The sequence below is a fragment of the Lithobates pipiens genome, unplaced genomic scaffold (genome assembly GCF_037356315.1).
Source record: "Lithobates pipiens isolate NorthernLeopardFrog02 unplaced genomic scaffold, aLitPip1_a1.2 Scaffold_10, whole genome shotgun sequence".
Lineage (NCBI taxonomy): Eukaryota > Metazoa > Chordata > Amphibia > Anura > Ranidae > Lithobates > Lithobates pipiens.
Window position 1 is genome coordinate 49862780 of NW_027507686.1, and position 72089 is coordinate 49934868.

The following is a 72089-nucleotide window of genomic DNA, read 5'->3' on the forward strand; positions in this document are numbered from 1 at the left end:
AGATGCGACGGACCTCACCCCAAAACTCCCTTATCCTAGGGCAGGACCAGAAAATATGGAGCAGCGTTCCCTCTTCCTCGTCACAGCGCCAGCACCGATTCGAGGTCGAGGGAAAGCACCGCTGCAGCCTGACCGGTGTTAAGTACCAGCGTGTAAGCAGCTTGAAGTTAGTTTCCTGTGTCTTCGTGCATCGCGAAGACTTTAGGGCAAATGAAAGAATACGCTGCGTCTGCGTTGGTGTGAATGTACATGATAAGTCCTTCTCCCAATTAGCGAGGCATGGCAAGTGTGGCTGTTCTTTCGGTGTATTAAGCAAAGAATAGGTGTGCGACAGAACGTGGGTCAGGGGGCCGTCGTCCACGCAGAGGGCCTCGAACGTCGTTGGTTGTCGGGCAAAGTCTTGGGGTGCAGGAAGTGAATGCAGGAAATGGTGCAGTTGCAACGCCTTCCAGAAAGGAAGGCAGAAGGGCCCCGCGGGGTCAGTCAGTCTCGATAGGGGTGGCCACCGCCCGTCCTCCACAAACCCGCCCGCACAGTCAAGTCCACCCTCCCCGAGGGCAGGGAAAGCCGCGGGCTGTAGGCCTGGTAGAAATTTTGGATTGCCTAAGATGGGAAACAGTGGGGAGCGCCTCGACGTCAGGGATGTCCGAATAGCAACCTGGTGGCTGTGTCTCAAAGTAACCCCCAGCAACGGGTGCAGTTTCAGGTCATGGGGGAGGTCGTCATAACACCACATCGCTCCTTTCAACGGTATTGGGGATTGGGCTTGTTCAACCTTCGTCCACAGTTTGGTAGACTCATTCCGTCTCCAATCCAGAATGCGCCCCAAATGTGAGGCTAGGTAGTATCGGCGGATGTCGGGCAGTGCCAGACCCCCGCAATGTTTGGGGAGCGTCAGTTGCGATTGACGTAATCTAGGTTTTTTGTGGGCCCACACAAACCTGGTAAAAAGGGCTTGGACGTGCTTAAAGAATGAGGGCGGAATCTGAATGGGTAATGTTTGAAAAAGGTAGATGAACTTGGGAAGTATGCTCATTTTGATAAGGTTGCATCTACCAAACCAGGAGTGAAATCCCGAATGCCATTTCTCCAACAGGTCTCGGGTCTTAGTCAAAAGAGGTGGGAAATTGAGGTCAAAAGTACGGTTCAGATCAGGAGGTAGTCGTGTGCCCAAATACGGTAGAGCCGTGTCAGTCCATTGAAAGCCAAAGTTGTCCCGTAAATCACGTTGCGTTTGGGAAGATGTTGCTACACACATAGCCGCTGACTTTGAGAAGTTTATTTTAAGATGGGACAATGCGCCGTATATCTTAAATTCGCGGAGCAGGTTCGGTAGAGATATTCTGGGGTTAGTCAAGGAGAAGAGAAGGTCGTCAGCGTACGCCGAAATCTTGTAGCCGACCCCACCGACCACAAGGCCCGAGACGTCCGGGTTCAACCGGATAGTGTTTAGAAATGGCTCTAGTGAAATGGCAAAAAGAAGGGGGGACAGCGGGCATCCCTGCCTTGTTCCGTTCCCGATAGAAAATGCACCCGAGAGGACCCCGTTAGCTTTTACTTGAGCTGAGGGGTTAGAGTACAAGCTGCCTATCCAACGAAGCATCCTGGCCCCCAGGCCCAGACGACGGAGGACAGAGAACATATACTCCCAGCTCACTCTATCAAATGCCTTCTCGGCATCGGTACTCACAAAGACACATGGTGTCCTAGTAGTGTGCGCCACCCGAAGTAGATTAAGCACCTTGATGGTATTGTCTCTGGCCTCCCTATAAGGCATGAACCCCACCTGATCCAGGTGTATCAAGTCCTGCATGTGTTGTGTCAGTCTCCCGGCTAAGATCTTCGAGAAGATCTTCAAATCAATGTTCAGTAGGGAGATGGGCCTATAACTGCCACATTGATTCGGGTCCTTCCCCTCCTTCTGTATTACCGCAATATGGGCTCTAAGAGTGTCTCTTTGAAAAGCAGTCCCCGAACCCAAAGCATTAAAGAGCGTCACCATACGTGGGCCTAAAATAGGGAATAGGGACTTGTAGTACTGAGCGGTGAAGCCATCCGGTCCCGGGGCTTTGCCAATCTTCAAGGAGTCAACCGCCCCCTGGATTTCGGTCAAAGTTATGGGTTCCTCCAGAGAGGCGCTCGTCTCCGATGAGAGTGTCGGCATTTGCGAGTCAACAACGTATTTAGTTATAGCTAGCTGGGTGGGGGTGGGGCCCGGCAGGTTGTACAAGCCAGAATAGAATTCGGCGAATACAGCCGATATTTGCGTCGGATCCGTGGCCACTGAACCGTCCGGTCGTGATATCTGTGGTATGTAGGACGCCGCCTTAATCTCTCTAACCGACTGGGCCAACCTCCTCCCACACTTATCCCCCGTTTCGTAGGCCAACCTGCGGCAAAACTGCAGGGCTGCCTTCGCCCTGAACTGTAGTAAGTCCGCTATTTGGGACCGAAGAGTCTTCAATTCGGACTCCACGGCCCGCGTGGGGGCATGTTTATGTTGGGCTTCCACCAGAGACAGTTTGTCAAGTAAAGTGGTCAAAAGTGCATTCCGATCCCTCTTAATCCTTGCCCCATGTTTTATGAGAACGCCGCGTATAACGGGCTTGTGAGCCTCCCACAGCACCCCGGGGTCACAGTCTCCGATTTCGTTCTCCCTGAAATACAGGTCTAGTTGTTTGGTCACATCGGACAACACTTCTGGCACCTGAAGGAGGCTCTCATTCAGGCGCCAGAACAAGGATCTGGGCGAGGGTCGGTCGGTAAGAGCATACGTCAGGTGGATTGGAGCATGGTCCGACCAGGTTATCAAACCTATGGATGTGGTGTGCACTAGGTGTAATTGGTCATGGGGGATTAGAAAAAAATCTATCCGGGAGTACAACTTGTGGGGGGCCGAATAGAAGGTATAGTCCCTCTCACCCGAATGCTGTAGACGCCACACGTCGCGCAGTTGTGCTGTGTGGAGCATACGGGCCATTCGTTTCCCACAGGCCGAAGGTATGGAAGAGGTACCCGTCGAAGTGTCCGAGGCGGGAAGCAAGGGGACATTAAAATCTCCGCCCAGCAAAACTTGTCCCTCTCTAAATGCCTGCAACTTGCACAGCGCCTGGCTAAGAAATCGGTCTTGGCGGTCGTTAGGGGCGTACACCGTAGCCAGCGTAAAACGCACCCCACATATCTGCCCCTTAAGGAACAGGTAGCGCCCTTCAGGGTCGGCCAAACTGTCCGTCAACCGCCACGACAATCTACCTGAAAGCAATATCGAGACCCCCCGAGTCTTGGACGCATGGTATGTAGAATGGTATGCCCGGGGGAAGGACCTGTTCTGCAGAAATGGCAACTTGTCACTCTTAAAGTGTGTCTCCTGGATGAAGGCCACATCCGAGTGAAATTTCTTAAGATCGTGAAGTAGCATACGTCTCTTCTCAGGTGTGTTGAGGCCTCTAGCATTGAGAGAGGTCACCTTGATAGAATCCACCCCCATGTCTCAGGGGAGAGAGTTAAGGGCAAAGGAAGAGAAAGCGAACAGAGGGGGGGGAAGATGGGATTCACAGCTACTAACAGAAAGGAGCGGGGGTGGGGGAGGGGGGAAGGGCGTAAAGAAAAGCGAGAGGAGAAATAATGGGGGGGTGGGAGGAGGCTCCGAGCAGTCAGAGATATCCCCGCACCCCACAGCCCCGTATAGGGGTAACTAATTAACCAAGCTTTTAAAACTTGAAATGCGCGCGACCTAAACCGGTCGCGCACTGAACTAGGTGGAGAGTGGGTGGACAGAGCCTGGAAACCAAAGCCCCGGCCACCAACCCACACCGGCAACATCTAGAGATAGGTGGTCCTGGAAACAGAATATCAAACGCACCATTAGTAAAATAAAACAAGCGAGAACAGTCAAGAAAACCATAAAAACAATAAAAGCACAGAAACTGAGTTACATAACTAAACATCAGAGAACATAAAGGAGTCCAGTAGCCCAGGTGAGAACGCAGCGGCGGGTCACCTCTCCATCAGCGATCCCAATCATAGTGCCAAAGCGGCCACTGCAGCCACCAGGAAGTAGGGAAATCTCTTCTAAGCCCCCGGGCGTCATCCCCACTCCCGAGGACCTCCACCGGCCCACCCCCCCACCCACCGCACAAGGCACGTCCACTCGCACGGTCCAGCATGGCCCCAGATCCCCAGTGTAGGAGGGCTCTCCAAAAAGAGAGAGGGCCGGGGCTCCCCATAGTATCGTAGAGTAGTGCCCAAAGGTAGCCTCCAAATTGCAGATCTGGAAAATCGTCCAGTTCCCACCCCTCCAGGGCCGGGGGAGCAAGGCAATCCTGTCACGAGATGTAGGTGACCCTAAGGTAGATGGAGACGGGCCACCCGAAACTGACATCCCTCGGCCTGTGAGGGAGAGGGTCCCGTAGAGGGCATACACCTTCCAAGCAGGAGGCCCAGGCAGTCTATGCTGGCTCAAAAAACGGAAACCTCCTCCCGGCACACATCAGAGCGAAAGGTAATGACCGACCGATAAATAGGGGGTAGAGAGAGCACTGCAGTCAAACAACGCCCAACAGAGGCACCCCAACAACCCCCCCAAACCCCAATAGCTCGTGTAGAAAGGGAAAGGGACCGGGCCACGGCCCCACAGTTGCACATATGGGGGCAGAGAGGGTGAGAGTGCGCCGGAGGCCACAGAAACGTAGGGGTCAGGGTGAGCCAAGAAAATGGAAGCTACTCACATCTCACGAGCCGTCTCGGTAGATGGTGTCCGCGAGCGGCGCCTGGCGCGTGGCATCCTCTGTGGTTGCGGACCGGGAGCTCTCGTTGCCTCCGGACGACCCTGGAATCTCGGTAGGTAGCCAAGCCAGTCCGGTACAGTGATCGGATCCGCGCCAAGGAAGTGGAAGAGGGCCGGAAGAGTCTCACGGGATCTCAGCAGGAACGGTCTCTGGTCTTTGATGAAGGTGACCGACAGGGGGAACCCCCATCGGTAGGTCGCCCCACGGCGTCTCGCCAGTTCCAGAAGGGGTCTCAGCAGGGCTCGGCGGTAAAGCGTAGGTCTGGAAACATCCGGCAGTATCTTCACGGGTGCCCCGTCAAAAACGACCTCACCCGCCTCCCAAGCCCTGCGAACTATGGTCTCCTTATGAGCGTAGTGATGCAGGCGACAAATAACGTCGCGCGGTCTGGCAGGGTCCGGGGAACGGGGGCCAAGGGCCCTATGGACCCGGTCAATCTCAATGCGTTCCGGGAGCTGGGCACCTGCCAGTCTTTTAAAGATGTCTGTCACCGTGGCAGGTAAGTCTGCAGAGCCTGTAGCCTCTGGCAAGCCCCGCAGCCTAAGATTGTTCCGCCTGCTGCGGTCTTCAATCTCCTCCATGCGGAGCTGAAGCTCAGTAGCCGAATCCGCCTGGGCCTTATGCTGGGACTCAAGAGCGATGACTCTTTGTGTTAATGCTGCCAGCCCGGTTTCCTCAGATGCAAGCCTGTCATCCAGAGCCCTTACATCCCGTTTCACTGCCTGGATTTCTTGCCTGTGTGCAGCCTCCACTCTCCCCACAAGTCCCTCTATGTCTGCCTTAGTAGGTAAAGATTGCAGGATTGCACGCAACTCCGCATCCGCTCTGAAGGTAAGCGGCAGTTGCGAGGGACCCCCAGGCACCATGTCCGCTCCGGAGGTTAGTGGTAGCTGTGAGGGACCCCCGGACTCTGTGTCCGAAGGGATGGGTGAGCTGGGGAAGATGAGGGGACTCCGGGACTCCTCCGAGGGTGCAGACACGTCCACCGAAAGCTCTGATCTCTCACCACGCGGGTCCGCCATTTTGGGTCTCCGGGCGTCCGCGCCAGGCGTCCTGAAAAGCCGCTGGATGTCACCCCCCGCCGGTGTCTGAACCACCGGACTGGTCTGCAACCTATTCCGCTTCCCGCTCTTCTTCTTAGAGGCATGCATCTTGCGATACGGTGTGCGCTAATGCCGGTGTAAGGTCAGGCGGCCGGGAGCTCTGTAGAGATGCGTCCTTACTCGGCCATGTCCAGACCACGCCCCCGACTTGTTTTTTTTAATTCATGAAAGTTTTTTTTTTTTTCCAAAGAAATTGCTTTTGGAAAACCGATGTGCAACTATCATGAGAAAGAAAAAATTTCAACACCCACCATTTTATTCTACAGGGCTTCTGCAAAAAAAAAAAATTATATATATATATATATATATATATATATATATATATATATATATATATATATAATACTTGGGGGCTATAGCAAAGTAGTTATCTAGCAAAAATTTGCAGGGATTTCCTCTCACTTCCTGTTTGGCTATGGGAGAGGAAGGGAAGGTAAATCTTCCCAATGGGGCATAGATGGCAAATAGGTTTACTCTCCCTTACTCTATCCAAAATAAAAAAAAAGCAGGTTCTTTAATCTCTCTTGTTTCCACAAAGGACAAAATTATACAACTAAATGTGCATCATCAAATATACCACACCTCTCTAAAATGTTATAGCTTAAAACTCAGACCTTACGCTCATTGCTTCCAGGGATGTAGAATGGAGACAGATTTCTACTTTATGTGGACGTGTCAATTTATACAATAATTTAAGTCAAAGGTCACCCTATTCACATTTTCTTTTGGTTTCACCCCATGCCTGAAGATATGCCTGCCGCGAATAGTGGGTGATCTACAAAATCTCTTCTTACACATAGAAACTATTATGAATACTTCTCATGATAGAGACCATACCTCATCATTCATCATCATTTGAGTGGAAGTGTCTAATTAATGCAGCACTACCTTTATATCAACTTACTTACACCTCTAGGAGTCATTTGATAAGTTCCGGGGCCCACGGTCTCACTCATCACTTGTAGCTACACCCCCAATGACCCATAAACCAGGAAAGCACCTACTCTTATTCTAGGCTCTCTGATGTAACCTAAGTACTATGTAAACTTTGCACATTAATGAAGGACAATGAAACTGCATTTTCTTTTTTATTCCTGTTTAACTTTACTGTTTGCTGTGAACTTTAGAGTACTGCATATTATGAAACCAATAAAAAAAAGCATTTTAAAAACAGGATTTGAGAGTTTACAGTATAAAATAAAGATTCACTTAATTAATGTGGAGATTCACGATATTAAACCTGAAAGCAAATATTTATTACCGGTATATTGCAGCTCACCAATTCTTAGTTGTGTGCATTCGTTTTCTTCTTTATGCTTTCTTTCTTTTATTTTCACCCGATGATCTGGCCAGCAAGTCTGTTATTTTTCAATAGAACAAGCTCTGATTGTAGAGGTTGCAGTTAGGGGATTGAGACATTTAACACTGACAGGGGAGCTTGTATTGATATTCGTTTTTTTATATATGTAAAACCTTCATCCCAAAAGGAACAGCCAGGTTGCTGTCATGGCTTAAAGCTGGAGTTAGGCTTCAATTAGTTAGTGTATCTAAATCTGCTTGTACATCTAATGCCGCGTACACACGATCGAACTGTCCGGCGTACTTAGTCCGCTGAAATGCATTTCACCTGACAATTCGATCGTGTGTGGGCTTAAGCAGACTTTCTCAGCATAAAGTCCGGCGGACTTAGAAAGTATTTTTGCAGTCCAATCTTGGGTTTCAGCGGACAATACGTTCGTCAGTATGCTAGTCCGGCGGACTAAGAATGACGCATGCTCAGAAGCAAGTACGAAATGGAAGCTATTGGCTACTGGCTATTGAACTTCCTTTTTCTAGTCCCGTCGTACGTGCTGTACGTCATCACGCTAGCAAACGCCAGACTTTCTGTGTGTCCATGTGTGGCCAAGTCCGTTCGGTAGAAAGTCCGCCGGACTATCCGCCGGATTGTTCGCCTGACTAAGTACGCTGGACAATTCGATCGTGTGTACGCAACATTTCACTACTTTCCCCCCAGACTGACAAACCTGCTGTCAAAAGGTTTCTTCTTCATCCAGAGTCTAGGCACTCTAATACGGGAGGTACACTATATTACCAAAAGTATTGGGATGCCTGCCTTTACACGCACATGAATTTTAATGGCATACGAGTCTTAGTCCATTAGGTTCAATATTGAGTTGGTCCACCCTTTGCAACAATTCTTCTGGGAAGGCTGTCCACAAGGTTTAGGAGTGTGTCTATGGGAAAGTTTGAGCATTCTTCCAGAAGCACATTTGTGAGGTCAGGTACTGATGTGGTCAAGAAGGCCTTGCTCGCAATCTCCACTCTAATTCATCCCAAAGGTGTTCTATCGGGTTGAGGTCAGGACTCAGGCCAGTCAAGATCCCCCACTCCAAAATCGCTCATCCATGTCTTTATAGACCTTGTTTGTGCACTGGTGCGCAGTCATGTTAGAACAAGAAGTGGCCATCCCCAAACTGTTCCCACAAAGTTGGAAGCATGAAATTGTCCAAAATGTCTTGGTATGCTGACGCATTAAGGATTCCCTTCACTGGAACTAAGGGGCCAAGCCCAACCCCTGAAAAACAACCCCACACCTTAATCCCCCCACCACTAAATGATTTGGACAAGTGCACAAAGCAAGGTCTAACATGACTGCGCACCAGTGCACAAACAAGGTCCATAAAGAGATGAATGAGCGAGTTTGGAGTGGAGAATCTTGGCTGGCCTGCACCTCAACCCAATAGAACACCTTTGGGATGAATTAGAGCGGAGACTGCGAGCCAGGCCTTCTTGTCCACATAAGTGCCGGACCTCACAAAGGCGTTTCTGGAAGAATGGTCAAACATTTCTATAGATACACTACTAAACTTTGTGGACAGCCTTCCCAGAAGAGTTTAAGCTGCAAAGGGTGGGCCAACTTAATATTGATCCCTACAGACTAAGATTGGGATGCCATTAAAGTTCATTTGCGTATAAATGCAGGTGCCCCAATACTTTTGGTAATATAGTGTATGTTACTGGCCAGATCACCAGGTAAAAACAGAGGGATAAAAGGCCTAAGAAAAGAAAAAATAAATACAGCCAACACATGTAAGGATCAGTAAGCTGCAATATATCAATTTTTGGTTTTGGGATTAATATCATGTTAATTATCCAGTTATATGAAAAGTTCCTGCCTGTTTATTTATTTCATCTGTGGATTGTATAATTGAAGTAAATGCATGTGCCATACCTGGCAGTACTACATTGGTCGTCGCAATGTCAGATTTCATGGCCAGAATTTCTGGCTTTATCAAGGCTATAGATAGTGGAGCTCTCAGTCATGCCCCATTGACTTCCCCACCAGACACTTTATTTGAGTGGGTGGTGGTAGTTGACAATGGTCCCTCTCATTATGAAGAATTGGATCAGGATGACACACCTGTAGCAGAGATTTCATCCAAGCCTAAATATACCATAACTACCCTTACTGGCGCTGTTTGCTTCTGTTTAGTGTTTTGAGCAGCCTTGTCCAGAAGCTCCTGTCACAATGGGTATTTACCCCTGTACCAACAGAAGAACACTTTCATGGCTTCTACGCAAACCTTTCTATGGTTCAAATAGAATGTTTGGATCCAGATCTGAACCTGGGACCTCTGCGGTATCTCTTCTCACTGTGCCACCTAAAATGTTGAACAGCTCCCTGTCTGGTCCCATGGACATTCCCACTTTATACCTTGTCTTTGTTGAACCTTGAACTCTTTGCTCCTCCCATGAGCTTCCTATTTAAGCCATGCCCTTGGACTTCCTGTTTGACAGATTATTGTGTTCTCTGCAGGCGATATCTTCAATGACTTTGCTTCCACCTGATCCTAGCCAGCCACTACTCATTACTGACCTTTTTTTTTGTTCATTGACTATTCTTTTGCTTGTTCCTTACCTGTTTCAACAACTACCTGACCCCCACTTGCTCTCTTCCTGGTGGGGCTATCCAGAGGGCTAGTGCTTAGAGTAGACCCTGCGCCTCGGGTAAGCCCATGTCATCCACTAGGGGGATCTGCTAGTGCATTTATTCAGCCTATTATTGTGTGAACTTCTCTACTGCTACCACCGTTGGCCTTTAAGCCCAGACCATGACATAGAGGAACCAAGCCCATTCTGGATTTGAAGACTTCTTCCTATGGATGCAAAGGTTTAGCATGGAAACTGCCAGGTCAGTCACTGCCTCCCTCATTCCAGGGAATTTTCTAGCTTCAATATGCATACTGGATGCTTACTTTTACATTCATAACTTTTGCCTCATCAGATTTTTCTGCATTTTGCAGTGGATGATCATAATTAACAATTTATTGCCCTCCCCTTTTGTTGCCGGTCGGGAACCGGTTAAAGAACCTTAGTGAACAAACAGCATCATGAAGGCCAAGGAACACACTAGACAGGTCAGGGATAAAGTTGTGGAGAAGTTTAAAGCAGGGTTAGGTTATAAAAAAAAATATCCCGAGCTTTGAATACCTCACAGAGCACAGAGCACTGTTCAATCCATCACCTGAAAATTGAAAGAGTATGGCACAACTGCAAACCTACTAAGACGTGGCGTCCACCTAAACTGACAGGCCGGGAAACTCTGGAGGAGCTGCAGAGATCCACAGCTCAGGTGGGAGAATCTGTCCACAGGACAACTATTAGTGGTGCACTCCACAAATCTGGCCTCTATCGAAGAGTGGCAAAAAGAAAGCTATTGTTGAAAGCAAGCCATAAGAAGTCCCGTTTGCAGTTTGTGAGAAGCCATGTGGGGGACACAGCAAGCATGTGCAAGAAGGTGCTCTGGTCAGATCAGACCAAAATTGAACTTTTTGACCTAAAAGCAAAACGCTACGTGTGGCCGAAAACGAACTGCACATCATCCTGAACAAACCATCCCCTTTGAAACATGGTGGTGGCAGCATCATGTTTTGGGGATGCTTGTATTCAGCAGGGACAGGGAAGCTGGTCAGAGTTGATGGGAAGATGGATGGAGCAAAATACAGGGCAATCATAGAAGAAAACCTGTCAGAGTCTGCAAAAGACTTGAGACTGGGGGGAGGTTCACCTTTCAGGAGGACAACGACCCTAAAAATACAGCCAGAGCTACAATAAAATGGTTAAGATCAAAGCATATCCTTGTGTTAGAATGGCCCAGTCAAAGTCCAGGCCTAAATCCAATAGAAAATCTGTGACAAAATTTGAAAATTACTGTTCGCAGATGCTCTCCATCCAAATTGACAGAGCTTGAGCTATTTTGTAAAGAATAATGGGCAAAAATGTTACTCTCTAGATGCGCAAAGCTGGTAGAGAAATACCCAAAAAAACATGCAGCTGTAATTTTAGCAAAAGGTGGTTCTACAAAGTATTTACTCAGGGGGCTGAATACAAAGGCACGCCACACTTTCCAGATGTTTATTTGTAAAAAAAAATTAAAAACCATTTATCATTTTCCTTCCACTTTACAATTATGTGCCACTTTGTGTTGGTCTATCACATAAAATCCCAATAAAATACATTTATGTTTTTGGTTGTAACTCGATAAAATGTAGAAAATTTCAGTGGGTATGAATACTTTTTCAAGGCACTGGAACCTGCAACTTCAAGACACAAGCTTAGTTCACATGGGACAAAAACCTTGGTTTTGTTTTATTGATAGATCTTAGCATGGGTTGTCCTTTTTTTGTGTTCTTGGATGAGAAGTTAAAGTATATACAGTATAAAATCCCACTTGACTGATCTCCTGCAGTCTCTTTGAAACCACTTCCTGTCTACATATGCTCCAGTTATGACAACATGGCATTTCTCAGGGTGGGTCTCCTGGTGGTGACCACAGTGGGCTATGACTACATACTATGGGTTGAAACTTGTAGTTTCCAACAGAAACCCCTCTGACAGGGTGACAATGCAGGGGCACAATTTGGGGACAGGGACAGGGTGGTGTCACCTCATACAGGAAGTGCTTGAACAAGGTCCTTCATGGCAGGATTATCAGGAAAGGTGCAAATTTAAAAATATTGAAAATACTTTTAACATTACATAAACATATTAAAACCTAGCATGTGTCAGGGGTTAGCTCAAGTGGGGATCACCTTCCCTGGGAAAAAAGGCAGTCCAAACAGCAGGTCTTTCTTAAAAGCTGACTGGCAGTCAGTTTTATCTAAAAGGTTGCATGGAAAATGAAACAAACAAAACAGAAAATATATCCTTGCCATCCAGGCACTTAGACCCGGTTCACACTGGGGCAACTTGCACAAGTCGCGTCCCGTTCTGTACTATGGAACCATTTTAATAGGAGCGACACAAGTCGTTCCCACTTAGTAAAAGGTTCCTGTACTACTTTTGGTGCGACTTCAGGCGACTTTCATTGACTTAAATACAGAAGTCATTTCGCAAGCTGCCACTGAAGTCGGATGCAGATCGTCTGAGGCAGTCGCGCTGCAAGTCGTGCAGCCTCAGTGTGAACCGACCTTAGCTAAACATATCCAGATCCTAACTCAGGGGTGAAGGGCTTCTCCCAGTCACCCACAAAAACAAAGATAATGCAAACCTTTTCTTTCTCTCACAAAGCAGCTCTCTCAGGTTTTTGGCTTCCTGAGTCCCAGGCCAAGAGCAACTCTTTGCGTTATTTATACCACCTGTTGGTGGACACAAGTGGATCACAGAATCTGGTCTGCAACCAACCCTGCCAAGGTGCCTGGTAAAACCCAAACCAGATTCCACCTTAGATCTCAGCAAATGAACGCATGTGAGGTGAAACATAGAGTCCATCAATCACCTCGCCTTTCATAATGTCACACATGCTAAAAGCTAGATTATATTTACTTTATTAACATACCTACTGCCTAGTCCCCTGGTGTCCATCGTGAGGCCTGGGCCTTTGGCACTTGTGGAGCCCCCGAGGCCCCTGCAGACACTAATCTGTGTTTCCCTATTGCCCTGTTATAGTACTGATTTCTAGCAGCCTCATGTAATATAGCGGTAGAAACACAAAACACAATACACTACAGCACTATCTCTGTGCCAATCCCATGGTTATAGGACAAAAAAAGTCGTATTCCGGAGTATAGGAATAAATGTCAATAATAAAAAAGACTGGCTAACACCATAGATGCTTCCGAGGCTGCCTTTAGAAGTGGACTGGGAATCCACAATCTGAAATGCAGAGGCACCGTGTAGCACAATTTAATAGAGGATAAAAAAAGATATAAACAGCAATGGCACTCACAAGCGGGTGTGATAGGGGATGATGACAGTTTGCAGTGGGTGGGAAGTCCAAGTGTGAACCAGGAGCTATGGTCTTTATCTGTTATAGGAAGAAGGCAAGCTGTATAGAGGGCGCAAGATCAGCCTGAGATCCATCCAGAGGGAACCGGCGTTGAACTGCCCTGTATAGCTGGGATGGTCTGTCCGGTGTTTGGATATCTGTCCAAAGTATGTGTCTCCAGCAGAAGTGTAAACTGCAAACTGGTGCAATAAAAAATGCGCTCTACACGGATAATGCCTGTAACGGAATGCCTGGCACCCAGCCTGGCTGCTTCTGCTAATGTCAACTGCTCTCCAAACCCTTTTAGCTGGCCAAGAGCTGATACCATTTCTTTTTCCCCAAGCATCGTACACAGACCAGATGCTGAGATAAAACCAAAGGAATGACTCTTTGAACAGAAATACAGGTTTTTATACACTTCAAAAGTAGGTCAGTCACACATGAACAATACAGCCAAGTAATACCCAAAACATCACACGATGGTTAGATAACGAGGTAGAGTTGAAAAAGGCTAATCCCATCATCAACCTCCAAGAGTCAGCCAAATTAGCCAACAGACAGAAACAATAGGTGACTCAATTGCCTCAATTAACAATGGGAATTCACACCTAGACAATGCATTGATTAATCAGAGATCCCAGACAAAAGAGACAAGAGACAAAACTTATATGATATTCCAGCAGTCTGAAAAAGTGAGATTTATTTATCTTTATAGATTTCTTGATGGAAATTGTTGATAAATATTTCTGTCCCAAGTGAGGGAGCGTCTCCAACTCAGTCTGCAGGAGGACTACCTTATTCCCTCTTTTTTTTTTTTTTATTTAAATTTTATTATATTATAGAATTTCTAATACAAGACATATCATAAAATCAAGTTAACACAAATTCAACTTTTATCCTATTACCCTTTTACGTTCCCCTGTGTCCCCCCACCTCACCTCCCCATAATCTGTTGGCCCTCTTTGAATCCACTCCGTAATTTATTCCGCTAATGCCTGAGTGTAAGTTTCAGTCATTTTGAATGATCTCCACATTTCAGATGTTGCCCAGTATCTATTCATTTGGTCTTTCTCCATTTTACTTAAGTATTCCATGTTATTTATATACTCTATTCTCAGTATCCAATCTCTGATTGTAGGTTTTTTAATCTCTAACCAGTTTTTAGGGATTAGGGCTTTTGCCGCATTAAGCAAATAAGGTACTAAAGTTCTTTTATATTGATTCCTAGTTTTCTCCGAGCCATAGAACAGACACGCCCAGGGACAGTATGGTATTTTCTCCCCAGTTATTGCCTCTATATAGTCTAATATACTATACCAATATTGTTTTATCTCTGGGCATTCCCACCATATATGGAATGTTGTTCCGAGCAGTTTACATTCTCTCCAACACTGTTCTGATTTAAAGGGGTATATTCTGTATAGTCTTTCTGGTGTCAAATGCCATCTCATCAGACACTTCTAGTTAACTTCTAATGATCTTGTATCCGTTGCGTAACTATATGTAGCGTCTATCATCTGTGTCTCATCTACTTTAATACCCATATCCTGTTCCCATTTTGCTATAGCTGGTATAGCCCCTTGTCCCTCCGTTTCTGAGAGAATTTCGTACACTTGTGAAATACAATGCTTTACTGTTTTTTTGAGTTGCAGAGCTTTTCCATTGGTGTTAGTGTATTTTCATCCCTTATTGGTCTTGGGATAGAATTAAAAAAATGTTGAATCTGTAGGTATTCCCAATCTTTTAAATTTTGCCAGCTATGCTTCTTCATTAAGTCTTATTTTAACATTAATTCAACTCCTAAAGTGATATCTTTTAATTGCAGTGGAATTAATGGAGAGTTATATACCCATTTATTTCTACGATTTAATGCGTCCCATATTTTAAGTGTCGTTAAAGTTTTTTCATGTGCACTGTTACCTCCTATCCTATACTTTGGTGGGATCCATATATTTTTTTGTAATTGTGATCCAAAGAGTGTCCCCTTCATTTTTACCCATTTCTTATTAGTGCCTAAGTTAGCCCATTCCACCAATCTCGCTAGTGTGATTGCGGTATAATATCTATATGTGTCTGGCAATGCTATCCCACCTTTATTTTTTTTCTAGTTAATATATTATAATTTATCCTGGATTTTTTATTTTGCCATATAAATTTTAAGAAAGTGTTTTTATTACTTTAAAAAAACTATTTGGAATATTAATCGGAAGCATTTGGAATTTGTAAGTAATTTTTGGTAAAACCACCATCTTCAACATATTAATTCTACCAATCCATGTAATTGATCCCTTTTTTATGTTCCTTAGCTCTGTTTTAATTTGGTTTAATAATGGAATATAATTAGCTTGATATAAATCTTGGGCCTTGGTTGTTATTTTTATACCTAGATATGTTATTTCTTTTTTTTTCCCACGTAAAGGGGAATTCCTGTTGTAATAATTTCTCTTCCCTATTATCTAATCCTATGTTCAATATAACTGTTTTTATGGGGTTTATTTTGAAATTTGAGAGAGCTCCATATTCCCTTATTTCTTTTATTAAACAAGGTAGGGACAATCGTGGGTTAGTTATATATAGTATGTCATCCGCATACGCCGCCCCTTTATGTTCCTCGTCGCCCAACTTAACCCCGCCTATATTGAAGTTTTTTTTAATTTTTGTAAGTAATGGCTCCAAGGCAATCACATACAGGAGGGCCGATAGCAGACAACCCTGCCTTGTCCCGTTTAACATCTCAAAAGCGGATGACATACTCCCATTTACCCCCACTCTAGCTGTTGGCTGTGTATATAAGTTATTTATCCATTTCAGCATTTTTGGACCTAAGCCTGTATTCTGGAGGGTTTCCATCATAAAACACCAGTCTACTTGATCGAATGCCTTTTCGGCATCGATTGATATTAGTGTCATTGGGGACTTGTTTTTTTTATCTTTACTTATGAGTAACCGAGTTCTCAAACTGTTATCTCGGCCCTCTCTGCCTGGTATGAATCCATCCTACTTGATCCTCATTTATTAATTCAGGCATAACATTTTTCAATCTTGTTGCTAATACCTTCGCATATAGCTTTGATAGTTGGAACAGATAGATTTATCTTTCCCTGACTTTGGAATGACCGTTATATTTGCCATCAGTGATTCTTCCCTCATGTCCTCCTTCTCCCCTATTTTATTCCAATATTTACATAGTTCTGGGGCCAATTGCTCTTTAAATTTCTTATAATACTTAATTGAAAAGCCGTCCGGGCCCAGAATTTTCCCGTTCGGGGTTTCCTTTAATACTTTGTAAATTTCATTTATCGTAATGGGTTCATTTAATCTCTTGGCAGATTCTTCCGTTATTTTAGGTAAGTTTGTTTCCTTTAAGTATTCTTGAATTTTTACTTTTCGCCTGTCTCTGTACTTCTAATTGAATATAATGCTCTAAAGTATGTTTTAAAAGCCTTTGCTATCTCTGATGTTCTATACTTCATTTCCCCATATTCGTCTTTAATCTTTTCAATATAATTTAAAGCTTTTTTTTCCCTTGATATCCTTGCCAGGTGTTTCTCTGTCTTGTTTCCCCACATATATCTTTCTTTAGCTACATTTTTAAATACATTTCTGGTCTCTTGCTCCATCATGTCATTTAATTGTGCACATTTTTTAATAATCTCCTTATGTATATTTTTGTCTAATTTTCTCTTATGATTTTGTTCTATCTCATAGAGTTCTTTTTTTAGGTTTTTCAGTCTCATTGCAGCTTCTTTTTTTTCCCAGCACCTATGGAGATTAATTTCCCTCTTAGCCGGGCCTTATGGGCTTCCCAGAGAGTTGCTTTAGTCACTTCTGTTGTGTCATTCATTTTGAAATATTGTTCGATCTCTGTTTTTATAGTACTCTCTGCTCTCTAACTACCTTATTCCCTCTGACCATTAACCTGTACAAGATTAATATTACACCTTCCACCCACTCCAGAAGGTAAGCTTTATTGTACTTATTCAGAGAATTAATCCAAGCCTCGTTCTCAGCGTTCATCACTTTCATCTACTCCCCTCCAAAAGCCCCTGTCCCAGTTGGGGCTGTCACAATGTTTTTCAACATTTACAAAGTCTTTATCTAATCCATTCTAAAAACTGTATAAATGTAAATACCCTTCTTTTGACTGTTTTATCTTCCCAGTATTCCCATCCCCCAAGTCACCCACAGATTGGAGCAAGGGAACACCTGTGTCTTTATACAACAGAAAATTTGAAAATTACCAGAAAAAAATATTTCCACATCCAAATATGAAACAATAAGATACATAAACCTCAAACAGAAGATCATACACATACCCTATAGGTAGAAACTAGATATATGCAGCAGGGGCAGCCCATCCATTGAGGGTGCACAGGCACCACCCTCACCTATCCATACCCCCCCCCATCCATGTGTCTGGCCCCTTGCAGGACACCGGGCGCATGAATTCCAATGGCAGGGGTGTTTTTCTGAAGCACTAATTAGAGCCAAAGGATCTAATCAGTTCTTCAAAATAGGGTGGACTCGGGGTGTAGAGAATGCTCTCACAGCCCACTCAGGTGTGTTACAATACAAACTATTATTCGCTATTGTAACACTGATCTTTCTCCCGGCCAATCAGGAAGCGAGTCTGAGACCCATCACCCGATTGGCTAAAAGGATAGGCGATCCTATTGGAAGCATAGAAGGAGGGAAGGAGACGCACAGCCTGCGTGATGGAGGAAAGGGACACAGGAGCGCTGCCCAATGCCCGCTGCCCGCTGCCTAGATGGGGTAAGTGTCGGACCGACTGAGAGGGGGTGTTTGTTTGCTCCCCCCCAAAAAAAAAAACACCAGCCGCAACTAATATACAGTATATAGCTTAGATCACACAGAAAAGAGTTGACTCTGGGAGAGGAAACAAATTCCAACCCTACCAAACAGTATCAGTATGGGTTAGCTCTGGACTATACTGGATTATTGTCATAGTGGGTGGATGCTCTCAAAAGGTTGCCATACTGGCAAATCCAGTCTTTCAGTGTTTCTTTTTTAACACTGCATTGTGACATTTTGCACAGGAGAAATATATATTAATTATGGGTTGGTTTGTTCACCAATCTGCATTCCAGTACTAGGCTGTTGCAATAAGCACTCATATCATTTGCATATTTGCACATTTATTTGGCTTGGTTTTTTGTATCATCTGCACAGTTATTACACCAGGAATTCACTCTATAGATTTAGAGATCCTTCACAAGCCAGGGGTTTAAAACACTCCACACCAGAACAGCGCCACTTCCACCCTCCTATTTTCTATCTACTGCATTTTGACATTACTCATGCCCCCAGGCACTCTCTCTGATATCATTCACTGCTGGATAGTAAACCAGATCCACTGCTCTCTAACTGCAAGCATTCCCCATGGAATCCAAGATCTGTGCATCCACATGTTTTCAGTGCACCCACCATCATAGCCGTAAGTCTTCTCTATGCTAGAGATTAGAGGTGGGCGAATAGTTCGAGCTGAGCAAAAGTTCGGCCTGAACTTTACCTGTTCAGCTGTTCACCGAATATCCAAATTTGCAGGTAGCTCAGCAGGATGTTCGCCCACCAACCCCCTTACAATGCACTACACGCTTTACAGTGCATTCTAGAGCCCTAATTAGATGAAGCCTTGCACCTGACCGCTGGTGCAAGGCTTCACCAATTATCACTGTCAGAGCCCTGATTGGTCAAAGTGATGATTACTTTCTCAAATCACGGCTCAGTGCTCATAGTTCCACCACACACTATAAAAGGTAACTTCCCATAGTCAGCAATTGTACATACCTTCCAACTTTTTGAGATGGGAACGATGGACACCTATTAGCAAAAGTATGTAGTCATAGGACACACCCCCCTATTAAAGTGGAATTATACAAAAAAATTACAAATGCAACAATTTAGAAATTGGTCGGCAAGAATTAGATTGAGTACTTTGCAATTACAAAAACAGGAAGGAGGAGTAGCGCTCCCACACCCCTTTAGCTACTTCCTCGCGTCACAACTCCAGTATATGGGGGGGGGGTGTAATTTAGAAGGAGTAGAGGCAGGGAGAAAAATTCTCCTACAAAACACACCACATGACTCAATAGTGGAAGCTCTGGAGGCAGGATCCTTTCCATTAGGACTCCCTACTTTGAGTTTAATGATGAGGGTGTGGGACACAGCGAAGGCAATATTAAAATACAGATGATTTAATGAGCATACCCCCTTATGGAAGAATAGCAAATTGGGAGAACTGCAGAAGATGGAGACAGTAAGAGAATGGGAGAGATGTGGAATAAAATTGATCGCTCGGCTATATCAAGATGGTGCCCTGAAAACCTTTCAGGAACTGAGAGGCTATTTTGCTCTACCAAATAAATCCTTCTATAAGTGCAGGTCAGGCACGCACTGGAGGAGCAGTTTAGAGGGAGGACTTTAGAATGGAGCACAATCCCAGTACTTCAAAAAATAATTAATGCAGAAACAGGGAAAGGTTTAATTTCAAAAATATACCCACATATAAACAAGGGGAGAATGGGAGGGATAGAGACCCCTATGTACAAGAGGAAGTGGGAAAAAGATGTGGGAGATATCTCCGAAATACAATGGAATAGAATTCTTGAACTGGCTCCGTTGGTATCACTCTCTCCCTCTCAGAGGATGTCACATCTGTTCTTATTATATAGAACTTAATATACTCCTCGTAAACTCATTCAATTTGGCAGACGGCCAGATGCAAGCTGCCCCCCGCTGCGGGGACATGGAGGGAGACATGATTCGCATGTTTTGGAGATGCCCGAAGTTGATCCGCTACTGGACGGAGGTGACAGAAACCATTGATCGGGTGTTTGGAACCTCCACCAGGATGGAGGCAAAGTATTGTCTCCTGGGATTAGTTGGAGTTGGAAACCCGGGAAGCAGCCAGACGGCGGTTCTGAGATGCCTATTTCAGGCAAGGAAACTGATTGCCCTAAGATGGTTGTCAGTGTCACCTCCGTCTGGTAGAGAATGGATAAATAGCATGAATGTGGTAATTCTTAAAGAGAAAGCGTTATATATAAAACAAGGGACTTTAAAGAAATATGACAAGATGTGGAAACCTTGATGGGAAGCCAGAGGGATTGATATGTGAATAATAATAGTGTGGAAAAATATTCTAACGATAAAAAGTGACCCAATAGGAATTAAAGTAAGAGGGCAAATGAAGAGGATGGAAGTGTGTGAGAATGGGTATGAGAGGGAAGTGTGATAGAGTAGGAATCTAGATTAAATGGAACATTAGATAGGATGGCCCCCATGATACCAATCCCCTCTTAGGCCACCCAAGATATGAAAGATTCTTTTTTTAGTTTTTTTGTTATATTCTTATGTAATAAGTCGATGGGGGGGGGGGGGGGGGGGGGGTCTGAGGGGATGTTTAATTTTGATGTATTTTGTAAACAAAATAAATATCTTAATAAAGAAATAAAGTAAAAAAAAAAAAGAAATTGGATGAAAGGTTTAGCACTGGGAAACACATTCTGAAAGATAAAAAGGGAATTTTATATACAACTATTTAGATCAAATTAATGTAGCACGGCCCCCGTAAGGGACTGCTTAAAATTACCTGCTCATCTGCACAGCCATGACCTGGTGAACATTCCAATCCATCTGACACTCTGGGTTTAGACATCCTTGCTTCACTGTGAAGTAATAATCAGACAACTCAGCGTATTTAGGTTCTATGAATATTTTACTTGAACCAAAAAGGGGAATGTTGTTAAAAAAAGAGGAGGCAGTAGATCTGCTGAGTTTTAGGCAAACGGGGCCAACTCAGCAGAAGAACCCCTCTGCAATACAAGACAAGTATAACAACGACAATGATATATATATATTATATATATATATATATATATATATATATATATATATATATATATATATATATATATATTATATATATATATATATATATATACTGTATATATATATATACTGTATATATATATATATATATATATATATATATATATATATATATATATATATATATATATATACTGTATATATATATATATATATATATATATATATGTACACTTATATAAAGGATAATGTTACTCCCTAAATAGATACTGCAGCCAATTTTCTATACTGTCACAAGGTATAAGATGGGTCCTAGACAACCTGTAATGCTATCCTAAGAAGGGAGTGCAGGTTTAGAAGGGATAATATAAGGGACCTCTTTTATATATCTATATAACAATAAAGTTCACATTGCAAATGGGATGTTCTTCACTGGCTAGTTGGAGCTTGTTAATTGTAATCCGAATAGGTATAGTGGGAATGGTAGGTATCTTGTAATGAAGAAGGCTAAAGTGTCTAAGCACAGTGTTCAAATAAATGCAGTAAAGTACTCCTGGACTAAAGATGTCTGTGCAAAGTGTCTCAAAGTAGCAGTGACAAGAAAGGGTAAAGATCGAGCGATTTGCCCTCTCACCAATGATGAGATTTGCTGTCTCGTTCTCCCGACGTGAAACTTGACACACACCAAAAGGCAGGTGACCGGAGTGGTGCTGGAAAGATGTCCGACAACAGACAGCAGAATTAGGCCTCTTAAGTTAAGGGTGGAAGGTGGTATTCCGCATAGTTGGCCGTGATCTCTCTCTTCCTGTTGCACAGAGATGTCCATCTTGTATCAGGCCCAGGAGGAAGAGAGCTCCATGACAACATTTTATCCCTCTAACAAACTAGAAGTTGCAACATCTAATAACTGACCTAATGAAGGGTCTTCGGATAGCAAATTATATACATAAACAGGAGAAGTCATATTGATTTTATGACAGGCCAGTAATAAGTTATTGGCCACCCAGTAGTGTCAAGGCGTGGATCAAGGTCATCCTTGACTAAAGACTCGGTAAAGGAGGCAAGTGCTTAACTTGAATGTTGGGTAGTAGGTATAGGTTCATCCGAATGTTCTCCTAGAGTGGCATATGTCAATTTTTTTGGGTGACATATCTTCTGTCTCAACTGAGAATGTACATTTTCCAGTGATTCTGGTTCCTGTTCTGTTTCCCAAAAACTACATTCAGCTTCCGGTTCAGGTTTCACCTCGGTCTCCAGGTTCTACTTCAGGCTCGGATTCTACTTCAGGCTTGGGTTCTACTTCAAGCTCGGGTTCTACTCCAGGCCCTAACCCTGTTTCAGGGACTGTCTCTCTCCCTGTTGCATTAGTAGGAGGGATGAGAGTATCAGCCGTGATAGACACTTCACGGGGTTCCAGCTTGACTTCCTCATTTTTTCTAAAGGTATAGGGAGCTACTACCTCCGTGTCAGACAACTGGGAACCTGTCCCTGGACAGCCTTCTTCTTTGGAAAATGATTCCATTGTTCCTGATGTTGAAAAGGAACCCACAATCTAAAGGTAATTCCTCTTCATCACTTTCCTTTTCTGGAAGTACAGGTGGATAGGGTTTTCTGATCCTAGGCCTCAATGTTGGGTACCCAAACAGCCTCTGAAATGGGCAGCAAATGGTTTTGGTGCCAAGTCTTGAGGGGCCCAGTTTTCCCTTCAGGCCGAATCTGATACACAGGGAGCCCAGGCAGTAGTTGGCAAACAATATAAGGTTGGGAATGCCATCTGTCGGCCAGCTTATGTTTTCCTAGCACCCCTAAATTTTGCAACAGCACTCGATCTCCGGGTCGCAGATCCTGAACTCTCACCTTAGGATCAAAGTTTTTCTTATTCCTTTGTTCTCTGATGGTGAAGGCCTCCTTGGCTTTTATACCATATTTAAATTCTTCTGGAGTCTGTTGATGTATCCCTTATAAGAAGCTTGGGAGGTGTGATCTATTGAAGTTCCGAAAGCCAGACCTACTCGTTATTGAGCTTCTCTCCTGAACATTAATCTATAAGTGGAATATCCGGTAGAGTCATTGGAGGTACTATTGTAGGCATGAACTATTGCAGCAATGTGTTTTCCCCAGTGCTGTTTCTTCTCTAATGGGAGAGTTCCCGGCATGTTCAACAGGGTGCGGTTGAAACGCTCAGGTTGGGGTCCCCTTGGGGATGGTAAGGAGTGGTCCTGGATTTCTTTATGTTTAAGAGTTTACATAGGCTTCTGATCAATTTGCTCTCAAAGTCCAGACCTTGATCTGAATGTAGGCGCTGAGGCAACCCATAATGGACAAAGAACTTCTCCACTAGAGTTTTGGCCACCGTGCTAGCTTGTTGATCCTTAGTGGGGAAGGCCTGATCTGTCACAACCAGGACATTACTCTTCCACTCAGATCAGGTTCCAGGAACAAGAAATCAATGCACACCAATTCCATTGGTCCCTGACTCTGTAGATGGCTCATGGGGGCTGCTCTGCCTGGCAAAGTTTTTCTCTGGATACATCTAACACAAGAGTGGCAATAGCTTTCTACCTCCGTTCTCCTAGATGGCCAGTAGAACCGATCCCTCAGGCCGCGTACACACGCGGGGACTGTTCGCCCAACTTTGTCCGTCAAACAGTTTCAGCGGACAGTCCGCTCAAAATTAGCATGGACGGACTTGCCCACACACGACGAACGAACAGTCCGCTGAAACCGTGCGCGATGACGTGAACGGCACGTACGACGGGACTAGAAAACGACGTCCTATACACTGCAATGCAAACTTCGGCGTGTAAATCCTTTCTGAGCATGCGCGGAACTTAGTTTGACGAACAAGCCTACACACGAGGGGACTGTTCGCTGAAACAAAGTTTCAGCGGACAGTTTTTCGGAATTTCCGAAAAACTTTGTTCAGCAGACTGTCCGCTGAAACTGTCCGCTGAAAGCCCACACACGAGCGGACTGTCCGCCGAAACACTGTTCAGCGGACAAAGTTGAGCGAACAGTCCCCGCGTGTGTACGCGGCCTCATCAGCTTGAGGGTTCTATCTGGGCCTAAGTGAGCATGATCATCATGGAGGGTGGTTAGCACAGTTAGGCGATGTTTCTCAGGGAGGAACAGCTGACTCACACCTTCAGCCTCTTCAGAAGGGCTTCTTCGTTATATGATCCACTCTTCCAGCCTCATCCTTCCCCATTCTTGGTAAATCACCTTGGCTCCCTCAATGGGGCTATTCATCAGTATCTGAGAGTCTTTGATGGACAGCGATTTCCTAATGGATTTTCCCATTGATCCCGTCTCATGTCCACCTTAGTCAACTGAGGCAATTCCTGGTTGCGTACTTGAGTCAAATTACAGTAGTACTTCGGTACTCTGGTGGTACTCCAGTGGGGGCGACTCCCACTGCTTCAGCCCCTATGGCTCCTCTGTGTTTATATTCCACTCCTTGACACACAGCCTGTACTCCCTCTAGAGGCAAATAGACCCAACTCTTCTGTCCATTCTGGGTAGAGTGTGGCCTTCAGGAAAGAGCACCAGCATCTTGATTTCCCACTCCTGGTCAATATTTTAAACTGAATTGAAGCTTCAACAGTGTAGCTAACCACCGCTGTCCAGTGGTGTCCAATTTGACAGTGGATAGTGAATAAGTCAAGAGATTGTTATCAGTCTTCACCACGAAGATTGCTCCATACAGATAGTCATGCAGTTTATCCACTACAGCCCACTTGAGAGCCAAGAACTCCAACTTGTGCACAGGGTAGTACTTCTCAGGGAGTGTGAGGCTGTGACTCACGTAGGCCACTGGGCAGAGTCTCCCCTCCGACGCTTGGTACAGCACCCCCGATACCTTCTCTGCTGGCATCCACATGTAGTTCATATGGTTTGGAGGGATAAGTATAGGCCAGCACTGGTGCTTCAACCAGATTCTCCTTCAACCGCTAGAAGGACCGTTCACACTTCACCGTCCATTGTTCCTGGATAGACTGCCGATGCTTCCTGGGGCCTCCCTCTCAGTTTCCTGCTGCTCCCCTTCCGTCTGTTTTTGTAATAGCTCGTTCAATGGTCAAGCAATCTGCGAGAAGTTCTTCACAGACCTTCTATAATAGGAGCAGAAACCCAACAACAATTTCAATTCGGTGATGGTAGTGGGGCAAGGCCAAGAAATAACTGACTCTAGCTTCTGAGGGTCAGTTGCTATACCCTCCGCAGACACCATGTGCTCCAGGTACTTTCTCCAACCGGGCTTCGTGCTCTTCCAATGTTTGGCCAAACACGATGATGTCATCTAGGTAAACTAATACTTCTACCAAGTTCATATCACCCACAGTGTTCTCAATCAGCTGCTGGAAAGTGGCAGGGGTCCCAGTAAATTCCTGTGGCATTTGGTCAAACTCGAAAAACCTCAGTGGGCTAGTAAAAGCTGTCTTCTCTTGATCTTCTGGGTGCATGGGAATCTGGTAGTACCCGCTCTTTAGATTCAACACACTGAACCATATAGCCCCTGATAGGCATTGCAGCACCTTCTATGCGGGGAGCGGTGTATCGGTCTGGGATGGTCCTTCGGTTCAAGTTCCGGTAATAGATGCACATCCAAAGGGACCCATTCTTCTTCCTTACCACCACAATCGGGGGAAGCATAAGGGCTCCTGGACTCCTTAATGAGCCTGACCTCTTTAGCTCAGCCAAATACAAAAACTGTTTCCTCTATGGGACTTTAAAAGGCAGAAACTCCTTGGCAATCAGATAATATTGAAAACATATTTATGTTTTATTTGAAAAGTCAAAAATATGAGAGTATAGCATTGATAAAAGTCAAAGTTGGATGCATATATAATATCAAAAAACATATACAGACAACCACTTGATTCTGTCGAAGAGCAGAATAGGATAGAGAATGCCCGATGTGTTTCAAGATTATTAACGGTAATCCTCTTCTTCAGGGTCTTGTAGTTCAATAATTAGTTGTCTACAATAAATAGAGGACAAAAGGAAGTAAGCATTCATCATTAAACATAATTACGAAAGCTCTACAATAGACATATAATATTGATTCTGACCATATATTTCTTGAATATAACCAATATTGCATCCTACTAAAAGCGGGGAGGAATTCTGCTGCCATATATCATCCAAGCTGAAGAAAGCCAGTGAGGGAAGAGGGCACAGCAGGCCCAGATTCAGGACCACAGAGGGCACTTTGCATCCACTCAACCCCACACACGTCACAACTGAAGCAGGAATACACCTCAAGTTTCTAGGGCATAAACAAGAAAAAAGGGGAGAGAGAGCCTATTTACTACCAAGTGTGTGCAGTTTTATAATGGAGTTCTATATGTAAATATGAAAAAGACTGGTCATTTAGTGCACACACCTTATAATTGGCTGATATGTTGATAACGGGCAGACAAGGAGAAAGATGTGTATAAGGCCGGACAGATCACATCAAATATATATAAAAGAATTAATAGTTAATATGGACCACACACATTATGTGCCAAGATAGTATTATATTTATATATAAAATATAAAAGGTGCAGTGTTGCAGATCCATGGGTAGTGGATAGCATCCAGCTCAAATGAGCTCTGCAAGATTATACAAAAAGGGTCTGACTATTACCTGTGGTCTTGATTAAAAAATGCTCAGTCTGCTCAGTGCAAAAGACAGCACGAGACTGAGCAAAAAGTGTCCGTATTATAAAGGGCATATTCTTGTAATCAGCTGTATCTCCTACAGTTGTGACCAGAGTGGGGATAGGATCGGAAGGCGGGAGTGCCCTCTGAATCCCTGGCGCGCAGGCCTTTCTCCCGGAGCGTCATCTCGGCAGGGAAGGCCGAGATAAGCAGCGATGCTGGTAACAGCGTTGTGACATCATCCGCCCGGTGGAGCCCTGATTGAGCAAGCATGCATTCTCTCTTCCCCAGGTACAGGTTGGCATTTTGTAGAGGCAGGGTGGGTAGTTCTGACTGGTCAAAATGTCCGAGCAAGTGCTCAAGATCGATCCGATCAATCAGATCTGGAGGATCATTTTCCTCCAGTAATTCAATTAGAGTATCTAGAGCTGTAAGTTCTTGGGGTTTAAATTAAGGTTGATGAGGTACATCTTTGTAATACATTTGTTTTAGAATAGGTTTTCGTGCAAACAGTTGAATATCTTTAGTCACCTCAAACTTGTCCATATGATATATAAGATTATTAGAAAAAAGGTGATTGAGTGGGTGAATGCTGTTTGTGGGATCCTTGATCGATCAAATCTCAACATTGTCAATTGGTTTGACTAAAAAATTGTCCTGTGGTGAATTGAGTGGGGGTGCCGTATTGCCTGATACCATTAATCTAGGAAGGAGAGTCTTATGCTGCATACACACGAGCGGATTGTATGGCGTACTTAGTCCATCTAAACACATTTCAGCGGACAATCCGCTCGTGTGTGGGCTGACTTTTTCAGCGTGCAGTCCGGAGTACTAAGAATTTCGTTTTTTCCGAAATTCTGTCCGTCGTACTTTGGTTTCAGCGGACAATACGGTCGTCAGTATGCTAGTCGGACGGACTAAGAATGACGCATGCCCAGAAAGGATTTACAGGGCTTTGCTGTGTCTTGGACTTCCTATTTCGAGTCCCGTCGTACGCGCTGTACGTCATTGCGCAAGCTTTCCTCCGACTGTTTGGGTATCCGTGTGTGGTCAAGTCCGTTCATTGGAAAGTACGACGGACTGTCCGTCGGATTGTATGACGGACTAAGTACGTCATACAATCCGCTCGTGTGTACGCGGCATTAGTGTCTGAGTGAGAGAGAGGAAGAGGAACCGCCACCAACTGTGTTACCTTACACCAAGTGAGAACTGTGACATCCCGACCCTGTGAGGGATTCAGTGATGCATTTTTTACTTGAATTTTCATGCCATCTGTTTCCCTGTGAGTTCCTTTTGGATTTCTGTGATTGCTTGTGTTTTGTAAACCCTTTAGAGGATATAGAGGACATGGAAGAGGCATCAGATAGCACCGGATTAGTTTTGATTTTTGATTGATAATTAGATTAATTTTTTGGGAGTATTCTTCCAATGATATGCTTTACTATCCTGAAAAGCATTTTTAACTCTATCAAATGTATTTTCTTTTTTAATGAAGATCCCTATTGAACTGTTCTAGGTGTTCAGTAAGATCCTTATCATTCTGTTCGTATAATGCATGATTTTTGAAAACTGCAAGTTGTTTGTATATGGGATATAACTCCTTATCAATTTCCTTTTTTTCTGGTATTCATCTGTGAGAAGCGACATCATTCCAATCGAGCATGTAGAAACAGTTTTTTTCTTCATATATAATATGTCTATTGTAGAGCTTTCGTAATTATTTTTAATGATGAATGCTTACTACCTTTTGTTCTCTACTAGTTGTAGACAACTAATTATTGAACCACTAGTCCCTGAAGAAGAGGATTACCGTTACTAAACTTGAAACGCGTTGGGAATTCTCTGTCCTATTCTGCTATTCGACAGAGTCAAGTGGTTGTCTGTATATGTTTTTTGATATTATATATGCATCCAACTTTGACTTTTATCAATGTTATACTGTCATATTTTTAACTTTTCAAATAAAACAAATATATTTTCAATATTATCTGATTGTCAAGGAGTTTCTGCCTCTTAACCACTTGCTGTTTGCCGGCTGTCATATAACGGCCAGGCAGTGCGGCTCTCGTTCTGGGAGGGCATCATTTGATGGCCCTCCATTTAAACAGGGAATGCCCGCGATCGTGTGCGCGCATCCCTGTTCCTTTCGTGGCGGCGTGTCTCGGAGACACTGCTCGCCACTGAGGGGGGTGAACAGCCATTGGTTTACCACATGATCGGCCGTGATGAAGTCACGGCTGATCACAGGTGGTACCGTCCCACTATGCACGGCGCATGCACTCGATCTCGAGCGCACTGCACATGCACGTCGGTGGCAGCATGTTCCCGGGAACACTGTTCGTCACCGACGCTGGTAAACAGCCATTGGCCAGTGGCTGTTTACCACGTAACTGGCTGTGATCCTTTCACAGCCTATCATTAAATGTCAACAAACCGCGGTAATGAGATGTTACCGGGTTCTCCTCCTCCCCAATCGTGTGTGAGAAGGAGATTGCGGTAACATCTCGTTACCGCTTACAGTGTACACCAACACACACTCATTGCCCCCTCCCAATAAAGAGGACCTGCCACCACCCATCAAAGTACCTGTCATAGTTCATCTGAGTACCCAAGTACCTATCACAATCCATCAGAGTATCCAAGTACATGTCACAATCCATCAGAGTACCCAAGTACATGTCACAGTCTATCAGAGTACCCGAGTACTTGTCACAATCCATCAGAGTACCCGAGTACATGTCACAGTCCATCTGAGTACACAAGTACCTGTTAAAGTTCATCTGAGTACCCGAGTACCTGTCACAGTCCATATGAGTAACTCAGTTTCTGTCACAGTTCATCTGAGTAACCGAGTACCTGAGTACCTGTCACAGTCCATATGAGTACCTGAGTACCTGTCACAGTTCATTTGAGTACCCGAGTAACCTTAGTACCTTTCACAGTCCATATGAGTACCTAAGTATCAGTCACAGTCCATATGAGTACCCGAGTACCTGAGTACCTGTCACAGTCCATATGAGTACCGAGTACCTGAGTACCTGTTACCGCCCTTCAGAGTACCCGAATACCAGTCACCAGCCCATCAGAGTACCCAAATACCTGCCACTAGGCCATCAGAGTATCCGAGTACCTATCACCAGGCCATCAGAGTATGAGTACCTGTCACCAGGCCATCCGAGTACACGAGTACCTGTCACCAGGCCATCAGAGTACCCGAGTACCTGTCACCAGGCCATCAGAGTAACCAAGTACTTGTCACCAGCCCATCAAAGTTACCTGAGTACCTGTCCCCAGCCCATCAGAGTACCTGAGTACCTATTTGCAGCCCATGCCTCATAGAATATACGTTGGGGTATTTGCTTTACAAATTGGGGTCATTTTGTGGGTATTTCCATTGTCCTGGTGCTCAAGGACCTTCAAAGTGTAATAGGTAGGAATGAAATGAGATGTGTAATTTATGGCCAAAATTTATACTGCTACATATCTTTGGTAAAAATAATCAAAATTGGTGTATATTATTTGGTTGGTGAGAAAGTTATAGAGTCCACAAGCTATGGTGCCAATCCCTGAAAATTGATCACACCTGAAGTACTGATGGCCTATCTAATTTCTTGAGACCCTAACATACCTAACATGCCAGGAAAGTACAAATACCCTCAAAATGACCTCTTTTTGGAAAGTAGACATTCCAAGGTATTTAGAAAGAGGCAATTTGAGGTTTTCGAAGTTGGAATTTTTCCCCACAATTCTTTGCAATATCAAGTTATTTTCTTTTTTTTTCTCACAAAATTGTCATATTATCAGGTTTGTTTCTCACACACAGAATATGCATACCACAAATTATACCCCAAAATACATTCTGCTACTCCTCCTGAGTATGGCGATACTACATGTGTGAGACTTTTACACAGCATGGCCACATACAGGGGCCCAACATGTAGGGAGCACCAGAAGGCGTTCTAGGGACATACATTTCAAGTCTAATTTGACTAATTACATCTTGAGGCACTGTAGTAGCATGGATGCAAACTGATGTGGCATGGATGAGGATGGCTGGGTGGGTATGGCTGAGTGTGAGTTGGATGGCTGGGCATGGCGGAGAAGTGGATGGATGGATGAGTATGACAGGGTATGGCAGGGTATTGCAGAGTATTGCAGAGTACTGCAGGGTGTGCCAGATTATTTCAGGGTATGGCAGAGTATGGCAGGGTATTGTGGGGTATGGCAGGGTATTGCAGAGTATTGCAGGGTATGACAGAGTATGGCAGAGTATTGCAGAGTATGGCAGAGTATTGCAGAGTATTGCAGGGTATTGGAGGGTATGGCAGGGTATGGCAGAGTATGGCAGGGTATGGCAGAGTATTGCAGAGTATGGCAGGGTATGGCAGGGCATTGCAGAGTATTGCAGGGTATGGCAGAGTATTGCAGAGTATTGCAGGGTATTGCAGGGTATTGCAGGGTATGGCAGGGTATGGCAAAGTATGGCAGGGTATGGCAGAGTATGGCAGAGTATGGCAGGATATGGCAGAGTATGGCAGAGTATGGCAGGGTATGGCAGAGTATTGCAGGGTATGGCAGGGTATTGCAGAGTATTGCAGGGTATTGCAGGGTATTGCAGGGTATGGCAGAGTATTGCAGAGTATTGCAGGGTGTGGCAGAGTATTGCAGGGTATTGCAGAGTATTGCATTGTATGGCAGAGTATTGGCAGAGTCAGAATGTGGCTGGAATGGGCAGTAAACAGCGCTGTGGGCACTACACATCCAGCCCACAGCGTTGCTGCAAACAATCTCTCCCCCTCTCCCCTCACACTGTACTGATCGGTACAGAGGGGGGAGGAAGGAACCGGACGTGACGTCGGTCTGTTGTTGTGATCGCTCTGTCATTTGACAGAGCGATCACGTGGTAGAGGGCCGCTATCAGCAGTCATTTACCGTGATGCGCCGGTTCTTCCGGACCTGGTGGTTACGGATGTTTCCGGGTGCGTGCCCCAGGGAGTGCGCGGGAGCAAGATTCTGTGAGGACATTCATGGACACCCTCCCAGAATAAGCTGACTGCGCTGTAGCTGTCTGTCAGCTATGGTCCGGTTAGCATGTGATTAAACAGTATATGATCAAGTGGAAAAGACACCTGAATATGGAATTAGAACTTTAGAAGACTGGTATAAGATTGCAGGATGAGCTTCCAGATCATATATCAATACATCTGACAGAGCCTAACTACAAAATTTTTACACAAATGGTATATGGTCCCAATGAGGTTGGCTTCTTGCATTCCCAGAGCCTCTTACCACTTGCTTACTGGGCACTTAAACCCCCCTCCTGCCCAGACCAATTTTCAGCTTTCAGCGCTGATGCACTTTGAATGACAATTGCGCGGGCATACAACTCTGTACCCAAATTAAATTTTTATCATTTTTTTCCCACAAATAGAGCTTTCTTTTGGTGGTATTTAATTACAGCTGGGAGTTTTATTTTTTGCTAAACAAACAAAAAAAGATGCAAAAAAAAAAATCATGTTTAATAGTTTGTTATAAAATTTTGCAAACAGGTCATTTTTCTCCTTCATTGAAGTGCGCTGATGAGGCGGCACTGATAGGCTGCATTGGTGGGCACTGATAGGCATAGTTAAGGCGGCACTAATAGGCACAGATAAGGCGGCACCGATGGGCACAGATAAGGCGGCACTGATGGGCAAAGATGGGCACAGATAAGATGGCACGGATGGGTGGCACGGATGGGTGGCACGGATGGGTGGCACTAAGGGGCACTGATAGGTACCACTGATAGATGGGACTGATTGGCACTGATAGGTGGCACTGATAGGTGGTTTTGATAGGTGGCACTGCTGGGCACTGATGGGCAGCACTGCTGGGCACTGATGGGCACTGGTAGATGACACTGATGGGCACGGATATGTGGCACTGGGGTGCAGCACCTTTGTTGAGGCAGATTGTGGGCACTGCTGGGTGGCACTGTGGGCACTGCTGGTGGCACTGTGGGCACTGCTGGGTGGCACTATGGGCACTGCTGGGTGGCACTGACGGGGGGCACTTATTTTTTATTGAGGTGGCACTGGAAGGGGGCAGGTGGGCACTGGCAGGGCTGGCCATGATCGGGACTGATGTCTCGATCACGGCCGCCGGTGATCGGCTCTTTTTTTTTCTCCTCGCGCTGTCAGCGCGAGGAGGAATAATAGCCGATTACCAGCTCCGTTGTATCACATGATCAGCTGTCATTGGCTGACAGCTGATCATGTGATAAGGGGTCGGGATCGACCCCTTGCTCGGATCGGTGATCAGGCGAGTCTCATAGACTCGCCGATCACAGAGCGCGCCGCGCGTGCCCCTCAGGGGGCGCGCAGGCCGCTCGTGCACAGGACGACGTCAATAGACGTAGTCCCGGCAAAGGAGGTCCACGCTGTAGCCGTCATTCGGCTATAGCGCGGGTCTCAAGTGGTTAATACTTTCTTCACATGGACCCGATGTAACTCTAGTGAAGTAGAAAAAATGAGAATGTCATCTAAATAGACAATAATAAACAGGTCAAGAAGGAAGGTAGCTGGTGAGTTACAGAGTCCAAAGGGCATCACCATGTATTCAAAGTGCCCAAAACAAGACCTAAAGGCCATCTTCCATTCATCATCCTCTCTGATTCTGATCAAGTTATAAGCTCCCCTTAAGTCTAAATTGGAGAATACACATGCTTCCCGTAGTCTCTGAAACAGTTCAGGGATGAGTGGTAAGGGGTACCAATTTTTAATGGTTACTTTGTTTAAGTCCCGATGGTCAATACAAGGCCGGAGTGTGTGATCTTTCTTCTCAACAAAGAATATTCCCGCTCAAGCATGTGATGAAGATGGCCGGATAAACCCCTTCTCGAGATTTTTAGCAATGTATTTTCATAACTCCTCTAGTTCAAGTTCAGAGAGTGGTAGATTCTTCCAAAGAGGATCTCTGCGCCAGTTAAAAGTTTGATAGGACAAACGTAAGATCTGTGAGGGGAAAGAGCATTCTTTTTGTTGAAAATGTCCAGATACTCATGATAGACAGAAGGCACAAGTTTAGCAGTTTCAGAGGCCAAATTTATACAGAGGAGTGGTTCTCCAGGACAGGGTGTAAGAAGAAGACAGAATTCCTGCAGTAATTGGAATGGAAATTCACTTCCCCAGTGGACCAATTGAAGAGGGGGTTATGAGCCTTCAACCAGGGTTGCCCAAGGATAACAGGAAACAGTGGGAATGTAATGACATCCAAAGGTAAGAATTCCTGATGACCAGAAGCTGTAAGACATAGGTTAGGTGCAGCATCTAGAGTAACATGTTCAGATTTGATGCCTGAGCCATCCGCCAGGTGAACCGAGAAGCTGTTTCTTTTGGCACACAGGGGCAGTTCATGCATGGCTGCGAAGAAAGAGTCCACAAAACAACTACAGGCCCCAGAGTCCACGATGGAGGAAATAGCCAGAGTCTTTTCTGCTATCTGGAAGGAGACTGGCAGCAAAGTGTGGTTTTGGCTGGAATTTAGTGCAACAACAGTATGAGGTGGAGGAGAGGGTCTCTTTTGCTTTTGATGTCTTTGGGGACAAGTCTGTAAGAAGTGTCCTTCATTGCCAGAGTAGAGAGAGAGATTGTTACAGTGACATTGTGACCATTCTTGTTTGGACAGAGGAGGTCTAGGGAAGTTGGTGTGTGGAGCCTCCTGGATGTCAGTGGCGTTCTTTGTCATGGCCGCAAAGGAGGCAGATAATGGGACCCCGGAATGAGCAGGCATCAAATGGAGGTTCCCAGCTCTTTCTGACTGTCTTTTGAGCAGGCAGCGGTCAATCTGTATACAGAGATGAATTAAGTCATTCAGGGAGGTGGGTGTTCCCACCCTGGAAAGTTCATCTTTGATAGCTTTAGACAGGCCGAGACAAAATTGGAAACCTAATGCTGAGTTATTCCACTTAGTATCAGCGCTCCACAATTAAAAGTCCAATACATAATCCTCCACAGCCCTTGAACCCTGTTGCAAGTGGCTCAGCATGGTTTCAGTAGCCTGGTGACAGAAAGGATCAGCATACAGTTGAGCCATGGCAGTGAAAAAGTAGTTTACTGAAGTTAGGACAGGGTCATGTTGCTCCAGTAGCTGGTGTGCCCAGGCCTAGGGTTCCTCCAGTAGCAGAGAGAAGAGGAACCCCACCTTCACTTCATCGGTAGAAAATGTGCGAGGCAGCAGAGAAAAGTAAAGTTCACAGGCATTCTGAAAAGTCCTGAATTTCCTACGGTCTCCAGAAAAACGTTCAGGCAATGGTACTCTGGGCTCAGGAGGACACGATAGTTCAACATGGCTACAAGTCATGGTTTGAGCAGCGGAATCCTTGACTCGGAGGTGGAAGCCAAGCTGGATGCAGACTGCAGTTGGTTATGTAATTGAGCAAAGTCCATATGCAACCCTTGCACTACATGAGAAAGTGTGGTAACAGTCCGGCAGAGGGTTGTCAGAAGAGAGACCTCCCTTTCAGACTCCATTATTGGCTGACTGGTACTGCCATGTACCTGAAGGGAGACTGAGATTGCAAGGTCGGCCTCTCTTGTATCTCCAACCCAGGACACACTGAGAGTGGAACAGAGAGAGCCGAGGGACAGGAGGAACATGAGTGCCTGCAGGTGTAGACCCAGAAACCTTCAGCAGAGGATGCAACCTTGGGAAGGCAGGAGAACCATCAGATTAGGAAGGGCAGCCATGCACCCTGGGTCAGCTGGGGTTAAAGAGGCACTCTGCTTGTACTGCAGAACTGGAACATCTGGCGATATAGAGTTTCTGGCAGGCTTGCAGCAGGAAGGCACAGCAGGTCGCAGGACCGTAGTCACAGACACTCGATGGCAGTGTTGAGCCAAGCTGGGAACAGGAGCGAGGTGATACAAAAAAGACGCCACTTGCTTCCATCTATAGCTGGCTATCGCAGTAAGAAGCATTGCAAGGCTAACAACAGGTACAAACAAGGCCAAGGATAAATCCAAGGGAAAAACCAAGCTTAACTTACCACCAGCCCGCAGACACCCAAATAACCTGTCTAGCAGTATGCATCAAAAGCAGGGGTATAGTCTGCACACATTTTCAAATGCATGCGTAAGCCACAGAGCCTCGTCAAGACACCCTGGTATCTGTGGTACCTAACACTAATTTATAAGTGTCCCCACAGTGGAGGCACATGCATTCTGATGGAAAAGTGAGAGCAAGTAGAATGAAGGGGAGCCACCCCTTCTTAAAGGCTCAGGGGCACACTGAACACCCAGCACAATAGCTGCAAAGGTGTCAGTGCGTTGCCTGACCAAAAAACATGTACCACAGATACCAGGGTGCCTTGACGAGGCTCTGTGGCTTACGCATGCATTTTAAAATGTGTGCAGACCAAACCCTTGCTTTTAACGCATACTGTTAGACAGGTTATTTGCTTGTCTGCGGGCTGGTGGTAAGTTAAGCTTGGTTTTTCCCTTGGATTTATCCTTGGCCTTGTTTGTATCTGTTGTTAGCCTTCCAATGCTTCTTACTGCGATAGCCAGCTATAGATGGGAGCAAGTGGTGTCTTTTTTGTATCACTGTCATGTTTTTTGGTCAGGCAATGCACTGACCCCTTTGCAGCCATTGTGCTTTATGCTGGGTGTTCAGTGTGCCCCTGTACCTTTAAGAAGGGGTGGCTCCCCTTCAGTCCACCTGCTCTCACCTTTCCATCAGAATGCATGTGCCTCCACTGTGGGGACACTTATAAATTAGTGTTAGGTACCACAGATACCAGGGTGCCTTGACGAGGCTCTGTGGCTTACGCATGCATTTGCAAATGTGTGCAGACTATACCCCTGCTTTTAACGCATACTGTACCCCGAACATATGCCAACATCGCTTTCTGGCCAAGGTCCTTACTCGCCTATTCCGGACACCACACAATTTCCTAGTGATAGGGGGGAATTTTAATTTATCCCACTCCATAAACTGTGACCGCTTTGTGGCAATCCCCCAAGCATCGCAAGCCCGAGGCCTCAGAGACTCCAGGCTGTTTCGCCAGCTCACTAGAAGATATGCACTTTTTGATGCCTGGCGGGCTCTCCACCCGGGTGATCATCAATACACCTTCTACTCTGCCCTCCACTACACTCACTCGCGCATAGATTACCTCTTTGTAAAGAACAACACCAAATCTGGTACCATACTTCCCATCCATCTCCTGGTCTGACCACGCCCCTATCACATTATCCTTAAACTTAGGCCCTCCACTCCGCCGGCCTTACAACTGGAGGTTGAACAGCTTCCTCTTGCAACACGTCCCCTCCAAAATGAAACTAGAATCCACCCTGCAATCCACTACTTTGTTGAAAACGACACACCGGACATTTCCCTCTCTACATTGTGGACTGCCCACACAGCAGTTCTCAGGGGCCGCTGTCTTGCCCTCTCTTCAGCCATGAAGAGAGATGCCAAGGCTGCCAGACTGCTAGCTGAAAAACAGCTGAAGACCCTTGAAGCTAAGCTCCAAAATTCCATTCCGCTCCTTTAAAAAATTGTTCGAGTACGAATGACACTTCCGGACCTAGCGATGGGTCAGGTGGAAAAAGCACTGATCCGTCTGAAACAACTATATTACGACAAAGGCAACAAAGCACAATCACTCCTAGCCAGAAAACTGGCAGACCGGGCCCATACATCTACACCACATCAAATCAAGAACAGAAAAGGTGACACACTGACCCACCCTCAGGACATAGCGACATCTTTGCTGACTTCTACACAGACCTATACAACAAAGCGGAGATACCGTATAATCCCCCTCCGTCCAGCTTAGTCGATCGTATGACCCAGTATCTTGAGCCGGGTAGATTACCCCGACTTCGGGATACTGACCTGCAAGAACTGAATACCCCCATCTCTGCGGAAGAATTGGCGGCGACCATAAAAGCCCTCCCAGCCCACAAATCCCCCAGACCGGATGGGTTGCCATACGAGTACTACAAGGCCTTCCTCCCCCTGAGTCTGAATATGACCAAATTGTACAATGCTTTCCTCCATCAGACCCCCGTCCCGAGCTATATTTAAGGCTCCTTCCTATCCCTGATTCCAAAACCAGATAAATACACAGCCTTATGCACCAGTTACATACCCATAGCCTTACTTAATTTGGACCTAAAAATATTCACAAAAATTCTTTCAATTCGATTGAACGTAATCCTCCCCGCCTTGATACATAAGGACCAAGTGGGCTTTGTCCCTCTGCATCAGGCAGGAGACAACACTAGAAAAGTTATAGACCTAATCGATGTGGCCAATAGAGAGAACTCAGACTCTGTGATCCTGAGTCTAGACGCAGAAAAGGCATTTGATCGCCTGAGCTGGCCCTTCATGATGGATACACTGTGCCACATGGGATTTAGGGGACCCTTCTTACGAGCGATACAAAACCTCTACACCAACCTTCCCAATTGCCAATGGCACCCGCCATTAGGGTGGTGTGGAGCCCCTGGCAAAGGCCATTAGGGGTAATCCGGAGATTCAGGGGATCCCAGTTAGGAGAAAGGAATTTAAAATATCTCTATTCGCAGGTGACATCATCCTCACTCTGACCCAGCCTAGGATTTCCCTACCCAACCTCCATGCTGAATTAGATAGTTATGGGGCGCTCTCAGGGTATAAAACAAACGCATCAAAATCTATGGCCTTTCCAATTAATGTCCCGGAGGATAAGGTCAATCACCTACAGTCAACCTTTGACTATAAGTGGGAATGTACTTCCCTCAAATACCTGGGGTTTTCTATTACCCCATCTTTCAGCACCCTGTATCAAGCCAATTTCCCTCCTCTATATCGGTCGAATAGGGAGCTCATCCAAAAATGGAAGACCCATCATATCTCCCTTTTGGGGCAAATAACTAATATCTATCAAAATGGTCATCCTTCCGAAGCTCCTTTACCTATTTCGGACGTTGCCTATCCCAATCCCTTATGCCCACCTACGCATACTTCAGAGTGACATGCTGAGATTTGTCTGGAGATATGTCTGGAACTATAAAAAACATAGGATCCCTTGCTCCGTCATGACTGTACGGACTGGGGCCTGGCATTTCCCAGTTTTGTTAGGTACTACCAAGCAGCCCAACTACGTGTGATAGTCTCCTGGTTCCCCCAGAGGTCCTACACTAAATGGACAGAGATAGAAAAAATATGGCTAGATCCAGTACACACAAACAGCCTCCTCTGGAACATGAATGTGGAGGTGGACCTAGGCCGATTACTGGGATCGATGTCCCAGCTCCGACAGCTTTGGCGCAAATTGTCCCTTCAATGCGAGCTTAAGTCTGAATTCTCACTGATGAACTCCTTTCTTCGTAACCCCAAAATACAGACTAGCTTTACCCACTAGATGTCTTGGCCGTGGGCCCCACGGAATTTATTCAATTTTGGCCATCTGGTGGACCCTAGATCCCATGGACTGTTGACATTCTTGGAGCTCCAAACAAAACATGACTTGCCACGACAGGTGTTCTATAGTTATTTGCAGATCAGACATTTTGCCCAAACCATAGCTCCCCACCTGCAATTCTCCCCACCCTCTCCATTTGAACGGATCATACTAGAGGGATGAAATCACAGAGGACTGATCTCAGACATGTATCAGATCCTAAATGCATACCCAATACCAACAAGAGGTAAACATGCATACATGCTACGCCAGGAGAGAGAGTTGGGAGAGGAACTCCTAGTGGAGTGGTGGCAGGCAGTCTGGAGGCAGGCTGCCAAAAGTTCCCTATGTGTCCTCTATAAAGAAAATTTGTATAAGATTCTCTTTTTTTGGTACTAGACCCCTCCATCTCTGACCGATGTTGTCGCTGCCAACGAGACAGAGGCTCTCTCTTCCACATTTATTGGTCATGTCCTCTCATAGCCCCGTTCTGGAGTTCGACCCAACAATTAATAACCCGCCTCTTTGAGGTACCAATACCTCTCTTGTCTAAATTTTTCTTGTTTGGCCTCTCCCAACAAAAAATAGCTAAACCATGCAAGAAATTGCTTAGACATATTCTCACAGCAGCCCTTAATTGGAAGAAAAATTCACCCCCATTCCAAGAAACCCTGTACTCCAGGATCAAAGATGTGTAACTCATGGAAAAAATGATGGCCAGAATACAGAATATGTTGGACGAGGACAGGTTGGATGAGTACAGCGTGGTCTGGGAGAGGTGGCATCTCAGAGAGGACTTGCGATGAGCCGGTACAGGAGCCAAGGCGGTAATCTACTGCCCTCTTTAACCTTATTCTATCTTTTCTTCTCCCCCCCCTTCTCTTTCTTCTTCCTTAACTCGCAGACTATCTCTGCACGGTTATATGTGATATCAGCTCTAGGATACTGTTTATTAAGTTGTGCTCTAAGGGCACGGTTGCTAAAGGAATTAGATATTTTGTACTGCTTGCGCATACAGTTTACCTCCCTAAATCTGCTGCATACAGACTGCACACTGCTTTGTTCTTACATTTGCTATTATTGACTCTTTCACATCTGTGTATTGTTAACCTTTTTTTTCTTTTTTTTCCACTTCAGCAAAATATTCCGAGTGACTTATTTCAACTTTGCAGTTCAATTTTGTCCCTTCTCGTTTTCACATAAACCATAGTGGTTTATTCTGCTATAACTTTTTTAATTATTTTAATATATTTAATTTTAATTCCTTACAATACAAAAAAAAGAGACTTCTGTGTGTTGTCCTACTATTTCTTAACCCCACTTCCCATTATCCTTCCCTCCCGCTCCCTTTCCCCCCTACCACCCCTGGATTTGTCTGATTCTATATCTCTTTCCTTTCTGACTCACAGACATCCGCCCTCCATCATCTTCTCAAGATATCTGAAATCTTGAATTTTTCCCAACCCGCCCATATACTGACATGATTTTCATATTGACCTTTATCTCTGCTGCCCAGGGATTCCATTTTCTTGTAATACTATATTTGTTCAAACCATTCTTTTATACCTGGCTTTTCACTCTTTAACCAGTTTTTTGGGATCAACCTTTTTGCTGCATTCAGGAGTCTTGGAATAATTGTTTTCATATATTGCTTCTTTGGCCTTTTAGAGTCGTGAAACAGGCAGACTTGTATTTTCTCCTCCATTATCTCCTATATTAGGTTCACTATTTCTTGCCCGTATTCCTTTATTTTTGGGCATTTCCACCATATATGTATTATTGTTGCCATTTGTTGACAATTTCTCCAGCATAGTGGTGATCCCTCTGCTTGGAATTTATAGGTTCTCTTAGGGGTCAGATACCATCTTGCTAGAAGTTTATAGTTCATTTCTATGGTATTCATATCCCATGCATTATTATATCCAGCTCCTATCATTTTCTCCAGTTGATGGTCATCTAATTTTATGTTTATGTTTTTTCCCCATTGATCGATATATAGACGTGTCCTTCTAAGTCTGTCAATACTCCGTAAATTTTTAATATTCCATTTTTCAATAGTATTTTTCTTGTTTGGCCTCTCTCAACCAAAAATAGCTAAACCATGCAAGAAATTGCTTAGACATATTCTCACAGCAGCCCAGTGCCTAATAGCCCTTAATTGGAATAAAAATTCACCCCCATCCCAAGAAGCCCTGTACTCCAGGATCAAAGATGTGTAACTCTTGGAAAAAATGACAGCCAGAATACAGGATAGGTTGGACGAGTACAGCGTGGTCTGGGAGAGGTGGCATCTCCGGGAGGACTTGCGATGAGTCGGTACAGGAGCCAAGGCGGTAATCTACTGCCCTCTTTAACCTTATTCTATATTTTCTTCTTCCCCCCCTTCGCTTTCTTCTTCCTTAGCTTACAGACTATCTCTGCATGGTTATATGTGATATCAGCTCTAGGATACTGATTATTAAGTTGTGCTCTAAGGGCACAGTTGCTAAAGGAATTAGATATTTCATACCGCTTGTGCATACAGTTTACCTCCATAAATCTGCTTCATACAGACTGCGCACTGCTTTGTTCTTACATTTGCTATTATTGACTCCTTCACATCTGTGTATTGTTAACCTTTTTGAGATAACCAATAAAAATTGTTAATTGGAAAAAAGATGGTCCTGTTTTTATACCTTTCTCTGTCACAAGCCTAATGGTCGATCTGAATACATTATTGAATTGACTCTGCAAAAGTTTGTACTTGTATTGTACATTACCTACTTATAAAAAATAACAATAAAAAATTATTGTAAAAAAAACATGGAATCTTAGATCCCCTGTGACTAGACATTTTTGTTTTGTACATAAGGGAGATACAAAACTCCAAAAACGATTTGTGCCACTTTCTATTTCACTAATTTCACCTATTTCCATGGTAAAATAGAAACTGGCGCAGATCTGCCAGATTCACTCTAAAACAAATCTACTAATTTGTTTATATGGCACATACCACTGTTTCCTGTTTGTAAGCTTTGCTAATTCCCCAGAGTGTTTTCTTTTCCTTCTGTTTTAATTTCTTAATTTTGAATTCTATTTAGATTTGATATATAATATACTTTGGTATATTGGTCATTTGTCTTGTCTGCATAAAGGTTTGTGAGCCACACTGCATTCCAAGCTGGAAGGCACATAACCGCCCTGTTGGATGCATAAACCTTAATTAAAAAACAGGGTGACAGTGGTTTGTGCAAGTGTTTTTATAACCTTGTTTTGCCACCATTTCATAAACTGCTGTTTTGTGTTATGGAGATTATATAAATCTCTAATCAAACAGTAAAAAGTGTGTTAAGTACACATTTTTGGAAAACTGTTATTATATCTTTTCATGTGACAACACTGAAGAAATTACACTTTCCTACAATGTAAAGTAGTGAGTGTACAGCTTGTATAATGCGTTGTACACACGGTCAGACATTCTGACCACAAAATCCAGTGTAAATTTGCTGTCCCCTAAAAATAACAACACACAGCCATTAATGTCTAAACCGCTGTCAACAAAAGTGAATACACCCCTAAGTGAAAATGTCCAAATTGGGCCCAATCAGCCATTTTCCCTTCTCGGTGTCATGTGACTCGTTTGTGTTACAAGGTCTCAGGTGTGAATGGGGAGCAGGTGTGTTAAATTTGGTGTTATCGCTCTCACTCTCGCATACTGGTCACTGGAAGTTCAACATGGCACCTCATGGCAAGAAAAATAATTGTTGCTCTACATAAAGATGGCCTAGGCTATAAGAAGATTGCCAAGACCCTGAAAATTAGCTGCAGCATGTTGGCCAAGACATACAGCGATTTAACAGGACAGGCTCCACTCAGAAAAGCCTCGCCATGGTCGACCAAAGAAGTTGAGTGCTCGTGCTCAGCCTCATTTCCAGAGGTTGTCTTTGAGAAATCGACGTATGAGTGATGCCAGCATTGCTGCAGAGGTTGAGGGGATGGGGGGGTCAACCTGTCAGTGCTCAGACCATACGCCGCACACTGCATAAAATTGGTCTGCATGACTGTCCCAGAAGGAAGCCTCTTCTAAAGATTATGCACAAGAAAGCCCGCAAACAGTTCACTGAAGACAAGCAGACTAAGGACATGCATTACTGGAATCATGTCCTATGGTCTGATGAAACCAAGATAAACTTATTTAGTTCAGATGGTGTCAAGCGTGTGTGGTGGCAACTAGGTGAGGAGTAAAAAAACAAGTATGTCTTGCCTACAGTCAAGCATGGTGGTGGGAGTGTCATGGTCTGGGGTTGCATGAGTACTGCCGGCACTGGGGAGCTACAGTTCATTGAGGGAACCATGAATGTCAACATGTACTGTAACATACTGAAGCAGAGCATGATCCCCTACCTTTGGAGACTGGGCCTAAGAGCAGTATTCAAACATGATAATGACTCCAAACACACCTCTAAGATGACCACTGCCTTGCTAAAGAAGCTGAAGGTAAAGGTGATGAACTGGCCAAGCGCGTCTCCAGACCTAAACCCTATTGAGCATCTGTGGGGCATCCTTAAACGGAAAGTGGAAGAGCGCAAGGTCTCCAACATCCACCAGCTCCATGATGTCATCATGGAGGAGTGGAAGAGGACTCCAGTGGCAACCTGTGAAGCTCTGGTGAACTCTATGCCTAAGAGGGTTAAGTCAGTGCTTGAAAATAATGGTGGGCACACAAAATATTGACACTTTGGGCCCAATTTGGACATTTTCACTTAGGGGGGATACTCAATTTTATTGCCAGTGGTTTAGACATTAATGGCTGTGTGTTGAGTTATTTTGGGGGGACAGCTAATTTACACTGTTATACAAGCTGTACACTCACTACTTTACATTGTCCTTTCTTCAGTGTTGTCCCGTGAAAAGATATAATAAAATATTTACAAAAATGTGAGGGGTGTACTCACCTTTTGTGAGAAACTGTATAAGTTAATAAATCACATACGAGACACAATGCATTAAGCATATGATAAACTCAACCTAAACTGACATATCTGCGCAAAGTCCATATAAAATGTGCAAACACTGTGAAAAAAAATATTATATTTCAAATTTTCTAAATCATATATTTTATATATTATCAAAAAAAAAAAAAATATATATATATATATATATATATATATATATATATATATATACTGTATAAGGTGCAAAAAGGTGCTCAGATTTTCTAAACTTCAATAGCCCCCCTTTTTTGCCATGAAGGAATGATGATAACGTGCACCACCGAAGAAAGATGCTCCTAAAAACCACAAGCAATTAAATGAGCTCCTTACCAGCTGCTCTGATCCCACAAGGAGACCATCAGATGTCTTGCTGCATAGCAGCCATTGATACCATGATCTTGCATGCAAAGGTTCCATGATCTACTAAGCCAAGAAGGACTCCATGGAGGAAGTTAAAGTAGTCCACACATAATCTAGCATTTCTCCAATATTTTAATAAAATGATAAAATCACATTTCCAATTTTGAAGAAATTACACAGCATGTGTTACAAAAGATTATGCTGGTTACAGAGAAATGCGCACGTTGGGAGGGGCCTCACAGATGACGTTATTTCGCAAGTCGGCCTGACTGCTTGGACCTGCTCGTTGTTTGTAACACATGCTGTGAAATTCCTTTAAAATTGTAAGTGTGATTTTATCATCTTATTAAAAATTTGCTGAAATTACCCACGCGCGTTCACAGCTTGAACCTAATTGGGGTGAACGTGTGGTTGGGAATTCAGAGATGTTTATTTAAAGTTATATTAACATTCCTTCTTCTTTGTATATTAGTTGTCAAATATTATATCTATATTTGCTCAAATGTGATTATATCTAAGAAGTTCTGATTATATTGTTCTGTATCGTATCCCATGCTTGTAGTTTATTCTCATTTCATTTTCTAGGCATTATTTGTCTTTTCCTGTATAAAACTCAATAATAAGATTGAACAAGAAAAATTTGGTGAAATACTACACTATGTGGGTTTTCCTCTGTATGTTAACCTCTTCCATGGAGTCTATCTTGGCTTAGGAGATTGTGGAACCTTTGCATGCAAGATTGTGGTGTATATGGCTGCTATGCAGCAAGGCGTTTGTCCCCTTGTGGGATCAGAGCAGCTGGTAAGGAGCTCATTTAAACGCTTGTGGTGAGTCCTTTTGGGGGGGTCCACAAGGATAGCACACTTTTTATTGTTTGGTTGGAGCTTGTTACACATTCTACTTGGATTGGTGATTTAGATGCTGCTGACAGTTTGATCTAATTGAGTTTTTTTAATTATTTGGTTTTAGTTTAATATTGTGGATACAAACTGCTATTTTGGAGAACTACTTGTTATTTAAACATTGATATTCCACACTAGTTAGCTATATCACTAGACTGGAACCTAACTACCAACATATGGGATTTATATTTATTCCTGTGTTAGTATTCTGTCAAAGATCCTACACTCTGATTTACTTCAGTAAAAAGTGGCCATGATTTATGAACTGCTTCTGAAAGATAAGACTTTATTATCTATAGCAGCCTTTCTGAACCATTTCAACCCAGAGCAAACCTTAAAAATGTTTTCAGGTCTTATGCCTTGTACACACGGTCGGAAATTCCGACGAAAAAGGTTGTGTGGTCTCTATCGGACTATTTCTGTCGGAAAATCTGACGGAAACAATTTGAGAGCAGGATCTCAAATTTTCCGCCAAAAAAATCCAATCAGACTTCTTCCGATTGTTTGTAGAGAATTCTGATCGGACAAAGTGCCACGCATGCTCAGATCAAATTACGAGACCAAAGCTATTGGCTAGTAGCCTCAACGTAGTCCCGTCTTAGCAAATGAACGTCACGTTCCGAAGAATTGGATTTTCAGACAACTTTGTCCGACCGCGTGAATGCAACACCAGTTTAGGACAAAATCCATGGGAAAAAATCCGACGGATTTTGTTGTCTGAATGTCCGACCGTGTGTACAAGGCATTAGAGAACCCCTGCTTGGACGATATTAAATCTACAGCTTATGGCATAATTAGTGTAATCAGTAAGTTGGAGATATAGTAGTTAATAAACACATTAAATAATTTGGAGTACCTAGCATATTTGACACCTGTGCATTGTTTCTAACACCCTATGCTCTCTATAATTATTAAATAAAAATGAAAGTATAATAATAATGAGAAAAGAAAAGCAGACAGCGAAAAATGTAATGTCATCTCAGATTAGAGGTCAGTATATAAGGCCCTCCCTCACATTGGTGGCAATTGGAAAATGTCCTCTTATATTGGTGGTCAGTAGAGAAATTCACCTGTATTTTGATGGTCAGTGGGACAAGGGAAACTTACAGTGTTGGACAGTTAAAGGAAGAATGTCCTTAACATGTGGTTACATTTGTGGTCAGTCAAGGAACTCCAAGCAACCTCTAAAGGATCCCTAAGGTTCTACTGAACCCTGGTTGAGAAAGGCTGGTCTATTATATGGTAGACTCTGTTGTGTATGTCCTGTGTGAGATTTACTGCTATAAAGGAGTGTAACAAAAGGAGTTTTTTTTAATAAACTGTTATTATTTATTCCTACATTTCTATTACGGTAGAAAGGGCATCAAAATAATTTTGTTTAAATAAATACATAACAGCAGTTTTAGGATCTTTCGTCTGGATCATATACTTTGAAAATTGTCTAGACAAAAGCATAATGTTTGCTAGATAGCAGTTAAGATCTACCCCTTTTTCCTAATGTGAGTAATTTTTATTTTAAGGTGCACCTAAAACTAAAACTTTTTTTCATTTTGAAATGGGTAGGGCATGGTTAAAACCCCTTGTGATGTAGACACAACCAGAAGTAAAAGGAAATATCTCCAAAGAAAGCGTTGGAAATCCAATCTTAGACAGTTGAATATTTCACCTTTAGGAACATGTTACATGTTATAACTATATTTGGGGTGTAACATGTTCTTGCTGGCTGAACACAGTGATTGTTGCTAGTGGCTATAGCTTACGGCAGTAATTACATGCTGAAAATCCCACATGCTGGTTGGACCAACTTGACCATAGATGGATCGAATCTCAGGCGTTCCCCGCTGAACTGTCCGAGATTTTATCAATCTATATCCGGCTTCAGTCCTTGTGATTCAGACAAATACAGAGGGTAAGTCTCCTAGCTGCCTGACTGTTACGTTGACCTTCTTCCTCTGAATCACTGACTGGGAACAAGTTTGCAGATAAGAACTTGATTTTCCTGATGTGCACATAACAGAAAAAATGTGATGTTTTGGTTTTTGAATCTCCAGCCTGCAGCATTGCTGGGATGGTCTAGTTCCAGTATGTATTCTATCCCAAATTTTTGACCTTTACTGCAATGTTACCTTTAAACTGCATTTCTAACGTCGCTGTTTTTTATGACTGGAAATATAGTAACTTTTCTCTTAATGCTATTATACAGCACTACTGTCAGTCATGAGATTAGTGACATCATGATGTTCCATGGAAGCAGCAGGATGAGTCACCTACTCAATTCTATTTACACGAGCCGCCTCTTGCTTCTATAGCCTCTAATTTCTGCACAATGCACACATTATAGTACTTACTCATTGCTGTTTGGTTTTATTACATCTCTTCCACTGAATTGCCAAAGTTCTAGCAAAATTAGGAACATTTCAACTCATTTTTTTTAGTCTGCATTAGAGAAAAGCAATGGGGAAGGAGAAGTTAAGGTATTTTGTTTCTGTGGTTATTAAGAGTGCAAACGTCATCAAATGGTTCCTGAGTGGTAGGTAGGTTTTAAGCTATCCTCAACCTTTTTTTTTTAAAGTGGAGGTCCGCCCACCGGTGCATAAATTAAAAGCCAGCAGCTGCACATACTGCAGATGCTGACTTTTAATAATAGGACACTTACCCGTCCTGGAGTTCAGGAATGTTGGAGCCGCAGCTGATGATTCCATCAGCTGTCAGATGCTGCTGCCTCCATTGTAAGTAAGGGAACCTGGCAGTGTAGCCTTACGGCTTCATGCTGGGAACCCTACTGCGCATGCGCGAGGCTCTGCTTCTCTCTCCTATTGGCCCAGTGGTTGGGGAAGGAGGAGAGAGGAAGAGGGAGCCTGAGCAGTGACGCAAATATCCGCAACTGAGGCTTCCAAAGGTCCCAAATGTGGCACCGGAGGGGGGAACGAGTACAGTGAACGAAATTACCACTTTTGAGTGGAACTTCGCTTTAAGAAAAAGTATCTACATTGGGGAAAATAAGTATTTGATCCGCTGCATATTTTGTAAGTGTGTCCAGTCCAGAGGAGCTCTGCCTTTGCCTTGGTCACATCACAAGAAACTATTGCCTTCATTCCTGTTTAAAGACTGTCTATGCTGACATCCCTTCTAGCTCCAGATCCTGCTTGCTGTTCCAATACATTGATTTCTGGCTTGGCTGCCTATCCGTTCCAGTTAGGGCCGGTTCACACAGCGAGGCGCGGCGAGGCGTCTCCGACTTGCCTCGCCGCGACCTGCGGGGACCTCAGCGGCGACTTGCAGAGGACTTCTGTATAGAAGTCAATGCAAGTCGCCCCCGAAGTCGCCCCGAAGTAGTACAGGAACCTTTTTTCTGAGTCGGAGCGACTCGAGTCGCTCCTCTCAGAACGGTTCCATTGTACAGAACGGGGGCGACTTGCGGGAGCGAGGCGAGGCGAGCCGTGTCGCCTCGCATCGCCTCGCTGTGTGAACCGGCCCTTACTGAACTTTGGCTGTTTTGACTACGTTTGTTGTTTATACTTTTATTATTAAATAAGTGTGCTTTAACTGTACTTCTGTCTCAGTCTGATTTCATGCTTTCTGACACCAAGCGAAAGAGGAGGCAGGGCCAGATTAAGAGTATCATGGGCCTGGTGCTGAGGATTTTGATGGGCCTTTTTATGGAAATAAATAAAATGAAAACTTTTTTTTTTTTTTGTTAAAGTAAATGAAATATTTTAAACAAACTACTCATTCACACTGTATGCGCAAGAGAACCCATGTGAATGAGCCCTTCATTTTTTTTAATTATTTATTAAATTTTTTAATTATTTTCTTAATTTATTATTATTTGTTTATTTATTTATTTTTTTAAATTTCACAATACTTTTTTGGGAGAATGGAGCAGTGGTAGGTGTCAGTACTGCATACACAGGGGGGGGCCCAGAACAGGGGGAATCTAATGGACAGTCTGGGGTGATCAGTACGGGGTGGGGGGCGCGCAATTACAAGCACTGATCTCCTTCTAGAGGAGGTAGAGTGGCTTTCAGCTGCTTCACGGAGAGCCATAGAGGGAGGCTGTCATGGTGATGGTGCTTGTGATTGCCCGCCGCACCGATCAACCCCCCCGAATTTCAGATCCCCCCTGCTGCAGGAGGTACAAGGAGCGTCTCATGCAGTGCAGTATCCAAATGATCAGTCTGTCCCTGCTGGGCCTATATTAAGGTAGGGGCCTGGAGCTGCAGCTCCAATAGCCCCTACGTTAATCTGGCCCTGAGAGGAGGAGGTGGAGGAGAGCTGGGAGGGGGCTCCAAAAAAATACAATTCCGTGAGATGAAGGTACTGGATAAGGGTTAAACTTTGCTCCAGTTAAAAAGCTTAATAAATTTGAAACCTATGTAAGTATTCATAAAATGTATGAGGACCATCACTATTAAAAAGCATTTTTTAACCAAACTATCTAATGTAGGCACAGATCCTGAGGGATCTGGTTACACTATTAGGAATAGATCCATCTTTAACCACTTAAGCCCCGGACCAATTGTCAGCCTAAGGACCAGAGGTCTTTTTACAATTTCGCACTGCACTGTTTTAACTGGTAATTGCGCAGTCATGCAATGTTGTACCCAAACGAAATTTGTGTCCTTTTCTTCCCACAAATAGACATTTCTTTTGATGGTATTTTATTGCCTCTGCGATTTTTATTTTTTAAGATATAAAAGGAAAAAGATGGAAAATTTTGAAAAAAAAAGATATTTTCTACTTTTTGTTATAAGAAAAATCTAATAAACTAAATTTTAGTCACACATTTAGGCCAAAATGTATTCAGTCACATGTCTTTAGTAAAAAAAATGTCAATAAGCGTATATTTATTGGTTTGCGCAAAAGTTATAGCGTCTACAAACTAGAGTACATTTTCTGGAATTTACACAGCTTTTAATTTGTGACTGCCTATCTCATTTCTTGAGGTGCTAAAATGGCAGGGCAGTACAAACCCCTCCCCCCCCCCCCCCAAATGACCCAATTTTGGAAAGTAGACACCCCAAGGAAATTGCTGAGGGGCATGTTGAGCCCATTGAATATTTTTTTTTTGTCCCAAGTGATTGAATAATGACACAAAAAAATAAAAAGTTTACAAAAAGTTGTCAATAAATGATATATTGCTCACACATGCCATAGTTATATGTGGAATTGCACCCCAAAATATATTCTGCTGCTTCTCCTGAGTACGGGGATACCACATATGTGGGACTTTTTGGGAGCCTAGCCACATACGGCACCCCGAAAACCAATCACTGCCTTCAGGATTGCTAAGGGTGCAAATTTTTGATTTCACACCTCACTACCTATCACAGTTTCGAAGGCCATAAAATGCCAAAATAGCACAACCCTTCCCCCCATATGACCCCATTTTGGAAAGTAGACACCCCAAGCTATTTACTGAGAGACATGTTGAGTCCATGGAATATTTTATATTTTGCCACAAGTTGCAGGAATATTACAAACTTTTTTTTTTTTTTGCACAAAGTTGTCACTAAATGATATATTGCTCACACATGCTATGGGCATATGTGAAATTACACCCCAAAATAAATTCTGCTGCTTCTCCCGAGTACGGGGATACCACATGTGGGGGACTTTTTGGGAGCTTAGCCGCGTACGGGACCCCGAAAACCAAGCACCGCCTTCAGGAATTAAATATAAAACGCTACCAAAAAAAACTGTTAGCAATCAGGCCTGACTCTGCTAACGCTGCAGTTATGTGTTTAGTGTTTTGTAAGTGACAGTGATCGATCGATACTGCACTTGGGTGGGCTGGGCGGAGGGGCAAAACGCAGATGCTAGCAGGTATCTGGGCTGATCCCGCTAACAATGCGTTTTTTTGGAACCCTAAACTGCTGGGAACGCTAGTATAGATCTGATCAGATCAGATATTGATCTGTTCAGATACTATACCACTACGGGAGGTTTATGCTTTGCGCGTGGGTGTTAGCGGTACTGGCACTAACCTAGTGCTGCCTGGGGCGACGCAGACCCTATCTGACCCTAAAACCTAATTGATATCACTCGCCGGGTGATCAGGGGGTTAAACCTTTATTGGGTAATAAATGGTGGGTGCCCTGATGCTATAAAAAGCAAACTAACTAACCAGAATCACCCGTAACACTTATACGGTGATCACCGGTGAAAGGGTTAACTAGGGGCAATCAGCGGGTTAAAACCTTTATTAGGTAGTATATGGGGGTCCCTGACGCTATATAAAAACCTGACGGGGAACCTAAATAACTAAATAACTAACTGGCTAACCAGCGTCACCAGTGACACTTATACAGTGATCGCTGGTGAAAGGGTTAACTCTAGGGGCAATCAGGGGGTTCAAATCTTTATTAGGTAGTATATGGGGGTACCTAACGCTATAAAAACCTGGCGGTGAACCTAAAAAATAACTAGCTACCTAGCGGCACCAGTGACACTAATGCAGCGATCAGAAAAACGATCGCTTAGTGACACTGGCAAAAGAGGGTGAAAGGGTTACCTGGGGGCAATCAGGGGGTTAAAACCTTTATTAGGTAGTATATGGGGGTCCCGGACGCTATATAAAAACCTGATGGGGAACCTAAATAACTAAATAACTAACTGGCTAACCAGCGTCACCAGTGACACTTATACGGTGATCGCTGGTGAAAGGGTTAACTCTAGGGGCAATCAGGGGGTTAAAACCTTTATTAGGTAGTATATGGGGGCACGCTATAAAAACCTGGCGGTGAACCTAAAAAATATCTAGCTGCCTAGCGGCACCAGTGACACTAATGCAGCGATCAGAAAAACGATTGCTTAGTGACACTGACAAAAGGGGGTGAAAGGGTTAACTCTAGGGGCAATCAGGGGGTTAAACCTTTATTGGGGGGGTAGGGGGCTACCCTGGACCTAACACTAACTGCCCTGACACTTTTTACTGTCACAACTGACACTAAATGCAGTGATCAGTAAATAAATGACCACTGAAATCAGTGACACTGTGACTGGGGGGGGGGGGGGGGGGGGCGATCGGGGGGTGATTTGTGTGCCTATGTGTACCTATGTGTCAGTGTAGTGATTGGTGCACACTTACTATGTCCGCCCCGAGGAGAGTGACAGCACTTCCTCCTGCCTGTGTTTACACTACACAGGCAGGGGAAGCTTCTCATTCGCCAGGAGCGATCGAGAGGGGATGGCCAGAAACCAACGGCCATCCCCTCATCCCGGATCGCTCCTGAAGCGAAGCGGAACGCCGCAGCCAGCGGGAGGGAGTCCGATCGGACCCCCCATCCGCTGGAAGGCAGGCACGTACGGGTAGGTGCTTGTGCCCATACATGCCATTCTGTATAATTACATGCGGCGGTCCTAAAGTGGTTAACCCACCTACATATAATAATATGTTTGTAGATGTCTTTTGGAATATGGTTGTTAATGACCTTGAGACAATTAAAATTAAAAAGTTGAATAAACCTGATTACATCAAAAAGCGAATATTATCTATAAAAAATAAAAAAGACATTATAATCAGGACAGCTGATAAAGGTGGAGGGATTGTGGTAATGAGTAGAGAGTATTATAAAACTGAAATGGGTAGATTATTAATTGATAGGAACACTTATGAGATTTTGAATCGTTATCCAGTGATTCAGTATAGAATGGAACTGTCTAAATTAAGAAAAGGATTAAGAATAAGATTCTGACTAAACATGAGGCAGTATATGTAAATCCTTCTGGATGTCATACACCTTTAATATATTTTCTACCCAAGATACACAAAGACCCCAAAAATCATCCTGGGAGACCCATTGTTAATGGGGTAGATTCCTTGACATCTTGTACTGGACAGTATTTAGACACTTTTCGTCAGCCGTTAGTTGTTTCCACAAAAACATTTTTGAAAGACACTAAACATTTATTACAGATTTTTCAAAATATTCCCATTAAAAGTATTTATTATTTGGTATCCGTGGATGTTAGTTCACTTTATACCATTATACAACATATAGATGCCATTAAATCTGTGAAATGGGCTTTCAGTAAATCAGATCTTGGTAGGAGACATCAGATGTTCCTGTTGAGATGTTTAAAATTTGGTCTTCAGCACAATTATTTTTGGTATGGTAATCAATATTACCTACAAATGACAGGCGTTGCCTGAGCCCAGCCCATACAGTATGTCCTCCGCAATGACCTCTCCCCCTCGGAGGACCACCAGGCTTGTGGAGAAAATGTCTATGGAAATCACAGAGGACAAGGGCATGTACTTCCGAGGATGAGACACAAGAGCATTCCTCCGGACCGTACACTTTCCAATGCACCAGGTACTGTATGCGCCCATGGAACCTATGGGAGTCAACAATGGACTGTACTTCATACTCCTCAGGGTTCTCAACCTGTACAGGGTGAGGACGAGGCACCGAGGTGGTAAAGCTGTTGCAGACCAAAGGTTTTAATAAGGAGACATGAAATACATTTGAGATACTCATATTAGAAGGAAGGTCTAATGCGTAAGCCACTGAGTTAATCCTGCAAAGAATACGGTAAGGCCCAATAAACCGAGGTGCGAACTTCAGAGAGGGAACATGAAGTCGGAGGTTGCGAGATGACTGGTAGGAAGGTGCAGGCAGGCGTCTGCGGTCAGCATGGTGTCTGTACCTATCATTAGCATGTCGCAAAGCCTCCTGTATTTGTGACCAAGTGGAACGAAGACCACGGAGATGCTCCTCTAATGCAGGAATACTCTGCTGAATAAATGAGTAAGGCAACATGGAAGGTTGGAAACCATAGTTCGCCATAAATGGGGACAATCGAGAAGCAGAATTCTAGGCATTATTGTGAGCAAACTCCACCCACGGTAAGAGGTCTGACCAGTTGTTATGATGGTCATAAATATAGCAATGCAGGAATTGCTCCAAGGACTGATTGGCTCATTCTGCGGCCCCATTAGACTGTAGGTTATACGCAGAGGAGAAAGCAAGCTGAATTCCCAACTGTGCACAAAAGGCTCGACAGAATTGGGACAAACTGACTACCCCTGTCCGAGACAATCACTTTGGGTAGCCCATGTAAGCAAAAATGGGAGCCAGTTCATTAGAAGTGGGGAACTTCTTAAGTTTAATACACTTTCGAGAACCAATCAACACGAGCAAATAGCCTCACCCTCGCTCCTACTATTGCGGGCTGGATGTGCGTGGCATCAAAAAGACTTCTGTTGGTCTCCTGGAGTGGTCGCCTTTGACTTCTGTACTCTCACAAAAGATGGCTGTGTGTTTTGCCAATTCCGCTTGAACTCCTTCCCTTGTTTATAAGATCTTGCATCTCAATATCTTTCGGGCAGATGACGTCTGAAAGATGGATTCTTTTGTTGTTTGGGTCTTCTATCCGAAGGGGTGAGATCTGATTTTCCTCTCGTGACCTTTGATATTGCAGAATCTAACTTAGGACCAAATAGGTTGATACCAATCATAGGGAATCCTACACCAACTGGACTTAGAGGTTGTATCCACGACCCAGGGCTTTAGCCACAACGCTCTTCTAGAAGTCACAGAGGCCAAAATTGTTCTTGCTGAGGATCTTATTATATCCACCGCAGCTTCCGCCACAAAGTCTCCTGCTAGGCTGAGTTCCTGCAGAGCGGATATGATTCTTTCTTGATCTGCTGCTTCCAGCAGCAACTTTTCAACGTTGGAAGTCCAGCAGGTGATGGCTCTAACGACCGCTGCCAGAGTGACCGCTGGCCTGCAGGCCCCTCCTGCCGCTAAGTAGGCCTTTTTAAGATCGAGATCTATTTTGCGGTCCATTACATCCCTAAAGGTCACGGCATCTTCGATTGGCAGGGTTACATGCGGCGCCAGCTGCATCAGTGAGGAGTCCACCACAGGAGCCAAGATAAGGGGATTCACCATTGGTTCTTTTAGTGGATAGAGCTTGGTTAGCCTATTGTTTAGCCTGGATTTTTTGTCACTCGTACTTTATCAGTTCTTCGAGCTCCTCCATGAATAGAAAAGTTTCTGGATCTTTTGTCAAGTTAGGGAAATATTTTCTTAGCTTAGGTAGGAAATCTTTCTCCTCCTCCCAACCGATCGCCTCTTTCACTGATTTTGCAAAGGGATCTATCAGTGCGAAATCTAATGCGGTTGGCGCCAAAACTTCGTCGTCTTCTGGGGAATCCTCTTGCTCTTGATGAGCGTACGAAGTAGAGGCCGAATTAGAAGGTCCGATTAGTTCGTAAGCTGCCACCTGCATGATTGATTCTTTTACCGATTCCTTTATTACAGTAGATGCCTCACTTGCGTCGGATTCTTTGTCATGGGTTGCCTCTTCCAAGCAGATTTGGCATACCAGTTTACTTGGTAGGGCTTGTGCTCTGCAAACCCAGCAGGTATTAGCCGCAGGACGTGTATGATGTCCATCTCGATGTTGGTGAGAGGAAGATGAACCTCTGTGGTGGTGGGAGGATCTTGAACGGCTTCTCTGGGAATGTCTTGAAGGTTTGTCAAGTATATCTCAATTACCTACCCTGAAACCATCAGAGTGGGGTTTCCCTGCATCTAGCTCATTTAGAGACTGTACAATCAGGGCTTCCAGCTAGGAGAGGCTGAACCTAGCTGGGGTGAAACGGTAAGGGGTTCCATATTTCTAACCAATCCTGAACCGAACTATAGTCCACACAGGTGAGGAAAAAAAGGAGAATGCAACGGTGGACTTCTCTTCGAATCTTATAGCTAACCAGTCCTTTCAGGTTGTGGAGGCGGAGTCACAACCCAATGTGTGTGCTGCCATGATGCGTCAGGAAAAAAGTTTGTTTGAAATCTTTGCAAATTTCTTAAAAATAAAAAACGAAAAAAATCACATGTATGCAAGTATTCACAGCCTTTGCTCAATACTTTGTTGAAGCACCTTTGGCGCCAATTACAGTCTCAAGTCTTTTTGAGTATGATGCTACAAGCTTGGCACACCTATTTTTGGGCAGTTTCTCCCATTCTTATTTGCAGGGCCTCTCAAGATCCATCAGGTTGGATGGGGAACGTCGGTGCACAGCCATTTTCAGATCTCTCCAGAGATGTTCAATCAGGTTCAAGTCTGGGCTCTGGCTGGACCACTCAAGGACATTCACAAAGTTGTCCTGCAGCCACTACTTTGTTATCTTGGTTGTGTGCTTAGGGTCGTTGTCCTGTTGGAAAATTAACCTTTATACCAGTCTGAGGTCCAGAGCATTCTGGAGCAGGTTTTCATCAAGCATGTCTCTGTACATTGCTGCATTCATCTTTCCCTTGATCCTGAAAAACCTCCCAGTTCCTGCTACTGAAAAACATCCCACAGCATGATGCTGCTACCACCATACTTCACTGTAGGGATGGTATTGGCCAGGTGATGAACAGTACCTGGTTTCCTCTAGACATGAAGCTTGCCATTCAGACCAAAGCGTTTTTAAACTTTTACAATTTTTATTTCATCAGACCAGAAAATTATGTTTCTCATGGTCTGAGAGTCCTTCAGGTGCCTTTTTGCAAACTCCAAGCGTGTTGTCATGTGTCTTTTAGTGAGTAGTGGCTTCTGTCTGGCAACTCTACTATACAGGCCTGATTGGTGGAGTGCTGCAGAGATGGTTGTTCTTCTGGAAGGTTCTCATCTGTCCACAGAGAAATGCTGGAGCTCTGTCAGAGTAACCATCGGGTTCTTGGTCACCTCCCTAACTAAGTCCTGGTGTTGGTTCTGGTGGTATCAAATATTTTCAATTTAGAGATGATGGAGGCCACTGTGCTCATTGGGACCTTTAATGCTGCAGAAATGCTTCTGTGCTCTTCCCCAGATCTGTGCCTTGATATAATCTTGCCTCGGAGGTCTACAGACAATTCCTTGGACTTCATGGCTTGGTTTGTGCTCTGCCATGCACTGATAACTGTGGGACCTTATATAGACAGGTGTGTGCCTTTCCAAATCATGTCCAATCAACTGAATTTAACACAGGTGGGCTCTAATCAAGTTTTTATTTTTAATACATTTTTAATGATTTCATACAAACTTATTTCACGTTGTCATTATGGAGAATTGTTTGTATAATTTTGAGGAAAATAATGAATTTAATCCATTTTGGAATAGGGCTGTAATATAACAAAATTAAGATAAAATGAAGCGCTGTGAATACTTTCCGGATGCACTGTATTTAAATGAAACCACAAGATGTTTTTTGGTTTAGACTGTACCCCAATGTAATGAAGAAAAATCACATGAATTCTAGCTCACCCCTACTTGGGTCCTGTTAGTGGAATTCAGACTTGTTTGATCCTGTAAGGCCAGATGTAAATAGATACCCAATGCAGAACTCCAGCCAACATTTTTTTATTCTACTTTTAGATGAAGAGTTTGAAGATCTGTCAGTTTTCATTGCTCCATGTGTCCCTGTTGGGAATAGTTTTGTTGTCACTATCTGTTCTGGTGACTAATAATACCAGCACAGAAAGCAACATTAAGATCTGACATTTTATGATTATCACCATAACAGGAATAGATAAAGGAGGGAATATCCTTTAATGGAGACATCTGTTCCAAGGACAAGGAAAAGACTTATTTTCACTCTTGTAATGTGTCTGGGACAGACAGTGTAAATTAATCTCTCCAAAAAGGCTAAAGAAAATAAAAATAAAATCCCTACATAGTTTATAATACTTACATTTCTAACATTTAAAACCCAACAGTTTTTTTTGGCTACAGTTGTATTCGAACCACTTGCTGACCAGCCACCATCATTATACTGCAGCAGGTTGGCACGATCCATCGTAGCTGTACGTTGGCTCCTTCAAGCCAGATAGCAGGCGCGCATGCTGCACTGTGGGGACTGCCGATGCTCGTGGTCGGCTGTCGTGATGACCGCCGGCCATGCGTGATCGCTGGCATGAGAGGCAAAACAGGGACATGTGTTTGTAAACACACAAATCTCTGTTGTGTGAGGAGAGGAGAGGAAGATCATGAGTTCCTAATAGCTAGGAACCACGATCTGTCATCTTCTATAGTCAGTCCCCTCCCCCCACAGTTAGAGCCCACACTAGGGAACACAGTTAACCCCTTGATCGTTCCCTAGTGTTAACCCCTTCCCTGTCAGTGACATTTACACAGTAATCAGTGCATTTTTATAGCACTGATCTCGGTATAATTGTCAATGGTTTCAAAAATGTGTCATAAGTGTCCGATGTGTCCGCCATAATGTTGCAGTTCTGATAACAAACGCAGATCGCCGCCATTAGTAAAAACAAAAATAATAATAATAAAAATGCCATAAATCTATCCCTATTTTGTAGATGCTATAACTTTTGCACAAACCAATCAATATATGCTTATTGCAATTTTTATTACCAAAAATATGTAGAAGAATACAGCTGCCTAAAAGGACGTCAATTTTGTTTGGGTACAGTGTGGCATGGCCGCGCAATTGTCAGTTAAAACAACGCAGTTTTGTATCGCAAAAAATGGCCTGATCATCGAGCAGCCAAATCTTTAGGGGTTGAAGTGGTTAAGAGATTATTTGAGTGGGATTTGCCAAATGCAGTGTAAAGTATCTAAATACAACACAGGCAGACTCTTATTAAGATTCTTTCAATGCGCTCAGAATATAGACACAACGGGGCCACTGCTGTAAGGTTAAAGAGAGGGGTTGAGGGGCACAGCATGATGCAGGGGGACTCAGGCAGCCTATTTGGTGGCCATCTGTGCCTGCCCGAAGGGAAATTGAGATGAGCTGTCCATTATATAGATGAACCAGATATAGTAACAGAAGATAATAAGGAAAAACTAAGTGAAAACAACACTTACGTGACTACTGATCACCGGCTCCAGGTATTCAATAATAAATGATAATGGGAAAAAAAGAAGGGAAAGCAACCATAAAGATTCAGCAGCTTATCCTCCTGTTGGATAATCATAAGACCGTACAGTAGTACCTAATTTCATCTACTTATAGTGGATTATGGGAAAGAAGGCAGATATAGCTAAGGTTAGTTTCTTCCCTACAAAAAAAAGTTTTGTTGAATCTGTAAAATTATAATGTATGAATTAAAAAAAGGAAAACAAAAATCTTGAATTTGACCGGCTACAGAAAAATATATTAGGCAGGAACATTGTGCAGTTTCCCCCCACCATATGCTGGAGATAAATGGTCAGTGTATTGCCAACAAGTTTAAATTCCCCTGCATCCCAAGAGAAGTAAAACTTATGACAGATTCCATTTAGTTAAATTCATTTACTTGGTCATGGGTACGTGGTGTTCCACACAGAGATCTGGTTTCCAACACACAGCCTGTGGGCCAGATATGACCTGTCGACTAGACTAGAACATACCGAACAGGCAAAAAATTCAGCAGAACACATGAACACTGTTAAAGTCTATGGGACACGAACATGAATAATCAAAAGTGCTAATTTTAAAGGCTTATATATGCACGTTATTGTCATAAAAAGTGTTCGAATCCTGCCCCAGGGGACATGTATCAATGCTAAAAAAAAGTTTTAAAGGGCTTGGTATGGATTTTTTTTTTTAATGTTGGGGTTCCCCTTAATATTCATACCAGACCCAAAGGGCCTGGTAATGGACTGTGGGGGATCCCATGCAATGACTTTTATCTGTATTGCCGGGACCGACAATTGATTATAGCCACTAGTACTTTTAAATGACCTTTTTTCCTTTAGAAATGTCATTTTGCTCTTGGACTGTTGTAAAAATGCGCCACTTTACAGGCATACTATAGAAACCCCCCAGGTATGAAATTTAAAGGAATATTTCACTTTTATCGTTTCACTTTAAGCATTATTAAAATCACTGCTCCTGAAAAACGGGAGTTATTTAAAAAAATTTGTTGCATTGATACATGTCCCCTGGTGCAAGACCCGGGTCCCCAAACACTTTTTATGACAATATCATGCATATAAGCCTTTAAAATGAACACTTTTGATTTTTCATGGTAATGTCCCACAGACTTTAACAGTGTTCTGAATTATCCCTGAACACTGCATATTGTTTGGTGTTTGCAGAACATCCGAACAACCAAAGTTCAGTCCGGACTTATGCTCGGGCCGAACCGTTCGCCCATCCCTACTAGACATGTGCAGAAAGAAAATGTTTGTTTTGTTTTGATTCAGTATTTACAAGAATTCATTTAGTTAAATTCTTTTAATTTGTTTACGGAATTTGTTTCCTTTATTTGAATTCAAATTGATTCAAATTTTCAGAATTTGGTAGAAGTGAACTTCATTTGATCAAAGTTGGACAATTCTAATTCATTGCATTTGAATTATATTCCATTTCCATTCTAATCAAATTTATTTTATTCAAAATTCAAATTTTGGAAGATGGTTATATTCTTTCTATTCCATTCTATTCTATTTTTTCTTTTATTCTATTCTTTCTTCTATTCTATTTTATTCTGTTATTTTCTGTTTTATTCTATTTTATTTTATTCAATTATATTTTTTCTATTCTCTTCTCTTCTATTTTATTCCATTCCTTTGTTTCATTCTATTCTTTTCTATTCTATTCATTTCTATTATATTAAAATTCAGAATGTCAGAAGATGCTTATATTCTTTCTACTTTATTCTATTCTATGTTTTATTCTATTCTATTCTATTCCTGTATTTTCTATTCTATTTTGTTTTTCTCATTTATTTTCTATTCTGTTCTGTTTTATTATATTATACTCTATTATATTATATTCTTTTATTTTATATTCTGTTCCTTTATTTTCTATTCTATTTTATACTCTTCAGAAATTTAAATTCGATTTGAAAACTGTTCAAATTCTAAAACGATTCCAATTAAATTCTAATTCAATTCAATGTATTCTATTCTATGTTTTATTCTATTCTATTCCTTTATTTTCTATTCTATTTTATTCTGTTCTGTTATTTTCTATTCTGTTCTGTTTTATTATATTGTACTCTATTATATTGTATTATTTTCTATTATATTCTTTTCTATTTTATACTCATCAGAAATTCAAATTCAATTTGAAAACTGTTCGAATTTGAAAATTATTCCAATTCAATTCAAATACTATTTTTATTTAAATATCGTCCGAAACGTTATTTTGTATTTGTTTAAATTTGTCACTATTGTAATTCAGAAATTCAGATACACCTGAATTTCTGAATAACGAAAAATTTGGGCAAATTTCAATTCTGAACGAAATGAACCGCACATGTTTACTGCCAACTCTTTCTGTGTGCACTTCATGTTGGGCAATTTCTAGAGTGGTAGCGGCATGCCAGGTTCAGGGATGCTTTCTGCATTGTCCATTTAAAACTGAAATGAAGCCAGTGCTGTCAGGCATAGCGATATTGACCTGACATTAGAAGCATTGTTCAAGCTCATTGTCATCAAGAAGAGAGAAGCAGGTTATCTGGTAAAACACTGCTGAACTAGAAATGTGGGGTGGGGTAACTCCACTTTCATGTGAAAAATAATTTGTAAATAGAAAATAATAATATAGCATATACAATTGCGACATAAGCCATATTTTAATTGAATGTTATTAAAATTTACCTTACCTTTTCAATCTGCAGCACTGTAATTCTCTGTAAAATGCAATGCAATATGGCTACCTGGAGATGTTCTATACACAGATGGTTTATAGAACACCCCCCAGAAATGTCATTTCCTGCTTGTGTGATTGGCTCACTGATATTCCCAGTCTAGTCTAGTCTGCACTAAAATACAAATCAGATTATGAGAATCCCCTGCAACAAAAATGTATTTTTTTGTAAGAGACTCTAAAAGAGAAATCATGTCTAAAGGCATGCAGTCCCTGCCAATTTCCGCATTAGAGCCCTGCAGGTGCAGCAGCTGATTGGCAATTATAAAATCACTCCAATACATATTCACTCAGAATATGGACACAAACAGCCATTCCTTCAGAATAAGAAGAGTTAGGAATCTGCAACAAAGTTTGTTAAAATCCCAGCAATGTATATAGATCACCCAGAACATTTTTTTCTCAACAAAAGTGGAGTGTGACAGCAGGCAGGTAAAATCACCTGGTTGCATTCAGGATGGCAAATATGTGTGTCCCATATTCAGGCTCTATGCCAATTTGTACCACTAGGGGGACGTTCTCGGAGTACCACAAAGGTAGAGATAATGAGCCCAGCTGAATTAAAGTGGAGTTCCACCCAAAAATGGAACTTCCGCTTTAAGGGAAGGTGACACCCTGTCATTTTTTTTGGGGGGAGAGTGGAGACCCTCTTTTTAGAGGGTTCAAGCTCCCACTTCCTCCCGGGGCTCCGTGGCGCCAGAAGGGAGATCACCTATCCCTCTCGGCAATCACCTGGGACACGTCACAGGTCCCAGATGATTGCCCGGCCAGTCAAAGCCTGCAGCGCGGCCCGCGCATGCGCAGTGCATGCCCAGCTGTGAAGCCACATGACAATGCCAGCACCGCAGAGAGGAGGGGAAGACAAGCGAGGCTTCATTCCACCGCATCACTAGACCATGGGACAGGTAAGTGTCCGATTAATAAAAGTTAGCAGCTGCAGTATTTGTAGCTGCTGACTTTTCATTTTTTTTCCATTGGAACTCCGCTTTAAATTGGCTCATTAAGGCCTCTACAAAAACTCCCAGCATGCAAAGGCAGTTGCTCCATCCTGGAACCAGTTTTGTGCCTGGTTAGACTGAGGATAGTGATACCTGTCTGTGTAATGAGACAATGCCCATGTGGCAAGCCTCTTTAACAGGGAGATAGGTGCTGGGGACAGCACAAGGCTCCAACTAGCTGACAGCCAGGGAACCTGTGTGTAGTAAGTGACCAAGTGTAAATAAACCGCACCTTTGTTTTTAAACCTTCACTGTTGTTTGCTCTACCTAATTTTTGTGTAGTGAACTCATCCAGAGGGTCACGCACACCCGCTGCCGAGCTACCCCCCTCACAGGAGTTAAGCCCCATACACACTATTAGATTTTCTGCAGATTTTTGTCTTCAGATTTACCAAAACCATATAATATGAGGTCAAACCTTAAGAGTTTGAATTTGTATGCAATCAGGCAGGCCCTTCCACTACATGGTTTTGGTAAATCTGAAGACAAAAATCTTCAGAAAATCTAATAGAGTGTATTGGGCTTTACTCTTTAACAGCACTGCCACTGATCACCAATGCAAGAGTGGGGGTTAACAGCACCACATACTAGCTCATTATGACAGACCTACCTGTACACAGGTGAGCGCTGTCACAGCTCCCTGACACTGCCACCTTCACCCAGTCTTCCTTCTGGGTTTGCGGGCTCTGGCTGTATGAGTGGCCAGGGTTGCAATGACGTCAATCTCATGCGTACACATGGGAGCCCTCAGCTCCGGCACAGCATGCCATCCCCTCAGAGCACATGCGCCGGTGATGTCACCGGCTGCACCTTGTGTGGATGTCTCCAAAACAGTGCAAGTTGAAGAGATATTATTATAGGCTTACCTGTAGGTACAAGTTCAAAGGTGTAATTTAATTCCACTTTAATGTGGTGACTTCCACCAATGCTGAGGGTTATCATTGCAGTCACTGACATCAATGAAAGGGCTTGCCTAGCTCAAAACAATGTACTTCAAAGCACAAAAGCAAGCAGTTATTAGGTGGCCCCCAAGTGATGGGGGCCGCACTTGACACCCTCTATAATTTTCAAGTTGGCCACCACTGAGATACTGTAGGTGGTGCTTGCATCAACCAGCTCCTTCAAAATAAAAAGGTTGACTTTCCAGTAGCCATATTGACAATGTTATTAGCTGACAGGAAAAACATAGGAAGTGCTGCTGATCAGGTGCATAGGGACAGATTATTGTAGTTATTGCTCTTTTAAAGTAGATGTAAATCTTTATTAAATGTAAAATGCTGTGGATCTCTGGGAATTTGGGGATGGAGAATGGGAAATATTTTTCCATCCTAATGTTGCTGGTGTGTGTCCTGCAGGTTTCTTTTAGCCTTTCCACATGCACTACAATCGTACCAGGTTAAATGTGTCTTTTCAGCGTTTTGCTCTGACTTGTTGGCTGAAATTGTTCTCTAAGCGTCTTCCAGGACACCCCATGAGACCTAGGGCTCCTCCTACCAGGACAGGAAACACGTGAACCCCCACCAGATAGAGGGGCGGTCCTCCAGGCCCCATGACAGTATTAGTGTTTTCTCCAGATGGGGGGTAACATATTTCCTGGAACTGATTCCCCTAGGCCTCATGAGCATATCTCCTCTGGCGTTTTTTGAGTGGTATTCCTACCTTCTTCTTGTCCCAGAGCAGCACATCCACCAGGGGAGTAGGTCTGTGACCGTGGTGTACATTGGAGCTCTAATCGGCTGTTCTCTGCTTGTTAAACAGCATGGCTGGAGTGTGCAGGGGAAGAGAGGAAGCATGAAGGGGCGGAACTTATGCGTTCCAAGCTGGCCCACAGGAAGTATCCAAAGGGGTCACTTCCAAAGAGTTTGAGGTCATCAGTGGGCACTGGAGACTTTCGTTTCTATCTCTAAAATCAGCACGAACAGGGACGCTGGGAGGCTGGTGTTTAAAACAGTGAAACCCAGCAGAGGCTGCGGACCACTACAGGGGCGGGATGGACTCCTTTGCGACACCTGCACAGGCATCGGAAGCAAGCCCTAACACCAGCACCTCACAGGTAAGTCTGAAGTGTATTTTACTTGCTTGAACATCCTGTGAGTGTTCTCCCCCTTCTAACCAGTAGGGACTAGTTGAAGGGGGCACATTTTCCTTCCCTCCTGCACTGGGTGTTATGGAGTGTATGTGGCATTACATTTATTGGGGTCATTTGTTCTCTTGCAGGCCAAGACTCAGGACAAGGCGTAGCCACCAAAAAGGAAATGTGCCGTTTGCGGGAAGCAAATTGAACTCCTCATGGAGCAAAGCAGTTTGCCTCACCTGTATAGACAGCCTAGTTAAAGATGACCCGGTAGTCTCCTGTCAGAAAATGCTGACTTCTGTTAGAGATGAGCTTACGTCCACGTTTAGCTTGTTTAAAACTCTAATTCAGGTTCCCTCAGAGGGTCCATCTCCAGTTAGGACTTCAGCCAGTCCTAGCGCTCCTCAGCATAGTGCAGAGATTGAAGACACCGAGGCTGAAGCCGGATCTGCCCAGTCTTCTCCGGAAGAATCAAGGTCAGATACAGGGCCCAGGGATAAAGAATCCGCAAGGGGTTTGAGGTATAAGTTATCATTGGAAGATATAGAGGACATATTAAAGGCTATCTATACGACACTTGATATAGAAGAGAATAAGGTACAATTGTCTAAACAAAATAAAAAATTTATTCCCCTTGGGGTTTTTAGGCAGCGATGAGAAACAGAGAAAAATGTATAAAAAATTATTTTATTAATCAAAAAGGCATGATAGCCATCCTATATTAAAATACAAGTTCTGGTACATATTGTTTCAAAATATCAATGGATGGAAATACATGCATCGCTTAGTACAAATATTATTATAAAGACAATTACAACAATTTTTTAATTATTGATCCATTAGGTTAAACCCTTGAATAAGAAGCAACCCTGCTACCCCGATGCATTTCGACCTTCTAGGGATTGTGGTCTTCTTCAGGGGGGTGTGCAGCCAGCCTTTAGAATCAGGAAGAGGACACAATGCAGCCATGGAACAAAAATCCTAAGCTAGACGCACCTCAAAAGTTTCTAAAAACTCTGACTTAGCACTTCACAATATGGGCACACTTAGGGATCTGATGGATAGAAGAGGTGATACCCTTCTTCACAGAGCCTGGGACTCAGCCATTGGGAATCTTAAACCAGCTCTGGCCTCCACATGTGTAGCCATAAATTTAGAAGTATGGTTGACACAAATACAAACACACTTGTGGGCAGGTACCTCTAGAGAGCAGATTCTGAAATCTTTCCTTCTCCTCTTTCATGCAGTGGGGTTTTTGGCTGATTCTTCCACAGAATCGGTAAGAATGACAGTTAGGACCTCGGCCTTAGTGAATTCGGCCAGAAGAAGCCTATGGCTTAAAACCTGGCCAGGCAACGCTGCCACTAAAATATGTGGTCTTCCCTTAACAGGCGATCATATTTTTGGCCCAGGTCTGCAAGAGGCTCTGGAACGCATGACCGATAGAAAAAAGGCCTTTCCAGATAATAAGAAAAAGCCAATAAAGTAGTGTAGTGCAGCGCTGATGAAAATTAAATAAGCAATAAAATTATACCAATGTAAAGTGGATATGATAAATGAATAATCAAAACAAAAATACACACCAATAAAATATCACAACGATAATGATAAAATAGTAGAAACCAACAGTGTCAGTGCACATAAAGTGCATAAAGTCCATATATGACATCAAATATAGTGACTGTGAATCTGGGTGAACTGGTTGCCTGTAGATACTCCACCACCGTAAGGAAAGGGGCTTACCAGACAGGTTGAACCCAACTAGGCATATGCCTGATGAATCAACAAAGCTTTTGGTGTAACACACCCAAGGAGGTACAGCAACCACAACTTACAAAATAGACCAAATCAGATAGGGATCCGTGACCGTTTTGACATCAGTAGCTGTCTACCATATGAATAGTGCCCGGAATTCGTGAACAATTCCTCTCAATATGACATATGGCAAAAGGAGAAAAAATAGGGTCACATAGGGTAATTCCATAAAATATAAAGCATTTATTGAAAAGTGATAAAATCGTCACTCTCATTTAAGAAGACTTTAAAAGCATTGGATAAAATCAAAGCAACGCAGTGGCATCAGCAGAGCCCGTCCCAACGTTTCGTCCTAATAAAGCATCCTCTGGGGTGGACAAGGGCAAAGGTAAAGAGGGCATCTTGTTTAACCCTCCTCAACAACCCGCCAAACCACAGTTACTAGTGTCCCAGTATCCCAGTGGGAGAAAGGTTGAGGGCTTTTCTCCCACAATGGGCAGCAGTCACCTCAAGTCCATTCATTCTAGACCTAGTGACCAGTGGGTACAGGCTGGAATTTTCTTGCCAGCCACCCGAGCGATTATTGGTCACCTTCCCTCCTCAGGATCGGGTAAAAGAGAGGGCCCTGGGTCTCCAAATTGGAGACTTGATAAATCAAAAGGTCCTGATCCCTGTTCCCCTTTGGATCAGGGCAAGGGATTTTATCCCCATATATTTGTCATCAGAAAGCCGTCAGGAAAATATCGGCTTCTCCTGAAGCTCTGGTCTCTTAACCGGTCGATGAGGTACAAGCACTTTCGTATGGAGACGGTGTTCATAGTTTCATAGTTTCATAGTTAGTAAGGTTGAATAAAGACACCAGTCCATCCAGTTCAACCTGAGCAAGTGTCTACCCCTATGCCTGTACATTGCACACTCACATTGGTCCCTACCCTCAAGGAGCCCACAATCCAAGGTCCCCTTTCATATACTAGGGCCAATTTTTTTGGACAGAAGCCAATTAACCTACCTGCATGTCTTTGGAGTGTGGGAGGAAACCGGAGTACCCGGAGGAAACCCACGCAGGCACAGGGAGAACATGCAAACTCCAGGCAGGTAGTGTCATGGTTGGGATTTGAACCAGTGACCCTTTTTACTGCTAGGTGAGAGTGCTAACCACTACACCACTGTGCCGCCCAATCAAAAACCTACTTTACCCAAAATGCTTCATGGCCACTTTGGATTTGAGGGATGCCTATCTGCACATCCCTATCCAACCAACCTTCCAAAGATTCTTGAGACTAGCGCTCAAGATGGGAACAGAGATTCGGCATTTTCAATTTCAAGCCCTCCCCTTCAGTCTGTCCTCAGCCCCACACATTTTTACAAAGGTGTTGGAGGAGGCGCTGGCTCTGCTAAGGTTAAAGGTGATAACTATGAAGATAGGTTGACCTTAGAAGCCAAAATCACTAACAAAGAGGTGACAGCTGCAATTTTCGCATTCCCACCCAATAAAGAACCTGACCAGTTGGCCCCAAGACTTACGACGTTACTGGAATATTGTAATAACAGAAGATGCTACCAGACTCGATGTTAGATGCCTATATGATTTTATTACTTAAACCTGGCAAGGACCCTAGAATGTTCTTCATACCGACCCATTGCTTTGCTAAATATGGACCTTAACATTTTGACAAAGGTTCTGGAAAAGAGATTGGCCGCCGTAGTCTCCTCTCTGGTTGACGTAGACCAGACGGGATTTATGCCAGGCAAATCGACTGATACCAACCTGAGGAGACTGTTGACTCACCTGCAACTCCCTAACATAGATTCCTCCAATAGAATTATTGTCTCAATTGACATTGAGAAAGCCTTTGATTCAGTTGATTGGCACTTCATGCATGCGGTCCTAGAACGCATGGGTTATATATATATAGTACACCGAGGACGGCTATCTGCACGAGTACACATACCTCTGAATATTTCACGATGGGTAGGGGTACTCGTCAGGGGTGCCCTCTGTCACCCTTTTTGTTTGTGCTCATGATGGCTGAGAGGGTTGAAACCTCACCAGAATCAATTTGCAGGGCTGTCACACGGTCCAGTTTTTGAACCTTCATTAAGCATTATTGCCTGGATTTCCTATCTGCTCAGGAGCAGGCATTTGGTCTTAAGGTCCTTCAGGCAGTTGTCCCTCCCTAGACTGGTAAGTTGTGGCTCATCATTTCATGGGCTGTCCTGGAAGACGCTTAGAGAAAAGCTGCGTTAGACTTACAGGTAATTCCTTTTCTGAGAGTCTTCCAGGACAGCCGGATTCCCACCCTGTTTTGTCTTATGTGTATTATGCATATGTTTTAGAGGGACGTCCTACGGTTCTCGAGAATACTGACATGGGGCTTGGAGGACTGCCCTTTTATCTGGTGGGGGTTAACGTGTTTCCTGTCCTGGTAGGAGGAACCCTAGGTTTCATGGGCTGTCCTGGAAAACTCTCAGAAAAGGGGTTACTGGTAAGTCTAACTCAGCTTTTTTTTCATAGCGTGCCTCTGTTCACAAAGAGATACTAGGGGCATTGGGGCATATTTTCTAATTATTTAAAGAAAGGCATTTTCTAGCAACAACAGGGGTATAGTCACAAAACTATTTTTGATAGAAAAGCATCAATTACCGGAGTCAGATTTTTTTTCAATATCCCCAAAGAGTGTATTCCTAACTTCCTTAAGGCCCCTTTCACACTGAGGCGGGAGGTGCGTCGGCGGTAAAGCGGCGCTATTCTTAGCAGGGCTTTACCTTTGGATTTGTGGCACTATTCAGCAGCTAGTGGCCGAGAAAGGGTTGAAAACCACTGCAAAACAGTTTTGCAGAGGCGCTTTGCCGGCGGTATAGCCGCGCTGCCCCATTGATTACAATACCTCCAAAGATGCTGCTAGTAGGAATTTTTTTTACCATCCTGCTAGTGCACCGTTCCAGGGCTTTCACACTGGAGACACAGCAGCGGCTGTTTCAGGTTGGTTTGCAGGTGCTATTTTTAGCGCTGTAGCGCCTGCAAAACGACCCAGTGTGAAAGGGGTCTAAAAGGTAACTTAGATATAGTGTCAATGTTGCCAATGGAATACCTCTGCAACAAGTTTAATAAACTCAAGGGTCACATATCAAAGATATATTCCATCTTAACTTTCGGCTTTAGCTGAACCGTTCTCTACGAATATAAGGAAATGAGATTTGGTCAAAACATTGGAATTCAATTAGTGGTACCAGTTAGAGCAAAATACCTCCAGGTCGTTTATAATTACTTTGATAGAAGCTATTTATAAATTATTGATGAGATGGTATATGGTCTCAACCAGGGTTGCATCACGTGTCTCGGGGGGCTTCACCGCTTTGTTTCAGAGGTTGGAGGCAGAATGGCCTTTCACATATGAAGGTCCGAAGTTGAGTTGGTTTTGGATACGCATTTATAATTTTGATAATTCCCTCACCCACGTGAATGTGAAAAATCACAAAAAACACTGCTGTGAAGCCAGGTGGAGGAAGCTCAAGACATTTGAAGAGATTGATAGCCTTCATATTTATGGCAGCAAAAATCTCCATTGCTAAGTCCTGGAGAATATCCACAATACCGCTTGAATTGGTCAAGACCAAACTATTGTGGATTATGGTAAACAAGCGTCTCTCTGCAATTTTAAATGATAAAATTAAACTTTCTGACAAAAGCTGAGATCCTTGGATTAATTATTTGCAAGTGGATACCTGAGATGTTTTCTATATTGCTGGGATTTGACTGTAGATCACTATAGTTCTCAAACTTTCTCTCTTCCCTTTTCTTTCTATGCTTTACCTTACTATTTCATCTGTTTCTCCATTGCCCAAAGGTGTACATAGAGGGACAATCGACCAAGATGCTGGAGCCACAGTGCCTTACTGTAAATATTTGTCATAGAATGGTTTCTCACAGTACTTTGGAAGCATTTGGAATGAACAGTAGTGTTTCCCTTTTTGGCTGTAGATTTCATGTTGTTGATAGGTGAGCTCCCCCTATTGCTTTTGTTTTATTTGTGATCACTTTTATTCTTTGTATATCGGTTTTTACAATAAACCAACTTTGCTGACCTGCCCTATTTGGAGCCCCCCCTTCTTTTCTCCCTGCATACTCTGGTTGAATATGAGTCACTGTGACGCTCCCACTGTGCACTGGTCTTCCTAGTTTGGTTGGAATCCAAGAGAATTGCAAAAGTAAAAAAAATATATATCTAAATTATGTGATGCCAGAATATGGTGTTGCTGATGTTGACCATTAAAATTGTGCTGATCCTTAACACCACAGATTAAAATAAGTTTTATGGTCACAGCATACAACATTATCATTGTATTAGAAATACAAACAGTAATTATTTTTGACAACCCAACATAAGCTTACTTAAAATCATCTTTCATGTTGTAAGTTCTGTCTGTTAGCCATCTATTTCGACAACTTCCTTGACTACATATACTTCTAAGGACTACATATCCCATGGTACCTTGCAGCCTGTGAGCAGTTATTCCTGTACTGACTCTGCCTCCTGAAACTCCTCCAACTCTACAGTCGTTTATAGCAGTTTAGAGGCAGTTGAATTTACTGACATTTTTTTGAAAGCACATTACCGACATTTCAAATGCCAAATGCTTGTAACTGCTTGTAAATGGGTGTAAACGTTAACACATCATTAAGCCACATTAATCGTTTTATTTTTGACATGTCAAAATCAATGGTTCCCTATGAGAGCCATCTTAACTGATCTGACTTTCAGCCCATTGATTTGAATGGAAGTTGCATCCAAGTCGGGCAGGGCTGGACTGGGACAGAAAATTGGCCCTGGACTTCATTCAGACCGGCCCACTTTAATTTTGCAAACACGCACAAAAACAGTATGTAAACTATACACAATTGCGCAAAAAAATAAGATAAAATTATTCATCAGTTACTGTGACCAGTGCCATTAAATTATTCATCAGTTACTGTGACCAGTGCCATTAAATTATTCATCAGTTACCGTGGCCAGAGCCATTAAATTATTCATCAGTTACTGTGGCCAGAGCCATTAAATTATTCATCAGTTACCGTGGCCAGTGCCATTAAATTATTCATCAGTTACCGTGGCCAGAGCCATTAAATTATTCATCAGTTACTGTGGCCAGTGCCATTAAATTATTCATCAGTTAACGTGGCCAGTGCCATTAAATTATTCATCAGTTACTGTGGCCAGTGCCATTAAATCAATAATTGACCAGTGGCATTAAATAATAATCAGTTACCGTGACCAGTGACATTAATATTAATTTAATGGCACTGGTCAATTATTAATTTAATGTCACTGGCCACGGTAACTGATCAATAATTTAATGCCACTGCTC